This window comes from Rana temporaria, chromosome 6, assembly GCF_905171775.1.
Source record: "Rana temporaria chromosome 6, aRanTem1.1, whole genome shotgun sequence".
NCBI classification, from domain to species: domain Eukaryota; kingdom Metazoa; phylum Chordata; class Amphibia; order Anura; family Ranidae; genus Rana; species Rana temporaria.
In genome coordinates this window covers 54429634-54499583 of record NC_053494.1, presented here as the reverse complement: position 1 = coordinate 54499583, position 69950 = coordinate 54429634, and the positions used below count along the sequence as shown (strand labels likewise).

General features: G+C 44.2%; 1 protein-coding gene and 1 non-coding gene across 2 annotated transcripts; both read right to left on the bottom strand.

The window, feature by feature from the left end:
- Positions 1-13435: 13435 nt before the first annotated feature.
- Positions 13436-34611, bottom strand: MCM5 (minichromosome maintenance complex component 5). The gene is made up of 15 exons (XM_040356817.1): positions 34340-34611; positions 30105-30231; positions 28246-28374; positions 25534-25706; positions 24858-25013; positions 24588-24754; positions 23946-24117; positions 21606-21717; positions 21379-21522; positions 19962-20204; positions 18298-18410; positions 16894-17022; positions 15910-16052; positions 15703-15830; positions 13436-13945 (listed from the first exon to the last, which is right to left on the bottom strand). The coding sequence occupies exons 1-15, from the start codon at positions 34507-34509 to the stop codon at positions 13844-13846; spliced, it is 2208 nt and encodes a 735-aa protein (XP_040212751.1). The 5' UTR covers positions 34510-34611; the 3' UTR covers positions 13436-13843.
- LOC120944571 lies at positions 17751-17879 on the bottom strand. The gene has a single exon (XR_005750433.1). It is a non-coding gene; the product is annotated as a small nucleolar RNA SNORA71 (small nucleolar RNA).
- Positions 34612-69950: the final 35339 nt, after the last annotated feature.

Here is a 69950-nt window from a genome sequence, read left to right as displayed (position 1 = left end):
ACCAACATTTTAGCATTAAATTAGGCATAGTAGCGCGAGCTACAGTATGCCTGTATTTTTTTTTAGCCCCGTACTCACTGTGCAATCGTATAGATAAGATTCTGACTCCCCGCGGGGAATGAGCGTTCCTATCCAGAGGGAGGATGATTGATGGCCGGCTATGGCACGTCACGCTCCCCGAAGATAGCCGAAGTAGGTCTCGGCTCTTCACTGCGCCTGCGCACAGACTATGCGCAGGCGCCATGAAGCACCAAGTCCTATTTCGGCTATTTCCGGAGAAGCATGACGCGCCATAGCCGGCCGTCAATCTTGCTCCCTCTAGATAGGAACGCCCATTCCCCGCGGGGAGTCGGAATCTTATCTATACGATTGCACAGTGAGTACGGGGCTAAAAAAAAATAATACAGGCATACTGTAGCTTGCGCTACTATGCCTAATTTAATGCTAGAAAAAAAATATATTTTATTAGGGTGAACCCCCTCTTTAACGATATGTTGCACAGGTGGTTTGATCAGTTTCACCGCCTTAGTAATTACCACAGCCGTTTCATCTGAGGGAAATCCTGAAAACATGACCTGTTGGGGCGCCTTGAGGACTGGAGTTGAGAAACACTGTTCTAGACCACACTGGAACCCCTGAAAATTGGGATTACAGTTGGCGACCAAATTCTGTAGTCATGAGCTGTGTGCGTCTTCTCCCACATCGCTGACCAATAATTTTGGTATGATGGGGAGCAAGCCAGCGCTGAAAACCACAGGAGCTAGCTGTTTCCAACACAATTAGGCTTCTAGGGTATTGTAGAAAGCAGAAGAGATGTGCAGGAGCTGGAGGTGCCTGCTACTTTACTAAGTTAATGGTGCCCACAAGTTTGCTGTAATATAACCTTTTCTTCCCGATTACCTATTTACGCTAAGGTGCCTGCATGCATTTTTATTTTATTTATTTTATGAGCACTCCAGGACCCATGAAAGAAAGGGTGTTCTGATTTTCTTTTCTAAAAAAAAACCCAATAATAATCTCATTGGTTGGTCCAAAGCTCCAATCAACTGTTGGTGCTTCAAAGCATGGCAAGCTTCTAACAGGGGGGAGGCCAGGCATTGACTTTGCAGAGGAAGTCCAGATTTGCATATCAGTTTTGGGGTTGTGAGAGCTCAAAGATTTTAATAGGCAGGAAGATGCAGGTTCTTTTATCGCATTCAGTCGCAATAGCTAGGCTTTTTTGGCGGGAAAGGGTTTCCATTTAAAGCTTATGTAAATGAGGAAAAAATTGCCCCATAATGTGCTTAATGTAAATTCTTATTCTTGCATGTAATTTATTGTGTGTAGAATTTTTACATCATAGACTGAAGTTCTAAGATTTGTAGATCAAAGTCCACTAGGACAACCCTTTTATTTTGCACTCTGTCCTCCACTGGTTTTTAAAATAAACCAGTTTTAGAGATGATGTGACTGTGTGCTGTTGCTGGAGAGGTAACCCTTTGCACAGTTTCCTTGTTCTCAGGTATAAGCCAAGGTGAAAATTCCTCTCGCTTGGTGATTTTGTTTTAGGATACACAAAGTCTATAGAAGTTTAACTATAGAATTTGTATCCGTAGTTTAAAAAAAAAATGAAGAGTTGCATGGGGTAGGCGACCTTGACCTGCCACCTCTGGTGAAACTACATCTCCTGGGGCTTGCAATGTCTCATGGGACTTGTAGTTTCAAAACAGCTGGCAGGCCGAGGTTGCCTACCCCTGAGTTAAAGGATAAGTTCACCTTTGGGAACATGTTTACAGTGCTGTAGCAGCACAGTGAGAAGTTTCCTGTACTAGCTGATGTAGTTTGAAAACCAGTGGGGCTCCGCCCACACCCCCGTGTGTCAAAATGAACAAGCCCCAATATCCTTAGCGGCAGTCTGCTTGTTCTCAATGAACTACCTCAGCGCTGTGATAGTTCATTGAATGATCCTGTCAGGAAGTATTGGGTAAGCCGATCAGTGTGCAGGAGACCTGTGGCCTTTTCAAAAACTAAAAATAGCCCGATTACTTATTTAAAGCAGACCATAAATATATTTAAAGCGGGAGTTCACCCTAAAAAAAAATGTTTTAACCTTAGATTGAGGCTCATTTTGTCTAGGGGAATCGGTAGTTTTTTTTAAATCGAAGCTGTACTTACCGTTTTAGAGAGCGATCTTCTCCGTTTTAGAGAGCGATCTTCTCCGCCGCTTCTGGGTATGGTCTTCGGGACTGGGCGTTCCTATTTGATTGACAGTCTTCCGACGGTCGCATCCATCGCGTCACGAGTAGCCGAAAGAAGCCGAACGTCGGTGCGGCTTTATACGGCGCCTGCGCACCAATGTTCGGCTACTTTCGGAAAATCGTGACGCGATGGATGCGACCGTCGGAAGCCTGTTGGAAGACTGTCAATCAAATAGGAACGCCCAGTCCCGAAGACCATACCCGGAAGCGGCGGAGAAGATCGCTCTCTAAAACGGAGAAGATCGCTCTCTAAAACGGTAAGTACAGCTTCGATTTTAAAAAAACTAGCCGATTCCCCTAGACAAAATGAGCATCAATCTAAGGTTAAAAATTAACATTTCCGGGTGAACCTCCACTTTAACAGTCAAAAGCGACATATGCACAGGCATTCCACTGCAAAATGAATGACAGCGGCATGATTAGCGACAATCTAATGCCTGTTGCAGTTTGACAGGTGTGAGTGGCTGCTAGGCCTCTTTAATGACCGGCTGCTAGGCCTCTTTAATGACTGTCTGTGACTGTTTGCAACACCACTGATCGTACTTTGTTTCTCTGGTTCCTTCCGCTGACCCCTATACCATTACTGTGTACTGCAGTGACATAGGGGCTGGTGGGGAAACCATGGGGCCGCCAGCAGTGATTAAAGCTGAACATTCTTCAGCAAAGTGTGGATCTCCAAAGAAGCATGACACACAGGTATTCATTGTTTTCTTTTGCAGGGATGAATAGCTAAAGGCAAAACTTTCTCCTATTTTAGACAGCGTAGGGGAACGTTAAAGGAAGGATAAGTTCATCTTTTGTAACATTCATGTTACAAACAGACTGACCCCTGTGCCAACATATATGCCATTTTTTTTTTTTTTTTTTAATATAAATTATAATAATAAAAAAAAAAAAAATATATATATATATATATATATATATATATATATATATATATATATCGACCGATATATCGGTCGGCCGATATTTGGCCGTTTTTAAGAAATCGGCATCGGCCGATTATTGTAAAAAAATCGGCCGATTTTCGGCTGCCGCGCTAAACCCCGCTCCACGAGAAATGAATCCTTCAGCCACGCTGCTGGTAGCCTGCGCGCCGGCCCCTCCCCCCCTACCTCGATGGGCTGTAGCAGAAAGCAAACTTGTCACAAGCCCAAGCAGCTGCAGTAGTTGCTTGTCTGCGCGAAGAGATCACAAAAGCTTCCTACAGCCCGTCGAGGTAGGGGGGGGGGGCGGGGCCGGCGCGCAGGCTACCAGCAGCGTGGCTGAAGGATTCATTTCTCGTGCTGCTGGAGACTGGGGTAATGTACAGTATTCCTATCATCTCTGATAGGTGCCTCGGCTCTCTAGTGATTGTACTCCAACTCACGTGGGAGCTCACAGGTGTCATCCAATGGACAGTGCTGGAGGGAACAGTGTGTACATGTTAGAGCACACACCTCTCCTGTATACACACTCATTTTATATATATCCATCCCCACCCACGGCCAGCTCCATCCATCCATCCCCCTTCACAATACATCCCCCACCCACAGCCAGCTCGCTCCATCCATCCATCCCCCTTCACAATACATCCCCCACCCACGGCCAGCTCCATCCATCCATCCCCCTTCACAATACATCCCCCACCCACAGCCAGCTCGCTCCATCCATCCATCCCCCTTCACAATACATCCCCCACCCACGGCCAGCTCCATCCATCCATCACCCTTCACAATGCATCCCCCACCCACGGCCAGCTCCATCCATCCATCCCCTTTCACAATGCATCCCCCACCCACGGCCAGCTGCATCCATCCATCCCCCTTCACAATACATCCCCCACCCACGGCCAGCTCCATCCATCCATCCCCCTTCACAATACATCCCCCACCCACGGCCAGCTGCATCCATCCATCCCCCTCTACAATGCATCCCCCACCCACGGCCAGCTTCATCCATCCATCCCCCTTCACAATGCATCCCCCACCCACGGCCAGCTCCATCCATCCATCCCCCTTCACAATACATCCCACGGCCAGCTCCATCCATCCATCCCCCTTCACAATGCATCCCCCACCCACGACCAGCTGCATCCATCCATTCCCCTTCACAATGCATCCCCCACCCACGGCCAGCTTCATCCATCCACCCCCCTCTACAATGCATCCCCCACCCACGGCCAGCTCCATCCATCCCCCTTCACAATGCATCCCCCACCCACGGCCAGCTGCATCCATCCATCCCCCTTCACAATGCATCCCCCACCCACGGCCAGCTTCATCCATCCACCCCCCTCTACAATGCATCCCCCACCCACGGCCAGCTCCATCCATCCATCCCCCTTCACAATACATCCCCCACCCACGGCCAGCTCCATCCATCCACCCCCCTCTACAATGCATCCCCCACCCACGGCCAGCTGCATCCATCCACCCCCCTCCCTCCATCCACAGCCAGCACCATCCATCTCTCCCCCTCCACAATGCATCCTCCACCCACGGCCAGCTCCATCCCTCCATCCCCCTCGACAATGCATTCCCCACCCAGGGCCAGCTCCATCCATCCACCCCCTTCCCTCCATCCACAGCCAGCACCATCCATCTCTTCCCCTCCACAACGCATCCCCCCTCCAAGGCCAGCAACATCCAGCCATCCCCCTCCACAATGCATCCCCCAGGCACAGCCAGCACCATCTTTCCCCCTCCACAACGCATCTCCCACCCACGCCCAGCACCATCCATCCTCCTCCACAATGCATCCCAATCCAAAAATCGGCCCAAAATATCGGCCGCAAAAATCGGCCTCATATATCGGCCATCGGCTGCCCCGATTTCTAAATATCGGCATCGGCATCGGCCAGAGAAAAACCCATATCGGTCGACCTCTATATATATATATATGCATATATATATATGCAGCGGGGCTTCACTCAGTCTTTTGTGAATTGAAAACTAGTAGTTCCAACAATCCTTTGCCGCCATCTGCTTGTAGTTTTCATTGCAGTACCACAGATCTGTGGTAGTCGAGTCTTCCTGTCAGAGTGGATCTGCTTGCCTGTATGGACAGTCACACAGGTTTGCAGGAGACCTGCATGGCACCAGCAGCTCCAGAAACAAAACACTGTACATATTGTAACCTGCAAAAAAAAAAAAAAAAGTAAATGTATCCTTTAAAATTGTCAATTTTTTTTTTTTTCATGCCAGCTGTGTCTTAAGATTTCCCATCACTTTCTGTCAACTCAACAGGAAGTGAAAGGATAGCTTTTCAGTGTTGGGCTTGGTTCATACCTATGCAGTGTGTGTTTTTTTTTTTTTTTTGCACACGTTTTTATGTTCACATAGGAAGAGGCATTTTTATTTGATTAAATATTTCAGTAATCAGAGGATGTGCCTTTTATTCTATCTGGGGGGAGAGGTAGCTTTAAATAGCCAAAGTGCCTGACTTGCCACCCTCAGCTCTGTACAGCGAAAGCATTTTTAATTTTGGAGAGAATTGAAGATGTCACCCAAGGCACGCGCACCCTGTATGATGGAAAACCATGACCTCTGCAGCTTCCCAATGATGGGTGAAATTTTCCGATCTCGTGAACACTCTGGAGGTTATCTAGTCAATTCTGCAATATATGATTACCCAGTAGCGCACTGTTTGAATGTGGTTATTTAAAATGAAACTGGGAAAGTTTACATTTAATAAATTGTACTTTCTAAACAAATGAGCAGTTTTTGAATATTTTTGCGAGATGCTTGACATGCAGTATCAGTAATAGCCGACATTGTAGGCTGCATGCTTAGAACCGTGCGGGGCAAAGGATATGCTTTTGGAACTACAGCAACACATTGGGTTATTTATTCTACCCCCACTATGGCATTTGATAACATTTCCCACATTGAATCTTGGTGACTGGATTACGTTAAGAACCAGGTGTTCAAACTTTCACACCTCTGATCATGTTTTTGTGCAATGACACCATGGCGTTAGGAATGTGGATGTAAATACTGGGTCATGTGCCCAGTACTAACTTGAATGAATAGTGAAAGGTCTTCAATTTAAACAAAACATTTATATTTAAAGGGGTGGTTCCCCCTAAAAAAAAATTCTAACAATACATTCGGGAAGACTGCTTACACTGCGGGTAGGCTGGCTTTTTTTTTTTTTTCCGTACATACCTCGATATCGCCGTTTCATCCCTCGGCTTCCGGGTATGAGTTGTGCTGGACCTAGTTGATTGACGTTCCTCCGACCGGCGCATACTGCGCGTCACGACTTTCCGACAGAAGCCGAACGTCATTGCGCAGGCGCCGTATAGAGTCGGCTCTATACGGCGCCTGCGCAGCGATGTTTGGCTTCTTTCGGAAAGTCGTGACGTCAAGTATGCGTCGGTCGGAGGAACGTCAATCAACTAGGAACGCCAAGCCCCACAAGACTCATACCCGGAAGCCGAGGGATGAAACGGCGATATCGAGGTATGTACGACGAAGAAGAAGAACAAAAGAAAAAAGCCAGCCTACCTGCAGTGTAAGCAGTCTTCCGAATGTATTGTTAGACATTTTTTTTAGGGGGAACCACCCCTTTAATGTATCAGGGTCTAGATAACCACCATAATTTACCCAACTGTCTTCCAGGATACAGTACTTCTGCAGCCTTTGTTGTATTTTCTGTGCAGGAGATGCATCCAACCCCCCATCCCACACCGCTTGCTGTCAGGAAGAGGTCTGTGGAAGGCCATTGCTAGGGCATGACATGGTAGACTGTTTGCAAACCCATTTAAAAAGGGGTTGTAAAGGTACATTCCCCCCCCCCCCCCTACATAGCTTCCTTTACTTTAGTGCAGTCCTCCTTCACTTACCTCATCCTTCCATTTTGCTTTTAAATGTCCTTATTTCTTCTGAGAAATCCTCACTTCCTGTTCTTCTGTCTAACTACACACAGTAATGCAAGGCTTTCTGCCTGGTGTGAAGAAAACCTCTTGAGGGGGCAAGCAGGAGTGTCAGGACGCCCACTAACACACAGCTCTTTTCTCTCTACTTTGCAGATAGAGAAAGAAGCTGTGTGTTAGTGGGCGTCCTGACACTCCTGCTCGCCCCCTCAAGGTTTTCTCCACACCAGGGAGAAAGCCTTGCATTACGGTGTGTTGTTAGACAGAAGAACAGGAAGTGAGGATTTCTCAGAAGAAATAAGGACATTTAAAAGCAAAATGGAAGGATGAGGTAAGTGAAGGAGGACTGCACTAAGGTAAAAAAAGCTATTTAGGGGGGGGGGGGGGGAATGTTTACCTTCACAACCCCTTTAAAGTAGTTCACTGGGGGACTCCATAGGCCTACTACAGGCTGGGTACAGAAAACTGGGAGTGACAGATACAAGACCTGTCACTGCCCAAGGAGAGTACAGAAGAACCTTCAGAGGGTAAAAACCTGTACAATGTTTTGTATACAGTAACACTGAAAAAAGTACCAGTTGGACTGCATTCACACAGGGGCAACACAACTTCTAGCGCGACTTTGGGAGGCAACTTGGGCACTACTTGAGTATGAATCACAGCGCGACAGGGGGCAACTTACTAAGCAACTTCAAGTTGCCTCCAGGACAGGAGGCTTTCCAGTGGCCAAAAAAGAATTGGCTCTGTGGAAAAAGGGGGGGGGGGGGTTGCCTGAGAAATGCATGTTCTCTTCCTGTATTGTTGCTTCTGTTAAGACAGTGATCCGACTTCTGAGGCAACTTCCATTGAAATCAATGGGTACAAGTTGCCTAGAAGTCGGATTGAAGTAGTACGGGAACCTTTTCTGAAGTCAGAGCGACTGCAGTAGTGTACATTAACATGGCTCCATTCACTTTAATTGCTTTTCTCAACAGCGCGACTTCAAGTCGGATCCCAAGTCGCCCCTGTGTGAATGGGCTTCTACACTTAGTGGTAACTAGCCTTCTAGGAAATCTTCCAGAACAGCACACCTGAAAGTAGGCCTGCCATCCTAGAAGATGACTAGAGAAAAAGTACCAGTTACTAGCTTTCTAGGAAATCTTCCAGGGAGTCAGGCCTACTTTCAGGTGTGCCGTCCTAGAAGACTAGAGAAGTTTATATTTAATGGATCGAGGCTTAAACAGGGGATAACTTCACCATAATTTACCCAACTGTCTTCCAGGATACAGTACTTCTGAAGCCTTCGTTGTATTTTCTGTGCAGGCGATGCATCTAACCACCCCATCCCTCTTGCTGTCAGGAAGAGGTCAGGGGGAAGGCCATTGCAAGGGCATGACATGGTAGACTGGATTGGCACGGGCTCCACTCCTGTGTTAGTGAGCTGGCCTTTGGAGCATTTTATTTATCCTTTTGGGACTGCTCTGGTTTCTGGCCAGAGTGGAAATCCTTCTTTAGAAACGCTATGCTGCGTCAGCACAAAATATATTGGGGTAAGGTCCTGATGCATATGAGCCCACTTGTAAATGGGAAAAAATATAAAATCTGTTCAAATTTTAAAAGATCGCCCCCACCCCCAAGAAGCACACCTTTATGTAAGAGCCGATTGTGTGTAGGTATCGCTGCGAACAGTTCTGGGGCCATAATTTACTGCAAATATACAAAAACAAGTCTCCTGCGCTCTGATATTTTTAGGAAGTATTATGAAGTGGTGCAGTTCAATTAAAAGTTATCATCTAGAGTCTTGCAGCCCTCCTCAGAATCGTGGGAATTCATGAAACTATAAAAGAGAAGAAAAAGAGCGGAGGGCGCACCGACCTCGTGTGATACTGATAAAATATATTTATTCAAATATTAAAATCAATGGTTATACTCACAAAATTGGAGTTAAATTCAGGCTTTAAAAATGAGTACAGCAGATATCCAGCATCGTCAGTGGAACACGAATATTCGTTTGAACCAATCAGTCGATGTAATAGCTGGCGCGTTTCGGGGGCGTACCCCTTTCCTCAGAGCTAACGTGGTCTGCAGTGCTCCCTCGCCGTGGTGATTGTGGGAATATATATACACACATGCACATACACACACGCCCACACATGTGGACCAACAAACCTGTGCTGATAGGTCAGTGTCAAGGTGTACACCTCCCGGATAAGGAGGGGGGTTTCCCCAGGGGCCCCTCCTCCAAACCCTCAAAGCACCTATCCCTTTCATGAGGGTGGTCTCATACCAGCAATACAGCCTAAATTATTTGCTTCTTAGGCTGGCATTCCATATAGACTTTGTCTCCTATCAATGGCTTACAGTGTACGATGCTGGACATCTGCTGTACTCATTTTTAAAGCCTGAATTTAACTCCAATTTTGTGAGTATAACCATTGATTTTAACCACTTGCTTACTGGGCACATATACCCCCCTCCTGCCCAGGTGAAATTTCAGCTTTCGGCACTGCATCGCTATAACTAACAATTGCGCGGTCGTGCGACGTGGCTCCCAAACAAAATTGACGTCCTTTTTTCCCCACAAGTAGAGCTTTCTTTTGGTGGTATTTGATCGCCTGTGCGGTTTTTATTTTTTGCGCTATAAACAAAAAAGTGAGACAATTTTGAAAAAAATACAATATTTTTTACTTCTTGCTATAATAAATATCCCAATTTAAAAAAAAAACACATTTTTTTTTCTCAGTTTAGGCCGATACGTATTCTTCTACATATTTTTGGTAAAAAAAAAAAAAAAAAAATCGCAATAAGCGACTGGTTTACGCAAAAGTTATAGCGCTTACAAAATAGGGGACAGAATTATTTTTTTTTAATAGAAATGGCGGCGATCTGCGATTTGTAATGGGACTGCGACGTTATGGCGGACACATCGGACACATTTTTGGCGCCATTCACATTTATACTGCGATCAGTGCTATAAATATGCACTAATTACAGTATAAATGTGACTGGCATTGAAGGGGTTAACACTAGGGGGTGAGGAAGGGGTTAAATGTATCCCTGCTTAGTGTTCTAACTGTGGGGGAGGGGGGGTGACCGATCTGTGTCTCTATGTACAAGAGACACAGATCCGTCTCCTCTCCAGAGACAGCACCGCTGTCTCTGTGTAAAACGGCAATGAGAGATGATCTCATATGTTTACATATGAGATCCTCTCTCATTGGCCGCACAGATCGCCTCGCGAACGGCCACTCTGATTGGCCGTTCGCCGCGATCTGTAATTGGCTGTGTCCGAGGGACACGGCCAACACAGATTTTCCCCGCAGCGCAGCCCTAAGGGGCGGCCGTCAATTGACGGCAGTTTGGAAATTGGGATCCGCACTGTAGCCGTCAATTGACGGCAGGCGGATCCCAAGTGGTTAATATTTGAATAAATATATTTTATCAGTATCACACGAGGTCGGTGCGCCCTCCGCTCTTTTTCTTCTCTGCCATAATTTACTGGCCATCTACAGGAATGCCAATTTGATTCACTGGTTCAACTGGTAATTCTAGAATCTTGCATGGTTATTCACATGGCCCTCGCTTTTAAAATTGGCATATTCCACTTGGGTCTGCTCCGTTCTTAGAATAAAAAGAAAAAGCTAAAGCTACCCCATAGCAGATTTTTATTGCAAACTATACTGGCAAAATGAACCCCGTAAAAGACTAATGGGCGAATTCCACAAGTAATGTGCAATTTTAGCAAGAGGATATAGAGCCAAGAAATAGAATTCCTGCGAGCCTCAATCAACCCAAAGCCCAATAGATACAGTGGGGATCGAAAGTTTGGGCACCCCAGGTAAAAATTTTTATTAATGTGCATAACGAAGCCAAGGAAAGATGGAAAAATCTCCAAAAGGCATCAAATTACAGATTAGACAGTCTTATGTCAAAAAAGTTCGATTTTATTTCCATCATTTACACTTTCAAAGTTACAGAAAACAAAAAAATGGTCTGCAAAAGTTTGGGCACCCTGCAGAGTTAATATCTTGTACTGCCCCCTTTGGCAAGTATCAAAGCTTGTAAACGCTTTTTGTAGCCAGCCAAGAGTCTTTTAATTCTTGTTTGAGGTAGCTTTGCCCATTCTTCCTTACAAAAGTCTTCCAGTTCTTTGGGACTTCTGGGCTGTCTGTCACGCACTGCTCTTTTAAGGTCTATCCATAGATTTTCAATTATGTTGAGGTCAGGAGATTGTGAAGGCCAAGGCAAAACCTTCAGTTTACGCCTCTTGATGTAATCCCCTGTGGATTTTGAGGTGCATTTAGGATCATTATCTATTTGTAGAAGCCATCCTCTCTTTAACTTCAGCTTTTTCACAGATGGCATCAAGTTACCATGCAAAATTTGCTGAAATTTTATCGAATCCATTTTTCCTTCTACTCGTGAAATGTTCCCTGTGCCACTGGCTGCAATACAACCCCAAAGCATGATTAATACAACCCCAAAGCATGATTGATCCACCCCCATGCTTAACAGTTGGACAGAGGTTCTTTTCATTAAATTCTGTGCCCTTTCTTCTCCAAACGTACCTTTGCTCATTCCGGCCAAAAAGTTCTATTTTAACCTCATCGGTCCACAGAACTTGTTTCCAAAATGCATCAGGCTTGTCTATATGTTCATTTGCAAAGTTCAAACGCTTATTTTTCTGGTGAGAACGTAGAAGAGGTTTTCTTCTGATGACTTCCATGAAGACCATATTTGTACAAGTATCTCTTTATAGTGGAATAGTGTACCACAACTCCAGTGTCTGCCAGATCTTTCTGGAGGGATCGTGCAGTCAAACGTGGGTTTTGAATTGCTTTTCTCACAATCCTGCAAGCTGTTCTGTCTGATATTTTTCTTGGTCTTCCAGATCTTGCTTTAACTTCCACTGTTCCTGATGACCGCCATTTCTTAATTACATTCCAAACAGAGGATATTGACATCTGAAAACGCTTTGCTATCTTCTTAAAGCCTTCTCCAGCTTTGTGAGCGTCAACCATTTTCAGTTTTCTAGACAACTGCTTAGAAGAACCCATGGTGCCGATTGTTGGGGCAAGGTCAGATGAGTCTGGGCATTTAAAACCTTTGAGATTGACATCACCTGGTCTTCCCAGACGATGATCGAGAACAATCCATGACACTGGCAGGTCTCAGCTTTGCCAAGGGGGCAGTGCATGCTATAAATTCTGCAGGGTGCCCAAACTTTGCAGACGCCATTTTGTTTTCTGTAATTTTGAAAGTGTAAATGATGGAAACAACATCTAACTTTTGACATATAAGAATGTCCAATCTGTAATTTGATGCCTTTGAGGAAACCAGGAAGTGAAGCGCTCCGGCTTCACTGCCCGGTTCCCTACTGCGCATGCATGAGTCACGCTGCGCCTGCCGATTGGCTCCCGCTGTGTACTGGGTGCCGAGTGTTCCCAGCACACAACAGGAGACTGGACGGGAGGTGACGTAATGCCTGCAGTCTGCCCGAGACTGTTGTGGCCGGAAGTGGGTGCAAATACCTGTCTTTAGACAGGTATCTGCACCCCCCTCCCCCTGAAAGGTGTCAAATGTGACACCGGGGGGGGGGTTCTGATCAGCTTTAGATTAAGATTAAAACAAACACATGTAGTGTTAATGTGACAGAAGTGATAAGAGTATGACCAAAATAATTATGTAAATGAAATCAATCAAGTGCATCCAAGGGCTTTGTAACACAGAAATTAATGTCCGGTGGTATATAGGGAACACTAGTCCCACTTTAAGTAGCAAAAATGCTACTGTGCAAAAACAAGACATTTTATAAGACAATGCTGTGACAGTACTGTTGGATAAAGTGCATATTCGTGGTATCCAGTAATAGCACTGCTGACATGCTTATAAATCCATGTGTGTGAAAATGATTGACAGGTGTTGCAGATCATGCATTGGTGCTCTCATTCCAGTGACCCCCCCCCCCCCCCCAGGTATTAAATGCAAGGTGAGCATTCAATACATAGGAGGATATAGAGCTAGATTCCCTACTGCTGCACGCTTGTCCTCGAAATTCAGTACTTTATTCACTTTAACCATGTAGATGACCTTCATCCTTACATTCCACATTGGCATACTTGCTTTGATCAGCGAGTCAAAGTATTGACCTCAGAAGGCTTAGCTTTACAGCCAGGCCTAGTATTTTCAGACCATGGCAAGCAATTACAGTGCCCACATTTGGGAGCAAGTTACGTCAAAAATCACATGACTTTCAGGTCGCACAAGTGTGAAAGGAGCCCAACGTGTACCCCATTATGTGCAAAAAGGCCTTCATTACTTTTAAACCACATCCCCAACAAGCCACAGACTACCCATGAAGAAACACAGAACGTAGCTTTTTATTCTCTGCACATTTATTAAAGAACATATTAATAACATTTATAGGAACTATTTTTAAGTAAAAATAAGGGAGCTTGATATATATTTTGCATGGAGACTGAACCAGAATAAAAAACATTCCAGGACATAAGCAAAGATTGTGAAGCGTCTCAGAGTCTGAACACAAGTTTAACCTTTAGGTCTGCATTTCCACTAATGGCAATTAAATGTATTTTGTCAGTAAACTGCACAGCTACTGTTCACATAAGCAAACGCTTGACTTATTAACTCTCCACCTCCCGGGGTTTCATTATGTACATCACTTCCTTGTGTACTCTAGGCTTAGGCAACCAAAAAGTCTTTTGAAAATCCAGTCCTTGTCTGTACACAATAGCAGGCAACAATTTGTCTATTTGATCCGGAAAAGCACTTTACGCTGGAGACGATGCTGAATTTCTCCTCTTCGCATCATCAGATGCAAAACTTTGTGAATTGCATGGTCTGGGTATTTCTGTAAATAGAAAATTAAGACATTTGACAAACGAGACACGAGATTTTATATATATATATATATATATATATATATATATATATATATATATATATATATATATATATAAAAATTATATTAATTAACAAGAAGGCATATAGTAGAGTATAGTCCAGCCTATTCAGTGCCAGTTTATAACCTTGTACATCCACATTGGTGTTTGCACAGGGACACGCCTGTAGTCACAGAACAGATCCACTCCAACTCCAAAATTGCAGCCAAAATGCAAAAGTGTGGGAACTGCCTAAAGTAAGCTAAAGCATGAAAATAAGGGTAGCCTTTGTGATCTCATATAGCAGAGTATGGTATCAATATGTTAATTTTGGGATCTTGTTTAGAACCGCATATAAACAATATAGATGACAAACACTTATGGAAGGGCAAATTTATGTTCATCCGTTTTAATGGTACCGGAAGCATCACAGGGCAGCAATATCCAATACATTTCATATAAAAAAAAAAAAAAAGTGAAATATGGATTCTTTTGGATCTCTATGGGCAAAACTGCTTTCCTTTGCTACATTGTTATGAAGCAGTTACAAATTACATTTTCAGTGTACAAAAAGTTGGCTAGTTAAAGCAGAACTTTAAATGCAAGAAGTATGCTTTTGTTGCAGAAGAGCAACATGTGTAAAGGTGCAGAAAAGGGCTTGTAAAGTGAGAAGTTTATCTTAATGCATGAAGATAAAAATGCCTGCTGTATGCATCAGGGTGTACATGAGGGTCTCAGCCGTCCAGGACGCTCCCTCCTAATTGGCCGAGACAGCAGCAGCACGATTGGCCAATTGACTGACAGCAGCAGGAGCCAATCAGGAGAGGAGGCGGGGCTGAATCACAGCTCCATGTCTGACACAGGGAACTACAGCTTGGCTGCCCCCATAGAAAAGCAGCTTGCTGTGGGGGCACTGAAAAAGGAGGGGCCATGAGCACAGAAGAGGGACCTAAGGAGGATCCAGGCTGCCCTGTGCAAATACACTGCACAAAACAGGCAAGTATATTAACACTACCTAAATGAGATTTTTAGAATTTTCTTCACAAAGCGACCTTTCGTTTGTTGGCATTTAAGCACTGCTAGGTTTTTTTTTTACAAAAAAAATAAAGTTTAAGTTTGTCACTAAATTTTGTAAACAAGTAATTTTTCTCCGGCACTGCTGGCACTATATTGTAATCAGGGCACTGATCAGTGCCCCGATTACAGGTTTGGTTGTTCCCTGCGAGGTGTGTTGATTACCGGTGTCTGTGTTTACACCATCTGCGATTGGACATAGCCAATCACATGGTTAAATAGCTGCGGCTCTTTAGGGGTCACACAGTGTCCTAGCAACATGGCACGAGATCGGCTGTTCTGAGACGCTGTCCCAGAACGAGAGCCGCACCTTCCCGCCGTCATTTGACAGTGGGCAAGCAGCAAGTAGTTGGGTCACCCCAGGTCAGCCTATCAAAATTGCCAAAACCACTGAACCCAGGCAAGTGCTAAGTGAAAAGGTCAGCTGTGGAAAGTTAGCCGCTTTACTGGAGCTGTGGGAAAGTACTGCAGAATTTAGTCCTACTTTAAAAAGACAAGGTCAGTTTCCAACTTTTTTTTTTTTAATAGCAAATGCATTTCTACCTCAATTTGTCAAAATCTTTACAGTTGCCGTTTAAAAATAACACAAAAGACACCAAAATATCCAAAGATAAGCTCAACTAATGTCCATCATCATGGATGCAATCCTTACCTGTTTCAGAAAATCTTGGATGATACTGTGCTCGGACACCTGGGATCCAATGGCAAATCTTCTCTTCATTTGCTTCTCTATGCGTGAAAGCATTTCTTGGTCCTCCTGAGTTGTGAATCCCTCCACACCTTCAAGAGAAACATATGTTATAACACTAACACATGGCAAGCAACAAGTTGACTAGCATATATTTTCTTTTGTTCTTACCCGACAGGCTTCCGGACATGGCAGCATCCAGCGTGGACACCTGGAACAATCGCAGTGCCTCTTCTATATCAGTTTCTGCAGAGAAGGGCTGTAGTTTCATCTTACTGAGCGATTCTGCAATCCGGACAATGGCTTCCAATTGTCTGAAAAGTGTTATATTTACAAATATAGTTATAAAAGCATAAACAAACTTGGAACACACATCTAAACTATTCACATACTAAAAACTACAATGAGATGCCTAAAGACACTATGTAAAATGGTGTTGCGTCATTCCCTGGAATGATCAAAAATGTGCAACTCGTAAAAAAAATCCCATCTAACTTAACTGGAAAGATCAAAAATTGTCTAAAAAGCTGATCATTGGGTATGCTGGCAGATTGAAAAGCCACTAAAAACACATTAGTTAAGGTCTGTCCCGATGCACACTAATTTCACGGTCCTGCAGCAACACCCAAAGTCAACTGGCAGGTGGTGAGTTTAAAGGCAGATCTTTGCCCCAAAAAAGCCAGAACCTGTGGGATATAAGGAGAACTTCCATGTAATTCTACCTATATGCATTATGGTATTCACATTTTCCTGTAAATATGCTTGTACCAGCTGACTGTTGTGCAAAAAATGTGAGAATGTACAGCCACATCTAGCAAGGGGGGGGTATAAAAAAAAAAAAAAAAAAAAAAAAAAAAAGGGGGGCTATGAAGACTACAGATTCAGAATAAAGTGAAACCCCTAGGGGTAATATTCTAACTTATTGCACTTATTCATGCAAGCCAAGTACACACACACTCTCAGGACAGTTACGAAGGAAAGATTTTTGCCAGCCCAGTTGATGTACTCTCGGGTAGGAAACTAGTTGCAAGAGTCTCACATGTCCTTGCCAAAAACACAAGACTAATGCTAGTGCTTTGTGTGTACAGCTTTGGTACTCTGCAATAACTGAATGCCCAGGACATCTGAAGCCTAAAATATTTGCTATGGCTTTACCTGACAGTAATAGGGATGCTGGATCGCTTCTCACTCTCCCTTTCATGTTCACGAGCACCACTGCGCATCAGTACATATCGATTCTTTAACTTCTCAGCGGCTTCAACTGACAGTCGTGGTCCACATTTACTGAAGAGAGATACAAGCCATATATTGTCATTTATTGTTTTCAAATGTTTGCAATTATAACCTGCCAGCTATTTTTAAACACTTCCAGACCGCGCACATATACTGCAGCAGCGCGGCTCAGCTGTGTGAATCGACATACCTGTGCGTTGGTCTATGAATAATATAGTGTGGGCGCGTGCGTGCCTGCGGGTACGGCAGATGCAATGTCCAGCAGCCACATGCAATTGCGGTAAAGAGGCAGAACAGCGATCTGCCTATGTAAACAAGGCAGATCCCCATTCTGACAGGGGACAGCACTGAGATCTGCTGTTCCTAGTGATCAGGAACAGCGATCTGTTGTCCCAGCAAGCCCATCTCCCACATAGTTAGAACACACCCAGGGAACACAGTTAACCTCCGATTGTCCTCTAGTTAACCCTGCCAGTGTCATTTATACATTGATCAGTGCATTTTTTTTAGCACTGTTAACCAATGTCACTAGTCCACAAAAAGTGGCAGATTTGTTTGACGCAAGGTCATCCCCGAAAAAAAAAAAAAAAAAAAAAAAAAAAAAAAAAAACCATAAGTCTCAGCTGTAGACGCTATAACTTTTGTGCAAATCAATATACATTTAACCAAAAATATGAATACAAACTGAAAACGTGATAAAAAAGACCAATTTTATGACCTTTACTGTCGATAATTAAACAAAGGGCGCAGTTTTACTGAACCGATACATACTTGCTCAGTGTGTGAAAGCCTCAGGGTTCGAAAGCTACAAATAAACCCCAAACACGGGAAATGCCTTCACATGCTACTATTCCTGCAGTATCAATGACTGGGACACAAACAGTACCACAATCACTTTCGATGCAGGTTTGATGAATTTACATTTTTCTAGATATGCATTATACCAGAATTTTTTTTCTTCAAAATTCTGTTTTGTTTATAGCGCAAAAAATAACCAAAAAGGTGATCAAATACCCTCAAAAGAAAGCTCTATTCGTGAGGAAATTTTATTTATTTTGTTTGGGTACAATGTCGCCGGACCGCACAATTGTCAGTTAAAGTGACAATGCGGTAGCGCAAAAATGGTCTGTCATCAAGGGGGTAAATCCTTCCGTGGCTCAAGTGGTTAAAGACTTTAAACAGCAACAGAACATCACACACAAATAAACTGTTCATTAACCAGCATACATAGACAGACATGAACATTCATATGCAGCGACTACATTAGCCAGCCCCCCCATTTTTTCTACAATGAAGAGTCAGGCATTTAGCAAGAGTGGTACTCACGTTCTGCAATAAGCTATGTATTTCTTCAGTGTATTCAAATCCACCTCTCCTTCCACAGCCTGGGTCTGTGTTCGTGCACTGAGATGGACATTCATCACGTGCTTGGCCAAAATCTGTAGGAGAAGATAAAGCCAGATTAAACAAGCGGAAAATACTACCAATACTTTATTAATATATTCCATTAAATTAGAGCTTCCCCTTATAATGGATACTGTACATTTTTTGCATTTGTAAATATTTCTTTAAAAGCGGAGTTCCACTCAAAAATGGAACTTCCGCTTTAAGTGAAGGTGACCCCCCCCCCCCCGACATGCCACATTTGGCATGTCATTTGGGGGGGGCGCAGATACCCTCTTTAGGGCAATCCAGCTCCCACTTCCTCCAGGAGGTTCACCTCTCCCCCTCCCTCCAATCTTCTGGGACACACAGGTCCCAGAAGATATCGCAGCGCGTGCCCAGCTGTGAAGCCAGTCGGGCGCCCGATCACGGTGCCAAGGAGGAGCGGGGCTTCGTTCGCATCGCTGGACCATGGGACAGGCAAGTGTCAGGTTATTAAAACTAAGCAGCTACACTTTTTGTAGCCGTTTTTTTTTTTATATGGGTGGAACTCCACTTTAAATACAGATTGAAGCACTTCCTCACCTGGCTGCTGCCAGCATTTCATCAGGGACAAGAAAACTGGATAATTGGCAAGCACTTTATGTAAAATTATGACAATAGCCAAATTAAAGCCGTTATGCTTGGACAAAGTCCCAAGGCTTCCCAGTAGTGACAAAGCGAGGCCATTTCCCTCCTGCCACATTTCTAGAGGTCCATCTAGGTGCTTCAGGAAAAACACAAGTTGATAAGTATGAAGCGACATTCCGTGCTTACTTGGCGGATGCCTCTTAAAATAGTGTGCTAGTTTGAGGTTTTAGTCAATGTCACAACCTATAAATTTGAACATTAAAAAAAGGTTAGCTCACCTTCACACTTTTTTGCTGCCATCAATCAAACCCTGTAAAAGGGACCAGGGGGTAGGGCCGAGCCACACTATGCATCTATGGGAACACAGCCTGGCATGGAAGTGAGCCTTTATGTCTGCCCCCATAGCAGGCACTTGCTATAGAGACTGACAAGAGGAGGGGTGGATATAGCACAGGCGGGAGACCCTAGAGGAGGAGTGGACAACACAAACTGTGAACCCTAGAAGAGGTTCAGAGCCGCTCTGTACAAACACTAGTAGAGAAAATATTTGATAGCCTGCAGATTTTGTCCACTGACAAAGAAATCTGTTTAATTTTAATGGTAGGTTTTAACAGAGAGAACAAAAATATCCAGAAAAACACATTTAAAAAATTTTTCACTCATTAAAATGCAAATCAATTTATAAGTATTTGATCCCCTATCAGCAAGATTTCTGGCTCCCATACAGGTAAAGAGCTTATATTAGGAGGTGCCAGCACCAAGATGTTAGAAGAGATACTCCATCTACCCCCCATCTCCCAACATAATTAGCGTTTATCGGGAGCCTATACCTTTTTGACAGGTACCCATCTGTTCCTTCTGCAATTCTCAGCTAGGCGAACACATTTATTTTTTTTGTACAAATGCTGAAACATGCAAACTTTAAATATATACCACAGGAAAAAAAAAAAAAAAATGTACTGGCAACTTGTCTTTACCATATCCCTCTGTTCATTGTGTTCATCCTTCACAATGAAGATCATATCGAACCTCGAGAGAATGGTGGGCATAAAGTCGATGTTATCTTCACCCTTTGTATCATCCCACCGGCCATACACAGAGTTAGCAGCAGCAAGTACTGAACAGCGAGAGTTCAGAGTAGTGGTGATGCCAGCTTTTGCTATGGAAATCGTTTGCTGCTCCATGGCTTCATGGATGGCAACCCTATCATCCTCCCGCATCTGAAACAAATCAGACATTTTATAACATTAAGGATTACAAGCTGTGAATATTGCTCATAATTACTTATATTGTAAACTGAAAACCACGGTTAAAAAACAATCATAAATTTGTTATTTTGTTGCCTTAAAGCGGAGTTCCAACCACAATTATCATTTTTTAAATGTATGTCCTTTCATCCTGCATTTTTATAATATAAATCCGGTCACTTACTATTTTACGATCCGCATAGATATTCAAAAAATATAGTTTATAGAACTATGTCTACACCGTTGTCATTTTGCTTGTGGGCAATGTCAAGCCTACAGGCACTTACTTCCTGGAAGTCTTGGATGGGAAGTGATAATTGGACAGCGCACTGCATCCTGGGAAATGTTGACACACATTTCCCAGGAGCATTAGAGGGAGAGGTCAGAATCCTAGGTGGATTCAAAGGCAGATTGTGGGACCGCATAGCAACAGGCATTTCCAGATAAGTTAAGTTAAAAAATAAATAAAATAAAAAAAATTCTCTTTAGTTGTAAGCTACAGTTTAAAGCAAAATTGTTTTTTGATGGAACCTCCACTTTAAGTCAGCTAGTATTTAGAATTTGACAGGTTAAACAGTATTGCTAAAGTGAACATGAATGCCTCCAAAGTGTGACTACAATTTATTAAAAGTATACGGCATCTTGTAGACAATGGAACTGCCGCCTACTATGTTGGAAGACTTGTTGACTTTTCTGCTCACAGTACCCTTTGCTAGAGGCCGACATGAGCAAACAAAACCCTGCATGTACCATGATGGATTCCTCCACAAAGGAACAGTACAGGTAAAGAAACAGGGCATTGTAAATACAGCTAGTTCATTGCCTGCAGCATCTAGAGTGCCAAACTGTGCTTTGCCTATACAGGTCAAAGCAAAATGTCCACTTTGATATCTCCCCTGGCTGCATAGGAAAACCATGGTCACCAGGCACCTTTAGCAATCTAACTGCCTGCAATAATCTTTATGGCAATCACTGGTTAAGAGGTCCAGTTGGCATAATGGGCCTCTACTTCTGTAATAAATCAGCAGCAAGACCTCATCCCCAGTACAGTCAAACTGCCACTGCCTGCACTAAGAAAAACCCAACTTTATTTCAGCCATATAGCAACTTATGAAGTGGTCACTGGGTAAATGCTGTTGATTCTTACCTTATCAAATTCATCAATGCACACCACCCCTCCATCAGCTAGCACCATGGCCCCACCCTCCATAATGAAGTTACGAGTCACTGGATCCCGCATCACAGAAGCAGTCAAGCCAGCAGCACTGCTACCTTTCCCAGAGGTGTAAACCTAATAAAATGACAGAAATTAGCGTGTACAACATGTTTTAATACACCGTTTACTGTACAACATGGTTAAGATGTTACACTTACCCCTATAGGAGAGCATCTTTCTACAAATTTCAAAAGCTGAGACTTGGCAGTTCCAGGGTCTCCCAGCATTAGCAAGTTAATATCGCCTCTACGAGTTAGTCCGTCAGGAAGCCTGAAAAGATTCAAAATACCAATATTCAAGAACATGCCTGGTAATAGCAAAGCCGATCTGCAAGGGGCTTTTTAACCACTTCCCGACGGCCGTACGACTATTGACGGCCGCGGGGTGGTTCTAAATCTCTGAGCCGCCGTCAATTGACGGCAGCCCCTTTGCTCGTTTCCCGAGCGCGCAGCGGGGAACTGCTGTGCTGGCCGTGTCCCTTGGACACAGCCAATCACAGATCGCCGTGAACGACCAATCGGAGCGGCCGTTTCCTAGGCGATCTGTGCGGCCAATGAGAGATGATCTCATATGTTTACATATGAGATCATCTCTCATTCGCGGCTCTCGCAGACAGTGGTGCTGTCAGGGGAGAGAGGAGACGGATCTGTGTCTCTTGTACATAGAGACACAGATCGGTCACCCCCCCCAGTCACCCCCCTTCCCCCACAGTTAGAACACTAATTAGGGTACACATTTAACCCCTTCCTCACCCCCTAGTGTTAACCCCTTCCCTGCCAGTCACATTTATACAGTAATTAGTGCATATTTATAGCACTGATTGCAGTATAAATATGAATGGCGCCAAAAATGTGTCAAAAAAGTGTCCGATGTGTCCGCCATAACGTCGCAGTCGCAATAAAAATCGCAGATCGCCGCCATTACTAGTAAAAAAAATAAAAAAATAATAATTCTGTCCCTTATTTTGTAGGCGCTATAACTTTTGCGCAAACAAGCCGCTTATTGCGATTATTTTTTTTTTTTTTTACTAAAAATATGTAGAATACGTATCGGCCTAGACTGAGGATAAAAAATGTTTTTTTTTTAAAAAATTGAGCCATTTATTACAGCAACAAGTAAAACATTTTTATTTTTTTTTCAAAATTGTCGCTCTATTTTTGTTTATAGCGCAAAAAATAAAAACCGCAAAGGTGATCAAATACCACCAAAAGAAAGCTCTATTTGTGGGAAAAAAAGGACGTCAATTTTGTTTGGGAGCCACGTCGCACGACCGCGCAATTGTCGGTTAAAGCGACGCAGTGCCGTTTCGCAAAAAGTCCTCTGGGCAGGAAGGGGGTTTAAGTGCCCAGTAAGGAAGTGGTTAATAAAGGTAATCGTTGGTTCCGTTTTAGAATATGCACTGAGTTCACACTTCCCATGCAGAGTATAGAAAAACAAAGGGGAGAAGCTTTCGTATGGTGTTCATCCTCCTAGGGGATGAATTTACACCCAAAAAACTGCCACGTGTCCCAGATTGATTGATGAATGCTAAATTTACAGCAAGTGCATTTAGGTCAATAGTCTTTAAACCAGGGTTTGACAAATTTGCTTGGAATCTAGGAGCCAGCTAAAAAAGTTAGGAGCCCAAAAAAAAAAAAAAAAAAAAAAAAAAAAAAACGCACCCCGTCCCGCGAATGCATACACGAGTAGCGACCCGCATATGTAAACAGTATTCAAACTACACATGTGAGGCATCGCCGCGATTAGTAGAGCGAGAGCAATAATTCTAGCCCTAGACCTCCTCCAACTCAAAATATGCAACCTGTAGAATTTTTTAAACGTCGCCTGTGGAGATTTTAAAGAGTAAAAGTGTGTCGCTATTCCACAAGCGGATGCAATTTTAAGCGCGACATGTTGGCCATCAATTTACTCTGAGTAACATTATCTTTCACAATATATATTAAAAAAAAAAAAATCAGGCCAACTTTACTGTCGTCTTATTTTTTAAATTAAAAAAAGTGCATTTCTTCCCTAAAAAAGTGCGCGTGTAAGACCGCTGCGCAAATACGGTGTGACAGATAGCATTGCAACGACCGCCATTTTATTCTCTAGGGTGTTGGAAAATATATATATATATATATATATATATATATATATATATATATAATGTTTGGGGGTTCCAACAGTAATGCCAACAGTCACCAAAAGATAGCAGGCCTAAGCTTCCTTCTGTTAAGGCCGCAAAGCTGCGGCCTCAATTACCGGCGGGCGCCGTGATCGCGGCCCACGTCGGCCGGTAATTGGGGCCGCAAGCTTTGCGGCCTTCTGCAGGCCTAAGCTTCCCTGGGCGCTAGGTCACAATTGCGACCTGGCGCCTAGATTTTGTCGAGCCCAGCTTTAAACCATCCATGCCATGGATGCAATACCAATTGTTTGCCCGTCATCTGACGGGCCAACATAACCAGATCGCCACCTATAATAGGTTATATTTAGTAAAAGTATGCATTCCAGTTGCCCACCTTTTGCGGGAGCCACCGAAGAGTAGACACGCAATGGCCTTCTTAATGTCACTGCTGCCATAAATAGAAGGAGCAATGCTTTTAGAGATTTTCTCATAGATATCAGGCCTAGAGGCAAGTCTCCTGAATTCTTCCTCTTCCTGAGGTGTTATAGCTCCTACAGCACTTCGACCTGTCATGTAAAAACAAAGCAACATTTTTACACTGCAACATTATGCCATTACATCCGACAACATTCCTCCCCGAAAACTCTAGTAACCTAGCAATCCTTAGTTCCCAGACTTATAAAAGTGAATGCTACACAGTGTAAACACGGCCCTGCTTTAACTTTGAGAAGTATTTTAAAGTGACCTTTTTTCATAAAATGGCACATTTACTCAGTTTAGGCATTTGATACATTTTCTATAGCGAAAAAAAATATGGGTTTATGAGATGTGCAAATTATTGCATTTTTTTTATGTAGATTACAGGGTCCCAACTTTTTGGGAATCAGGATTGTAGTAGAAGTTAAATCTAATATTAAACACCAAACTCTTGTATCGCCAAACTCTGCTGGAAGCAATGCAAAGCATATCCCGCCATCCTAAGCCCACAGTAAACATGCCAGACTGCATTCATATGTGGCAGTAAAAGGAATTTCACCTGCGCCTTCTGTATCCACTTGAATGCCAACCACACGTATATATGAACTTCGAATACCAACTCCCACTCTATCCCGGCCTTTGGCTGAGGTTTTGCCACTTTTACGAATTGAGTAAATGCCCATAATGGTCACTCTGTTGCCAGGGACAACCTTGTCACACAGGTACCTAAAAAAATAAAGATTGTACACATCAGAATTTTAGAAATCAAGGCACAGTACACAAAGACCAAAACCTTAGACTGCACAGTGACTTGCAAGTAGGGGGTTACCTGTCGCAATACAACTGCATATGACGTGGCATTTCTCCATGAGGTACGGCATCTGGAGACTCTTGAAGTTTCAGCGTCTGGAAATCCACACATTTGCATTTATCTGGTATGATGAAATAAGGATCAAGGGGACACTTGGGGCGACCAGCTTGTTCCCTATACAAAAAAATTGCAGACACAAGAAATTCAATAAAACAGTGTCACAAGGCTCCTTTGACATTTCTAATCTCCATCATATGGATCCATGAATTTAGCAAATCACTGACAGCAAAAGGCTTTATTAAATGTCCTTTAGTGAACTATAAGTTTTCTTCATTAAAAAAAAAAAAATTATATATATATATATATATATATAAAAAAAACACACGGGACACATTTATCCTCCATTGTGCAACTGAGATGGTCTAGACCTGTAGGACTGTGAAGGGGCCATGTGCTCCTGCACGTCATACCCATCAACAGCTTTCAGCATTTTTTTTTTTATTTATTTTTTTTTAACAAGAAAAGCTTTCAGCATTTTTACATTGACAATCTTTAAATAAAATAGCAACAATCTAATAGACTGCTACATTCCACAAGGGAGAATACCTTTTTCAAAGCATAAATCCCTACAGGAAGATCCTATACTTCAGAGGCCAATGCATGATCAACAAGTTTAGCAGGCTTATGAACTTACGTGTTGCACTTGCGAGGCATGGCGTATCCCTCCAAGCCAGGTCTCACAACTATATTACCAATTGTATTTCGGCAACTCCGGCACTGGATAGAAATTTTGGTGGCCTTTGCTCTAACTGCTGTTGCAGCAATTATGATGCCAGGGATCTTCACAAGATGAGACATCTGCTCCGACTACAAAACATGGGGAATAAAAAAAAAAAATAAAGATGGTACACATACAGTACTAAAGTCTAATCAATATTCATTCTCTTGATACTTTGGGCACACAAATGCTGGAACTAAATGCAATCTATGAACAAGCATTAAGTAAAGCATTGATCATGTAGAAAATGCAGTAATCCAACTATATTTTCACCTTACTGTAATCAGGTCCCTCAACCACTTAATCCCCTTAAAGACCAGAAGAGTGTCACTCCTCAAATTTCTTCAGTTAAGGCCAATATGTAGTCAAATTTTTTTCCTTCAAAAAGGATAATGGCAATAAGCGTATATTGATTGGTTTGCGCAAAAAAAAAAAAAAAAAGTTATAGGGAAGAGATTACATTTTTACTAGTAATGACAGCAAATTGCAATTTTTAGCGGGACTGCAATGTTGAGGACCATTGACATTTATACAGTAATCAGTGCTATAAAAATGCACCAATTACTGTGTAAATGTCACCGGCAGGGAAGGGGTTAAATGTTTTCCCTAGGTGTGTTTATAGTGATGGGGATGTGACTGACAGGAACAGACTACCCGTTTCTCCTCCTGTCAGAACAGGTATCCCTGTGCTGGCTCTCGTGCCCATGATCGCGGATGGCCAGCGATTTTGTACAGGTGAAATGGTCACCAATGCAAAAAAAAAAAAAGCAGAAAACTGCCTGTAATCTGCCTAAAAAGAAGACAGAACTCAGATGTGAACAGGGGCCATTTAAATGAATGTGATTTTGCTTGTTGGGAGTTTTGGAACTTGAGATGAGCGTTTACAGCTCGTAAAACGCTCAGGTGTGAATGGGCTTTAAAGTGGTTGTACACCCTGCACATTACCTACAGGTAAGCCTAGATTAAGGCTTACCTGTAGGTGCTGGAAATCTCCCGAACCTCCACGGTTAGAGATATACAATACAATAGAGACAATTTCTTCATCAATTTAGGTAAATATGTATTCTGCTATATATTCTTGGTTAAAAAAAAAAAAAAAAAAAAAAAAAAAAAAACAATAAGAGTACATTGATTGGTTTAAGCAAAAGGTATAGTGCTTATACGCTATGGGATAGATTTATGGACTTATTGTTTTCACTAGTAATGGCGGCAATAAGGGATTCTTAGCGGGACCGACATTGCGGTGGACAAATCTGACACCAAGTGACACTGAGGACCAGTGATACCAATGCAGCGATCAGTGCTAAATAAAAAAAAAAAACTGTCACTGTACTGACGGGAAGGGGTTATATGGGGCGATCAAAGGTTAAGTGTGCTCCTAGTGAGTGCCAACTGGGGGTGTTCTGTGACTGGAGGAAACAGATTTGCGTTTGATTAGCAGAAACAAGATCTACATTTTCCTCCCCCAGAACGGCGTCCTGTCTCTCCAGAAAATGATCGCAGGTGGTCAGCAGCCATCCTGGCCTCCGGAACTGGTGATTGGCTACGGCTGTGTCCAATTACAGCAGGAGCAGGTCACCAGTGGCGCAGGCACGTGCCCCAGACCTCATGCACAAAATCAAGTATAGGCGGTCCAGAAGAGATTAAAGAAACTTATGGGTGAAATAGTTTGCTAATATTTCTTTATAAAATTTAGTCCAAAATGTATACTGCTACATTAAATATAATCCAAATCGGTGTATAATATTTAGTTGAGTCCCCAAACTATGAGAGAATATATATTGTAAGCTCCAACGAGCAGGGCCCTCTGATCCCTCCTGTATTGATTTGTATTGTGACTGTACTGTCTTCCCTGATGTAAAGCGCTGCGCAAACTGTTGGCGCTATATAAAAATGTGTGTATATATATATATATATATATATATATATATATATATATATATATATATATATATATATATATATATATATATATATATATATATATATATCCAATTCCTTGAGGCCATAAATCACCCATTTTTGGAAAATTTTGTAGGCATGGGGAATTTATTGAAGTTATTTTCGGTCACAATTTTTTGGAATAAAACATTTTCGCTTAGAGCGCTACCTGGCATGTTGAGTCTTGTTTCTATACTTTAAATTTATGGTATAGTAACTTAAACATTTTTTGTATCATCAGTAATAGCCATTACCACTTTTTTTCAGAAGGCTGCTAGTAATGGCAGCCCTGTTTTATAAAACGAAAACTCAATTCAATTAGCAAAAAATAAAAACCCAGTAGTGATTAGATACCACCAAAAGAAAGGGTCTTTTTGCATGAAAAAAAATTAAATTGAACCTTGGCTTCTGTCTGGGGAGATGAAGGAAAAAGTTATGTGAATCCCATCATCTACCATTAAAATCCTTTGGGAGAGAAAATACAATTTCTACAAGCTCAGCACCATCTAGTGGTTGAATACATGATCCACAGCTCTACAGGGAGAGAAAAAAAACAAAAACACCCCACACAAGTGGAAAGTACCTTTCATTTCACTACGATGTGGATCTACCAAGAGATAGACATATTTGGTTTTGCATCTACAGTTGAACCACAGATCTCAAAAACGTTTGAAAACTGGCAATTACCTTTAGACTTCGAATATTGGCAGGATTAGCATCAGACCGCAGCATGACCTGAATATCTTGTACAGTTTCTTCACCGGCAGGCCGAGGACGGGTGACTTCATCCGCTACCTCCTGTGCAGCTTCTTCCAACTAGAATTAAACAAAAGTCTTGCACTCAGAATAGTAATCTAAAATCGCCACATTGCAATCTGCTAGTCCTACTACTCCCTTAAAGAACAGAGATAAAGAGCAAAGAAAAACCATTACAATGGACCAATTATGGCATTTATGTGTGCCGTTATTGTCTGAAGTCATCTGATTAATTGCAACCACTGACACCGAGCACCTGTAAGCCATGCTATCCAATACTACATATAATAGCACAGTTGAAACACTGAGTAGCAAAGCTCAGGTGATTTATTACAGCGACTCATCAGTTTTTCATGTGAAATGTAGCTGTGACTTAGTGGTTGTAAACCCTTTTCTATAGGTCAGCCTGTAATAGGGTTTACCTGTAGCTACCCCGGATAGCTCCTAAACCTACACAGTTTAGGAGCTATCCCCTGTATCTGCCAACGTCATTGGCACATTTGTGCCGCTGCTTCAGTGAGTGTGCCGTTACCGGCGGCTCCCACGTGCATGTGGCTCTAGCCAATCACAGCGCCAGAGCCCACAAGTAACCCAGGAAGCATTGTCACTGGCCGAAGCTGTGTACGAGTAGGGATGGGCTCAGGCGTGTTCGGAACCCGCATGTGCAAAGTTTGCCAGAAGTCAGCACTGCGCCGATCACAAGCAGTGCGACATTTCCTGATCTCTGCAGCCACAGATCGGGAAACTGTCTGCGATTAGCACAGCGCCGACTTCCTGGTGGGCTCTGCACGTGCGGGTTTCAAACATGCCTTATGTACGAGGACAGCTGTGGGGGCTTTGATCCAAGTAATTCATTTTATGGATTGTGTGTTTTCAACCACTTTAATGCAGAGTTCCACCCATATAAAAAAAAAAAAAAAAGTGTAGCTACTGACTTTGAATAACCTGTCCCACGGTCCAGCGAAGCGGGCTCACAAAGCCCTGCTCCTCTGTGGCGCCGGCATTCTGACTACGGGCGAGCCGGGATTGGCCAACCTTCTGGGACCCGATGTGTCCCAGATTGCAGGGAGGGGTGAACTTCCTTCCGGTGCCACAGAACCCTGGAAGGAAGTGGGAGCTGGATATCAAAAGAAAAAAAGGGTACCCCCCCCCCCCCCCAAAAAAAGTGACATGCCAAACGTCAGGGGGTCACTTTCACCTAAAGCGGAGATTCCCAAAAATCTGGACCAAATCAGAATATAAAAAATATGTACGGAGAAAAAAAAAAAAAAGACCTGCCGAAAGTAAATGCCCTTACTATGCTTAGTCAAATGTTAAAATTTTTTAGGGTGAACCTCCACTTTAACTTGTAATACCAACGACCACCACCAGATGGCGCCAGCTCACACAAGGAAGAGCTGGGGACTTCACAAGGCCGCGGCCTCAATTACCGGACATCACGGGCCCCCCGCGATCGAGCGGCGGGGGCCTAGTCCGCAGCGATCCAGGGGAAAAGGCGCTCCGCGGACTAGGCCGCGGCCTCACCTAAAACATCCTGCCCTGCCCGCAGTGATCCTGCTCTCGGCCTTTTCCCAGGATCGCGCGGGCAGGATGTTTTAGGCGAGGCCGCGGCTACGGCCTAGTCCACGAAGTGCCGGTCCTATGGAACAAAATGTTTTTGTTTGTTTTTTGCCCACCTTCCAAGCCAAGTCGCCAGGACGCTATTTCTAGTCGCCATGGCGACCTGGATTTGTCGAGCCCTGGTGCAACAGTCATCTTCCCAGAAATGTATTGTTAAAGACATAACTTACCAGATGAAGATGATCTGTGGGCTGCTTGTAAAGGTAATCAGCAAGGTCCTCATCAAAACTGGCCAAATCTTCCATTTCCACCTCGATCCAGAACTCCCCCAAGTTATAGTGACGTTTGAGCTCATCTCTAAAAACAGAGCCACCATTAGTAAGACAATCTTGGACTAATATACAATGCCCAAAAGGACAGCAGACATTTACAGGGAAAACAGATCCCAAGATTCTAGAGGTATAAATCACATGATCCCCCATACCTAGAAGTATTCAGCATTTCTGGTCACTGCCAAAGTGAAAGGAACATAAGGCCAGTTGCACATTGAAATATATCAATTTTTATTCACAGGATCTTGACAATGATGGTGTAAAATGTTACGAAAAGACTTTGGAAACGCACGTTTTTTTACCCATCTGTAAAATTTCTCATTGCCGGTGTTGAAATATACACGTGCACATATACCTCACTGCACTCAAAACAGAACGTTTTCTATTTTTGTTTTATTTCTCTGTACTGATCGTTACACTGCTGTGCATGTTCTATAGACAATGCATTTATATTCATAGCAGTAAAAATAGCTTTTCTGTGTGAAAGAGGCCTAAAAGGGTGCAGACCAGATACAGAATAGAGAACAAGAAAGTCACAATTATAGCGGACTTTTGCCCTCATTCCCCACATTGCTTAATCCCACCATTAACCCCTCCATCCAAATTGGAAATTACATTTCATTCAGATATTTTCCTTGGTTTCCCCGTGCTTTTCACATACAAGAATGTCATTGGCTGGTACAAATCCTGTACAAGACCACCAAGCACAAAATGTGCAGAACTTACCATATATACTTGAATATAAGCAGAGGCACCCAATTTTACCACAACAAAAAAAAAAAAGGGAAAACTTGACTCAAGTATAAGCCTAGGGTGTCCATCTGCATGCTTCACTGTGCCCATGCCTAGACTGACGTTTAACATGGGAGTCTATGGAAGGGGTGCCCGGCTTTGAAAAATCAGTACTTCCTGGCCATAGGTCCCCCTGACAAACTTTGCACACTTAGAGGAAGAGTGTGGCTACATGTGTGTCAAGTTTGGGGTCCACGGAACCTACGGCCAGCACCGGGTCCCCAAAATGTGGGCGATCAGGTGCAAAAAGTTGACTTGAGTATAAGCCAAGTGGGGCATTTTCCGCGCAAAAGAAAAGTGTTGAAAAACTCACTTATACTCGAGTATATATGGTAAATGAGAATATGGCGATGTATAAATATAATGGTGTGAGGATTGAGTGGCGGTGCAGGTGGCACTGTAGCGGGCATTTTCTAAAACACGTTGGCAAGGCAAGTGCCACCAATAACACACACGCACCTGGGGTAGCAGCAGATATTTTGATTACACATTACCACAGTAATGACAAAGGAAATAAAGAGATTCACCACTACAGCACCAAGTGCAGACTGGCACAACCATCAGGATCAGTCCCTACCCAAGATGGCAGCACAGACATGAGCTCAAACATATATCACTGGAATGCAAGCTAAAAGCATTCATCTTACAATTCCCATTTAATAGACTGCGTTTTTTTCTTAAATGTTTCAGATTTTGGGGGAAAGGGATGAAAGAGCATGTTTACTTAGAACAACCATACTACCTAAAATGAAATCAAAGCATGGCTAAAGATGGCAGTAGACGATCAAAAATCAGATGGTTCAGCAGGCACCAGCCAAATTTTGATCCATGTGTGCTCCCACTGTCTTGTTGGAAATTTGTTCTTGACCAGCAGCTGAGCAGTGTACTTTGTTGGTGGAGTCTCCCTGCAGTCAGCATGCAATGTCTCAGTGGGAAGAAGATTTTTCCATCAACCTCACTTGTGTGGATGGAGGAACATGTTCATATTTTTCACTTGGCCCACTGGCATCCTGTGACAGCTTGGGCAGTGACAGGTACTTACAGATAAGGGGTCTACGAGATCCCTAATCCCTCCTCTGCAAGGCAACAAGAGATTGGTTTAGTCGATACTGGACAGGTAAGCAAAGTTAAAAAATCCTCATTGCTTTTGGCGCTATTCATCACAGTCCACCTATAAGAACAGCTGACCAGATTGCTTGAGACATGGGAGAGACATATAAGCAATTGAGCAGCTGTAGAGCTGCTTGGATCATTTATAAATGAAAAAAGAAAAAAAAATGTATACTGGATCATGATTGCAGCCATGACCCTGGCATAACCGCTTCCACCTGAGGATGAATTTTAAAGGCTGGAAGCCTTTAGGTGATGTGTGCCATCACTTGAATAGGAGAAATTAGATATGAATATGAAACATGAATATGAAACACAAAACAGAAGGCACGTGGAGAAAATCTCAAAGCTGGCCATACACTATACAATCTCCTTCACGTTTTAATCAAACTTAACTTTCAATGTATTCAGATCACATTCAATGGTCCGGACCCCACAGGTGTGATGTCGGAGATCCGATCTGATTCGCACTTCAGTGCAAATCACATGCGATCTCTGCGAGATAGTTTAGCTGAATTTGCATGGCGTTCAGACCAAACTCACACAGGACACTTTTTTGGGGTCCGCAGCAGAATTTACAGTTCGCATTGCGATATACTTGCCGATTTGGGGGTGTCATTAAAGCGGGGGTTCACCCAAGAATCAACTTTGCCATGAGATCCAGCATACTGCTGCCATCTGCAGTTTTTTTTTTTTGTACTTATCGTTTTATCAGCCGTTGTTATCCGGCTCCGAGCGGGGATTCCTTCCGGGTATAGGCGTTCCTAAACCAAGCGGAGTTGATTGACGGGCTGCTAAAGCGCGTCACGCCTTCCGAAAATACCCAAAGTGACACTCGGGTGTTTACGGCGCCTGCGCAGTCAGCTCTACACGGCAGGCGCTGTATAGCGTCATAAACACCCGAGTGTCACTGCGGGTATTTCCTTAAGCGTGACGCGCTTTAGCAGCCCGTCAATCAAATTCGTTTGGCTTAGGAACGCCTATTCCCCGCCGAAATCCACGCTCGGAGCAGGTTAACAACAGCTGATAAAAAAACGATAAGTACAAAAAAAAAAAAGCATACTGCAGATGTCAGCCGTATGCTGGATCTAATGGCAGAAAGTTGATTTTTGGGTGAACCTCCCCGATTTAACTTTCAATTGACACTCAGCAGTTTGCGTAGGGCAGTGTGAACTGCCGCCGGGAGACATGCAACGCAGGAACCCGCAGTGGATTTGCAGTGTTCCCGCATCACTGCAGTGCGAGCCGAGCCCAAGTCAACCAGGCAGGAAAACGATCAGTTTTGCATCAATTGTCAGCATTGAGATACTTTATGAATACCACTGTATTTGTACAAATCAGATTTTACAACTACTATGAAGCCTTGCACACACTGGTCGGAGTGGTTGTACTACTGATCTGATGTTAGTACAGCCGTCTCCCCTGATGTTCTTTTGTACCCTCCCCCAGAAAACTCCCATTGGCTGAGAGTGCTAATCGGCTGCTGGTTTTCCACCATGCTTGCCATTCATCCGATATCTGTCAGACCGGTGTTCTGTCGATATGTGCCCGCGCATGACGGAAACGCGCTGGAGTGACATCCCATAGCGCATATCTTAGGAGCTTTTTTGACAGGAGATTTCTCAGGCACAAGTTAATGCTATGCAAAGAGCAGAGGGACACCATATTTGTCATAGTGCCACGCTGTTGCGCCAGGTTTACGGAGGCACAGTGTGACATCTACGGCGTCCCTCCGCTCTTTGCGTAACTTTCAATTGTGCCAGTGAAATGGTATCGCCTGCCGAAAAAAAGGCTCCTACGATGTGCACATGCGCTATGGGACGTCACACCAGCTGATCGCCAATTCAGCTGGAGCGCCCATCTGTTTTACACATGCACTTTCCAGCAGTGGGCAAAAAAAAAAAAAACACCGCCTGCCATACACAGGCCAGTTTTTCATGGCATTTCCTGATGCACCAGTACCTTCCCTATCCAAATAGGTTAGGTTGTCGGCTATAGATTGTTTTCTTTTCCAAGTGATCTCTATGGATAGAAAATAAAATCTAAATAATGTATGTGCCATCGTCAGATGTATCAGTATGAAGAGAACTCTACACAATCTGTACCCAATCGGGAAGGCCCTCGATGGAAGATCTCCAGCAGATCGTATAGTGTATGATCAGCCGACATATGTGACGTGCAGCGACACAGTCGATCTCCCTTATAGACGGTACAATGTGCTCCACACTGACCTGTATTTATAAGTGAAGCCGGTGCGGTCGGTGCCATAGCGGTACTGCCGGAGGAACTCTTTGAATCTCTTCTTCAGCTGAGACTTTTTGGCCTGGCCATCCTCCCCCATAGCCTGCTCGCCCCCGAAGCTGTCACTGTAGAAGATACCGGCATCATCGAACCCGGACATGGTGCCAACCGAAGACTGCAAGAGACCAACACAACACTACCACCGGAGCACGAGACGAAAGCGCGCCAAACACTACTTTTCGCGCCAAAGCAAAATCGCGCCACGGTGGAAAGACCGCCCACGCAGCTTTCAATTGGTCAAACAGCAACCGCTGGCGTGGCTTGGGTGCGGCTCTTCCTACAGAGGCGGGGCACGTCAGCAGGCACAATGGGGACGTAGAATGCGCTCATGTCTGCCGGCGTGGAGCCATTTTGTAGAAGACTAAATCCCCGAGAAAATGGCGGACAGATCTCTCTTAGGACAATGCGTGTACGGTGTTACTAAAGAAACTCCCAATTGTCCCTTATTTCGAAGGACTGTACCTGATTTGGGGCAATGTCTCTCTGCCCCTCATTCCTCCTAATGTGTTCTTTATTTTGGTCTGATCTATATAGATGTATATACAATGCAATTTTTATCTATCAAAAGGTGTGTTTCAGTGCCAAATCTTTCATACGATTTCTTAATTGCTGCATTTGTAAATTCCAAAAGCCAATATAAAGGAATAGTAGTGGTAAAAAAAACACTTGTGGGTTTAACCAATCTTGTTTTTTTGTACATTTCTCCTTTAAGGGGGCGTGACAAGGGGTGTGTCCTATGCCTGCATACTTTTGCTGATAGGTGTCCCTCATGTGAAAAAATTGGGAGGTATGTTGAAGAGTTCAGATCATCAATCCTTTATTTACAATTTAGGGTCTGTTCACATCTGTGTGTTTTAGTGGTGGTGGGGGCGGGGCTGTGCTCTACCTTAAAGAAGGTGACGCTGACCATGGATGAGTTTTGTTGGCATGTCCGGGTCTGATCAGGAGTGGGTTCACTTTACATGCTGTAACCTTACAGCAGTGAGGTAAGGGGCCACCCATTCACTATCTCACAGTGTGAATATTATCCAGCATTATTCAGATATCACCGCACAAAGTGAAGGACGTCTTATGACGTCCACCGCAGGACGTCATAAGACGTCCTTCACTTTGTGCGGTGATATCTGAATAATGCTTGCAGCTACAGGCATCATTCAGATATCACCGTCTTCAGCCAGGGATTCTGTGCACAATAAGAACGATCAAAGGGGCAGTTCCGCCGCTTGATCGTTCTTATAGGCAGCGGGAGGGGATGTCCCCCCCCCTTCCGCCGCCATCTGGTGCTTCTCCGGGCTCTCCCGTGCCATCGGGGGCCCGGAGAGCGAATCGGCCGGCGCTCGCTGCAGAACCATAGAGATGACTGGTGACCAGATGGTCATCAGTCATCTCTATGACCGTCGGAGGCCCGGGCGCAATGTTAGGACGTCACGCCCGGTACCCGGAAGTAAACAAAGCCGCAATCGCGGCTGTCGGTGTGAGATCGGTGAATGTTTTTTCACCGATTTCATGCTTGTAAGCCTGGAGGAGAGATGTGGGGTCTTATTGACCCCACATCTCTCCGTAAAGAGGACCTGTCACACTGATTCCTATTACAGGGGATGTTTACATTCCTTGTAATAGGAATAAAAGTGATAAAAAAAAATAAAAGTGTAAAAATAAAAAAATGAAGTAAAATAATAATAAAATGAAAACATTTTTTTTTTTTAAAACGCCCCTATCCCCGGTAGCTCGCGCGCAGAAGCGAACGCGCATGCAAGTCCCGCCCACATATGTAAACGCCGTTCAAACCCCACATATGAGGTATCGTCGCGTGCGTTCGAGCGTGTGCAACAATTCTAGTACCAGACCTCCTCTGTAACTCGAAAATAGTAACTTGTAAAAAAATTTAAAGCGTCGCCTATGGAGATTTTGAAGTACCGAAGTTTGGCGCCATTCCATGAGTGTGCGCAATTTTAAAGCATGACATGTTAGGTATCTATTTACTCGGCGTAACATCATCTTTCACATTATACAAAAAAAGTGGGCTAAGTTTACTGTTTTGTTATTTTTTAATTCATGAAACCGTTTTTTTCCCCCAAAAAAGGTGTTTGAAAAATTATTGCGCAAATACCGTGCGAGAAAAAAAGTTGCAATGACTGCCATTTTATTCCCTAGGATGTCTGCTAAAAAAAAATATATAATGTTTGGGGGTTCTGAGTAATTTTCTAGCAAAAAAATTTTGATTTTTACATGAAGGAGAGAAGTGCCAGAATAGGCCCGGTGGGCAAGTGGTTAAAGAAGATACCGTCACCACATTCAGCACATATCCATTGGACTTTCACATTTTTTCATGATTGCTTAATACTATATCATGAAATAAGTTATTTTGTACTGCATCAGTTGGATTGCCACGCATGCTTTGCACAGTTGTTTTTGGCACTTTTATCATATTTAGCATTTGTGTTATTAAGGACTTGTTTGTTCTGAATTTGCACTTTACCATTGCTAAAGTACTTGCTGGCAAGTTAAGTTACTATAATAATAATAAGGTTTGCACATAGCACTTTATTTTGTTCCACATTTTTTTTAGCAATAGCACATACGATTTGGAACTTTTGGCTATTCTCTCCCACCAGGGATTCTTGCACATTGCACTTTTTATTACAACAGCTCAGTAACTCAAGGGTACCTACCTCTGTTGTGAGAAGTCCTCTGCAGCACTTGTACAGGACAGCAAAGGGACCCGGACCGGGCGGGAGGCGATGGAAGTAGCTGCGCTGGGCAGGAGCCTCTGCGATGGATGTGCAGCTATTGGCGGGAAAAGCCGGGCGCCCTCGTATGACATCAGCGGGAGCGTGGGTGTTGGCGTGGTGACAGAAAAGGACGGAAGGAGACAGGACTCAGGTACAGTAGTAATCGCCGGCTTGCAGCGCAAAACATGTCAGTCAGTTGCCAGCCTGTCACAATGCGTCTGCTCGAGTCCTGCAAAGGGAACAGCGTTCCCACTGTGAAACAAGTGCAGGGACATCGTTCCCACGCGTTCCCGCAGGACTCGAGCCCTGCATCACACCCTGCAAGAGCCTCTGGGTCCCACGGGCCATTCCGTTACAATAACTAACATTTTTTTTTTTTTTAGAAAATGAGATTAAAAATGCCATAAATCTATTCCCTATTTTGTAGATGCTATAAGTTTTACGCAAACCAATCAATATACGCTTGTTGCGATTTTTTTTTTTTAACCAAAAATATGTAGCAGAATACATATTGGCCTAAACTGAGGAAGACATTTTTTTGTAGTCAATATCTATAGGAGGGGTGTGACGGTATTAGAATGATATCCCCGTCAAATATTCCCTTCTTCCATAAAGAGCATCACCCAATATTCCACGAGGAGGAACATTCCTGGAATCGCCCCAATAAGCCACACCTGAGTCAGCGCTTACTGCTGGAACAAGACACTTTAATGGCAGCATTCAGCTGGTTATATGCCGGTTACAAGTTGTTACAATGACAATCTCTGCCCCCCCTCACACAGTGGGGGTCTTCAATACAGATCCTTGGAAACAATGATATCTCCTTGAACTAATCAGTCTCTAGACCCTCTGGCACCGAACCTGCCAGACACATTTCTTTAGATAATGACATCAGTGACGTTAATTACTAGTTGTACAGAATACATTATCTAGACAGCTTGGACCCGCATATAGAAGGGATGATTACCACAATGAAGCAATCAGAATAATTAACATGAGCCACTTATCTAATAACAGTAAACAGTAAACACAGGGCTCCTTCACACACACACAATAGACCATTTACCCTTTGAAATAGGGAGCTGGCTGAGGAAGGGTCATTACCATATCAACAACCTGTTAGCCGAAGAGTGAGTCATACCTGAAATCACCTGTTACACACCATATTACTTAGCAGGGAGAATTTACTGAAGCATCCTTCACAAGGGGTTTCTACCATTCCTGCTAAGTTTCATTTTATACAGTATGTCTTATTTTCAGTCTGATGTGTATTATATGTAAAGTTGCGTGACCGGTATTGTCATATTATTTTAGTCTGATGTGTATTATAGGTAAAGTTGCGTGACCAGTATTGTCATAATATTGAACCCTTTTGAGATTTCCATACATTAAAGGATTCCACCATTATTGTTAAGTTATTGATCAATAAGTTAGCGCTGCACTTTTTTTTTCGTGGTGTGGGAACAGCGGCAGGCCTTTTACTGACACTTTTTTTATTTTACCTCCAGTAGTTCATTATTAAAGATCGGCATGTGGAATTAATAAACATAAACAGATTTCAGTTGTGTCCCACCAGGCCGGCCATCCATGGACAGTGTGCCTGGCTGCTGAGTTCATCGCCCTATTCCTGCACTCAGTGCACTGATTGGCACTGATTGGCAGCACTGACAGGCAGCAATGATTGTCACTGAGAGGTGGCACTGATTGACACTAATAGAAAGCACCAATTGGCAGCACTAATGGCACTGATAGGCTGTACTGATTGGCACTAATAGGCAGCACTGACCGGCACTGATAGGCAGCACTGATTGACACTGATAGGCAGCTGGGAGACTGTATTTATTATGAGAGCACACAGAGATTTGAGTCTTGTCCCAGCGTGGAGGAGTCGAGTCTGAGGGGGGCATGCTGCCCTCTCAGGCACAAGCTGCAGACAGGAGGCCCCAGGTGGGTGAGCTGAGGCATAGCTCCCAACGGTCCCTGACTTTGAGGGACTGTCCCTCATTTGGAAGAAAGTCTCTGTCCCTCCTTCCTCCTCACTTGTCCCTCATTTTGGACGGATCTATATAGTTGTATATAAAATGCACTATCTATCAAAAAGTGTTTCCCAGTGCTAAACCTTTCACAGACTTTATTTTTTGTATAATTCTCCTTAAAGGGAGGCGTGGCAAAGGATGTGTGCTATGCCTACATACTTTAGCTAATAGGTGTCCCGCATTGCCATCTCAGAAAGTTGGAAGGTATGCCTGAGGGAAGAATGCTAAGACCCAGGTGCTTGGAAGAAGCAGACTGAGGGGATCTGTCTGGTATAACTGGAGGGCATGGCTTGGAAGGTTGGAAGCAGGCTCCATCTGTCCTTGGGCCAAGTTAGTACAGACATTGCAAGATCTTGGGGACTTTGCACTTTAGCTACCCCTCTGGTGCCTTATTATAGTCAGCTCTGTCCAGACATTTTCCTACTTATGCCCCGTACATACAATCGGACCTTTGTCTGACCAAATTGACATCGGAATTCCGAAGGAATTCCATCGGAGGAAAAGAGATCATGTTCTCTATGTAAACTTTTATGGAATTCATCGGAATTTCCGATGGGGCATACACACGGTCGGAATCTCTGATGGAAAAAGTCAGTGAGGCCCCGTACACACGTCCGAGGAACTCGACGGGCAAAACACATCGTTTTGCTCGTCGAGTTCCTTGTGAAGCCGCCGAGGATCTCGGCGAGCCAAGTTTCCTCATTGACTAGCGAGGAAATAGAGAACATGTTCTCTATTTGGCTCGACGAGATCCTCGTCGGCTTCCTCGGCCAAAAGTGTACACACCACCGGGTTTCTCGGCAGAATACGGCTCCGAACGAGTTTCTGGCTGAATTCGGTCGTGTGTACGGGGCCTCAGATATTTTCCATCGGAAATTCCGATCATGTGTACGGAGCATTCAAGGGATTTTGCTCCTTTGGCTCTACTACTACTTTAGCTACTGTTTGTTACATGCACAGACGTCATCATAGCTTGTCCTGAAAGGAAAATCAAGTCCTCAGTTGTAGTTCTTATCTTTGGCATGTCCCACCACTTTCCTCATTCCTATCCAAGATCTCCAAAATTAAAAACAACAACATCGCCTAGGCCAGTGATGGTGAACCTTGGCACCCCAGATGTTTTGAAACTACATTTCCCATGATTATCAGCTACACTGCAGAGTGCATGAGCATCATGGGAAATGTAGTTCCAAAACATCTGGGGTGCCAAGGTTCACCATCACTGGCCTAGACTGATCCTTGGAGAAAGTTTGAATGAGCCTTTTGTGTGCCTGACTGCGGGGCAGAAGTTGGGAAGACCTGGACAGTAATTCCTGAGGCTCCTACAGTAATAGCGCTACACTTGAATACTAGACGTTAAAGCGGTGGTTCACCCTAAAAAACAAGTTTCTACCATAAAATCCAGCATACTAGCGTGAGCTACAGTATGTTTTTATTTTTTTGCGCCATACTCACAGTTTAATCCCGTAGTTAAGTTTCAGACTCCCACGCAGGGAGTAGGCGTTCCTATGTAGAGGAGAACATGATTGACGGCCGGCTATGGCGCGTCACGCTTCCCGAAAATAGCCGGAGTAGGACTCGGCTCTTCACGGCGCTATATGGCGCCTGCGCACAGACTAGGAGCTGACTGCGCAGGCGCCGTGAAGAGCCAAGTCCTATTTCGGCTATTTTCGGGAAGCGTGAAGCGCCATAGCCGGCCGTCAATCATGTTCCCCTCTGCATGTGAACGCCTACTAACGTCTGAAACTTAACTACGGGATTAAACTGTGAGTACGGCGCAAACAAATAAAATAAAGGCATACTGTAGCTCGCGCTAGTATGCTGGATGGCATAGTAGAATTTTTTTTTTTTTTTTTTTTTAGGGTGAACCCCCGCTTTAATGAAAAAGGGAACTGTAAAGAAAAGGGAATTCTGCTTTGTTCTTCATAGAAATTTTATGTAAACAAACAGCTGTTCAAAAAGGTGTAGAAATTAGGTCTGACACTAGGTAATTTCTATAATTGCACCCTGTGGTACAATAAGCAAATAAATTATGTGGCATGTGTACCACATTGTGGTTGTAGTTGTTAAAATCAGCATTTTTTTTGTTAGAAAATTAATTAGGAGCCCCAAACATTATGGCCCAGATTCACAAAGCACTTTGTGTGCCTGGCGCATGCTACGCTAGATGGGCGTAAGTTGTACGTCTGGCGTAAAGTTATTCCCCATAAAGGAGGTGCAACCCAGCAACAGACATGCTCAGGTCTGCACCAGGGAACACAAGCCGGCGTATTGTGCGTTGGACGTGTGTCTGGCTGGGCGTACGTTATGTTCACAGCGTATGCAGGCGCAGGGGGGTGCGTCCACGTCAGGGCTCAAGTCCTGCGGGAACGCGTGGGAACGGAGTTCCTGCACTTTTTTCACAGCAGGAACTCAGTTCCCTTTGCAGGACTAGAGCAGCCGAGCCGCCCGAGCCAATCCTTCACTAAGCGGCGATGCCCAGCTCGAGTCACTGTCAGGGGCAGGCAAACCGTATCCCGAGTTATCGCGGGATTTAGAAAGAACTTGCTTCTTTCTAAATCCCGCGATAACTCGCGGCAGACCTCCACAATGTCTCCTGGGAACAATGACAAAAGCTCCCAGGAGACATTGCGGCATCGATGAAGTGAGGGAATACCCGCACACTACCCGATGAATCCATATTCAGGAAGCGGCCAGTAACATAAAGGATTACTAAGGTACAGTGGATCGGAAAAAAAACATGCGTATTAGTAATTTTGCATATGAGTTTATAATTTGTTTTTTTTTTGGTGGGAGAGTGGATCTTGGGTGGGAGTTCCCACACTTTTTTCCCCAGGACTTGACCCCTGGTCCACGTCACGGCGCACAGGCCCGGACTGGCCATAGGGCATACCGGGCATATGCCCGGTGGGCCGCGGCGGCCCGCGGGCCGCCAGTGGCCCGTGACGGCCCTCGGGCGGCATGGCATGTCTCCCCCCCAGCAGTGCTGTGTCTTAAAGCCGAACCCCGTGAAAAAAACTTGGGCAGTGATTGTCCAGGCTGGCCGCACTCACTACAATTGCCGGAGGCGGAGCCTAATACTCCGCCCACCTTCCTCCGCACCACCCTTCCTGCCCGGGCTCTGTGGACTGGATGAGAGAGTGAGGGGAACTTACATGCAGACCTGCACGTCCAGCAAGCACTATTGCATCCTCCTCCTAAATGTAAGTGCTAGTTCCACTGCTACTTGCCAAGCCTGTGTGGCACGATGTAGCCAAGGAGGAGTTTGATGTACCCTAGTTGTTGGCTCCTGTCTCTGCCCACCTCCTGTCAGTCAGACCTGTGTAGCTAGCACAGAGCTGAGGAGGATTTTAAGAGCATTTCCTATGGCTCCAATCCATGCTGTATAGGTCTGTCCCCAGCAAACACATGGCTCCAGCAATGTCCCTGTTGGTGCAGACATGGACAAAAGCTGCAATTAAATGCCACATGGGTCAGAGGTGTCCCGTCCATTAAGGGTACATGGGCACTGCCCCCTCTCTACAGCCACCCCCTCTATGTAGAATGGATAGATTCATGCATTGCATGAATCTATCCATGGCTGCCGCTGCCACCCCCTATTCATGCGTCCGGCCTCTTTTCCGATGCCGGGCGTCTGAATTACAGCAGCAGGGGTGTTTTTTTGAAGCACCTGATTAGAGCCGTAGGCTCTAACAGGCTTCAAAAAGGAGGACTGCAAGCACAAAGCATTGTTCTTGCAGTCCACCCAGATGTGTTAGAAAAGCAAATTAATATTTGCTTTTCTAACACTGAACCGCCTCTCCGCCAATCAGGTAGCGTGGGTCTAATACCCGTTACCTGATTGGCTCCTATTGGATGCAATGGAACAACAGAGGAGGGGAAAGAATGGAGGACACAGGAGCTGTCCCACAGCTCGACACCGTCACCCACTGCCTGAGATGGAATAAGTGCCGGGCAGGCAGGGGCCACAGTAGCAGCATTTGATGGGCACAGCTGGCAGCATTTGATGGGCATGAGTGATTTCATTAGACGGGGTACAAGTGGTGGCATTTGATGGGGTAAAAGTGATGGCATTTGATGGGCAGGAGTGGCTGCATTTGATTGGGCACAAATGGCTGTATTAAATGGGGCACAAGTGGCTGTATTAGATGGGGCACAAGTGGCTGTATTAGATGGGGCACAAGTGGCTGTATTTGACGGGCACAATGGCTGCATTTGATGGGCACAGTGGCTGCATTTGATGGGCATAGGGGCTGCATTTGATGGGCACAGGGGCTGCATTTGATGGGCACAGTGGCTGCATTTGACGGGCACAGTGGCTGCATTTGATGGCTACAGTGGCTGCATTTGATGGGTACAGTGGCTGCATTTGATGGGCGCAGTGGCTGCATTTGATGGGCGCAGTGGCTGCATTTGATGGGCGCAGTGGCTGCATTTGATGGGCGCAGTGGCTGCATTTGATGGGCACAGTGGCTGCATTTGATGGGTGCAGTGGCTTCATTTGATGGGTGCAGTGGCTGCATTTGATGGGCACAGTGGCTGCATTTGATGGACACAGTAAGGCTGCATTTGATGGGCACAGTGAGGCTGCAATTGATGATTTTTTTTCAGTATTTTTCAGTTTGTTTGCGCCCCTCCAAAAATTTTGAGCACCAGCTGCTACTGGGTCTGATAGCTTTTGTCCCTGCCTGTCACCTACTGTATCTCTTTGATGATATAAAACAAGTGATGGCCTTTGATGGGCAGGAGTGGCTGCATTTGATGGGCACAGTGGCTGCAATTGATAGGTGCAGTGGCTGCATTTGATTGGTCACAAGTGGCTGTATTAGATGGGGCACAGTGATTGTATTAGATAGGGCACAGTGGCTGCATTTGATGGGCACAGTGGCTGCATTTGATGGGCACAGTGGCTGCAATTGATGGGCACAGCGGCTGCATTTGATGGGCACAGTGACTGCATTTGATGGGCACAGTGGCTGCATTTGATGGGCACAGTGGCTGCATTTGATGGGCACAGTGGCTGCATTTGATGGGCACAGCGGCTTCAATTGATGGGCACAGCGGCTGCATTTGATGGGCACAGCGGCTGCATTTGATGGGCACAGCGGCTGCATTTGATGGGCACAGTGGCTGCATTTGATGGGCACAGTGGCTGCATTTGATGGGCACAGTGGCTTCAATTGATGGGCACAGCGGCTGCAATTGATAGGCGGAGTGGCTGCATTTGATTGGGCACAAGTGGCTGTATTAGATGGGGCACAGTGGCTGCATTTGATGGGCACAGTGGCTGCATTTGATGGGCACAGCGGCTGCATTTGATGTTTTTTTTTTCAGTATTTTTCAGTTTGTTTGCGCCCCTCTAAAAATTTTGAGCACCAGCTGCTACTGGGTCTGATAGCTTCTGTCCCTGCCTGTCACCTATCTCTTTGATGATAAAAACACCATGGCCCAGACTCACGTAGAGCGGCATATATTTGTGCGGGCGTAGCGCATCTCATATGCGCTACACCGATGTAACATTGAGAGGCAAGAACAGTATTCACAAAGCACTTGCTCCCATTACAAGTAGCTGCTACTCACATATAAAACTGCTTGTTCCCAAGCTACAAGCGCTTCCTACTATATGAATTTACACTATGGATACCTGGGCTTTACTCTTTCATGTACATGGTGAGACTGGGCCATTGTGGTGGATAAATCAGACACTGTCACTTTTTTTGGGACCAGTGACAGTAATACAGTGATCAGTGGTAAAAATATGCCCTATCACTGTACTAGTTATTCATTTATTTCATTTTACGTACTTATATTGTGCCATCAAGGTGGATCCTTAAGAGGAAGAGGTGTGATTTACAGGTGATAGGGCAGGTTTTAAACATGAAGGGGCGTGGCATTGACAGAAAGGGGTAGGTCATATTTAAATTAGGGGGTGCACACGTTCATGATTAACCGCCGCAAAGTGCAGCCGCGCCGCCCCCCCCCCCCCACCCGGGCTGCTCAGTCTAAAATGCCCGGGCCTATTTTTTGTCCCAGTCCGGGCCTGACGGCGCATGTGCAGTTCGTGATACATACCTGTCTGGCGCTCGGCCCATCATTTGCATGGGGTCACGCCTCATTTGCATGGGGTCACGCCCACTTCCACCTACGCCGGCATACGCCTTCGAAAACCCACGCCACGCTGGCACAGCGTTGGGAGCACTGGCTTGCTGAATGCAATGCTTGCCTCTCTGTGCTGCGTTGGCGTAGCGTACAGTGTTTGCTCTACAGCGGCGTAATGTACGCCTTGCTTTCTGTGAATCTGGGCCTATATATTTTCTGAAAGAAGAAGTCCTGAAGAATAAAATGGTGGCAGTTGCAATTTTTTAAGTCTTTTAAGTATGATATTTGTACAACTTTTCAGAAACAATACACTTAAATGAACATTATCCAATATTTTTGTAAAATATAAAATATGATGTTGCATCAAGTAAATAGACACCAAACATATCAAGATTAAAAATTTCGCACCCCTGCGAAACTGCAACAAACTATGGTACCTAAAAATGTCCAGAAGTGACAGTTTAAAAGCCTTTACAGCAGGGGTGTCCAACCTGTGACCCACGACAGCTACGAATGTGGTCCAACACAAAATCGCAAAACTTACTTAAAAATTTTGTTTTTCGGGGGATTTTTTGTAAAAAATTATTTTACAATTAGCGAACACATGCAGTTGAAAAAAAATTTGACAGTGTCTCTTTTCTGGACTTTTATAAGTTGTTTCCCCAAAGAAAAATATCCTACTCTTCACAATCATGTCTTATTTGTGTCCAGTGGCGGTGCGTCCATAAAGGGTGCAGGAGCGCTGCCCCCCTCTCTCCTGCACCGCTCTAATCACCATAGATATAGCATGTATCTATCTATGGTCGCTGCTGACACCCCCTATTCAGGTGCCCGGCCCATTTTCGGGCACCGGCCATCTGAATTACACCGGCGGGAGTGTTTTTTGGAAGCACCTGATTAGAGCCATAGGCTCTAATAGGCACCCAAAAATGTGAACAGCGGGCGCCATGCTGGGCGTTCGCTTTTTCAATCAGCTGTGTGTTAGCAAAGCAAAGGAATTTGCTTTGCTAACACTGAATCCTGATTTGCTGAAACATCAGGCGCTGTGATTGGACGCCTGAGAGAGGACGAAAGAAGACATGGAGGACGTGCAGCAGACCGCCACTGCTCCGCTCCAAGACCAGGCAGCATCTGATGGGGCACACTGGCGGCATCTGATGAGGCACACTGGTGGCATCTGATGGGCACAGTAGCGGCAATAGATAGCCACAGTAGCGGCAATAGATGGCCACACTGGCAGCATCTGATGGGGCACAGTGTCAGAAATTGATGGGCACAGTGTCAGAAATTGATGGGCACAGTGTCAGAAATTGATGGGCACAGTGGCTGTGTTTGGCACAGTGGCTGTGTTTGGCACAGTGGCTGCGTTTGATGGGCACAGTGGCTGCGTTTGATGGCACAGTAGCTGCGTTTGATGGCACGTGGCTGCATTTGATGGGCACAGTAGCTGCATTTGATGGCACAGTGGCAGCATTTGATGGGCACAGTGGCTGTGTTTGATGGCACAGTGGCTGTGTTTGATGGCACAGTAGCTGCGTTTGATGGAACAGTGGCTGCGTTTGATGGCACAGTATCTGCAATTCTTTTTTTTTTTTTGCGCCCCCCCCAAAAAATTTTGAGCACCAGCCGCCACTGTTCGTGTCAACAATTTTTCGACAGCACCTATATTTATGAGCAACTATTTTCAAGGATGATGCACGCAAAGAGCAAAATTTAAATAAAAATGTCTGATGAGCACCTTGAGAATTCATTGGTAATTGCTACTACATCCATCGAACCATATATTGATGCTAGTTTATCAAAAACTAGTTTTATGTTGCCGCTTTTACTTTTATATTAAAACAAATCTAAAAAAAATTGAGTTTATTACTCAGAAAGGTTCATTGACTATATCAGTGATCCTTAAAGTGACACTAAAGGTTCAAATAACAAACATGTTACACTTACCTCCACTATGCAGTTCGTTTTGCACAGCGTGGCCCCGATCGTCCTCTTCTGGGGTCCCACAGCGGCTCTTGCGGCTCCTCCCCGCAATAGATAAGCCCCTCTGGGAAGCTCTCTCCCGAGGGGGTTACCTTGCTCCCGTGCCATACACTAGCTGCCCATAGCCGCCGAGTGTATGACTCGGCCCCGCCCCCCAATGGCTACGCTGCTATCAATCTATCCAATGAAGAGCCGAGAAGCAGTGGAGAGAAGGACGTGCGATCACGCCCACTGAAATTCGTGGCACAGGTAAGTAAAATGTGGGGCTGGGGGGGGGGGGGGGACAGTGCAAGGTGTTTTTTCACCTTAATGCATAGGATGCATTAAGGTGAAAAAACACGAAGGTTTACAACCCCTTTAACTTGTGATCTGCCTGACCTTTTCTGCTTATCAGCTATCCTTATTCTTATAGCATTTTACATGTGGCCCAGGAAGGTCAAAAGGTTGGACAACTCTGTTTTACAGGTTTTCAATTTTGAGTTAAACACAAGCTATGGTGGTAGAATTATTGCTCTCACTCCGATGTTAGTGGTGATACCTCACATGTGATGTAATGTCAATGTTTACATATGCATGCCAGACCTACGTGCATGAGAGCATGGAGGGGACAGGGGACTTTTAAATTTGTTTAAAACAGTTTTTTATTTTTTATTTTTTTACACTTAGTAATTTTATTTTCTATTTAACCACTTTAGCCCCGAAAGGATTTACCCCCTTCCTGACCAGAGCATTTTTTGCGATTCTGTAGTGCATCGCTTTAGCTGACAATTGCGCGGTCGTGCGACGTTGTACCCAAACAAAATTCTGTAGGGTTGTATACAGAGGGCTAGATTCAGGTAGGGGGACGTAATTTTGTGTGGGCGTATCGTATCCTATTTACGCTACGCCTCCGCAACTTAGACGGGCAAGTGCAGTATTCTCAAAGCACTTGCTCCGTAAGTTGCTGCGGCGTAGCGTAAATCAGCCGGCGTAAGCGCGCCAAATTCAAATTGAGAAGAGGTGGGCGTGTTTTATGCAAATAAAACATGACCCCACGTAAATGACGTCTTTAACGAACGGCGCATGCGCCGTTCGTGAAAGAATCCCAGTGCGCATGCTCGAAATTCTGCCGCAAATCGTCAATGCTTTTTGACGTGGACGTAATTTACGCAAAGCCCTATTCGCGAACGACTTAGCAAACAAGGTAAAAAATTAAAAATTTGACGCGGGAAAGACGTCCATACTTAACATTGCGTACACCTCATAGAAGCAGGAGTAACGTTAAAGCCTTACGCAAACGACGTAAAAAATTCGACCGGGCACACGTACGTTTCTGAATCGGCGTATCCAGCGCATTTGCATATTCTACGCTGAAAGCGACGGAAGCGCCACCTAGCGGCCAGCGTAAATATGCAACTAAGATACGACGGCGTAAAAGACTTACGCCAGTCGGGTCTTAGGCAAATTTTGGCGTATCTTGCTTTCTGAATACAGAAAGAAGATACGCCGGTGCCGATTTGAATTTACGCGGCGTATCAATAGATACGCCGGCGTAAATTCTGTCTGAATCTAGCCCAGAATTTCTAACATTTGTAAGTCACTATGCATTTACCTGCCTCATCTAGGGTTGCATACCATAAATATAACATAAGAATAAGTAAATCAAACACAACCAAATTAATACATTTTTTAATTATAATTATTAGAGTTTACTGTTTACTACACACTGTTAAAAATCAAATTGACCTCACAGATGTAAAGTGTTGTTTGTTCGCTGTCTGTGCTGTTGGACTTGTAACTATTAACTTTGAGTAAAAATCTATTGAACAAGAGAAAAAAAGATAAGTGGTAACAGAATGTACCTATGGTATATGTTTAAATAGTAGTGAATAGCGGTGCACACTGTATTACAACTGGGACTGTGTTGCTGGGACTGCAGTGATTATCTTGGTCTTAGTCTTAGGCCCCGTACACACGAGAGGATCGATCCGCTGAAATTGATCCGCGGATCGGTTTCAGCGGATAGATCCGCTGGTGTGTACGACCGATTTCCAGCGGATAAAAATTTCTTAACATGCTAAGAAATCTATCCACTGGAATCGGCTCCAGCGGATCGATCCGGTGGTCTGTACAGACTCACCGGATCGATCCGTCCGAACCCATCCCTCGCATGCGTCGTAATGATTCGACGCATGCGTGGAATTCCTTATATGACAGCGTCGCGCACGTCGCCGCGTCATCATCACGGCGACGGCGCGACACGTCATCGCGATGGGAATTCGGCGCGGATTTCGATCCGATGGTGTGTACACTCCATCGGATCAAAATCCTCAGAGGGTTTATCCGCGGATACGGTCCTCCGGACCGTTTCCGCGGATAAATCCTATCGGGTGTACTAGGCATAAGGCTTTATTAGTTTTCTTCTTTTTACGTTTTTAGAATTTATTATTAAAAGTCAGGAATCCCAGCGGGAAAAAAGAGAGCTGGTTCTCTTTTTTTTGGCTGGTGGGTTTGGCAGTTTTCCTGTCGGAAAAACTGCGAGGGAGCATACACACGGCCGGGATTCCCGGCAAAAAGCTCTCTTCGCAGTTTTCCCGTCGGAAAACCTGGTTGTGTGTACGGGGCATAAGTCAGGAAGTATGTTAATAGAGAAGGGATAATAAGAGTCATGCAGTGCATTGTAAGGCCCCATACACACGAGAGGATTTATCCGCGGATACGGTCCAGCGGACCGTATCCGCGGATAAATCCTCTCGAGGATTTGCGCGGATTTTGATGCGATGGAGTGTACTCACCATCGAATCGAAATCCGCGCCAAAATCCTCTGGCGATGACGTGTCGCGCCGTCGCGCCGTCGACGTGCGCGACGCTGTCATATAAGGAATTCCACGCATGCGTCGAATCATTACGACGCATGCGGGGGATCCCTTCGGACGGATGGATCCGGTGAGTCTGTACAGACCAGCGGATCCATCCGTTGGGATGGATTCCAGCGGATAGATTTGATAGCATGTCAACAAATATTTATCCGCTGGAAATCCATCCCAGGGGAGAAATATCCGCGGAAACAGATCCGCTGGAGTGTACACACCATAGGATCTATCCGCTGAAACCCATTCGCTGGGATTTTTGAGCGGATGGATTCTATCGTGTGTATGGGGCCTTATAGTAATGAGGGGGATTTTGGTCCTTATAAAGGAATATAGAGTATTTCTGATTAATATGAGCCTCTAAATAACCCCCTTACACATTGCAATCACATCTGCAGCATATTAAACTGTTATTTCTTACCAGTACATGTCCCACTTAGAAGTATATTTTGATGTAATATAGATACAGTACATCTGTTTGTAATGTTTCCACCTAACATTGCTGGAATAATATCTGAATGACAAATCCCCAAATTGTGATGATTTTGTTTACAAATTATGCAAGGCTATTAACAAAAAGAGGATTAAATGGAACCTGTTATGCACGCCGTTCCCGGATTACTCCAAGTCACTCGTGTCCTACTTTAAATTGCTGTTTATTTTATAACTGTTACAGATTGACAACGAAGTCAAGAGCAGTTCGGTAGAATATATTACGGCTTTGTGATGAGGTGTAAAAGGCTTTATTTATCACATTAAGTTCACACTTGTTTAATCTCTGAAAAGCGATAACCATGGATCGCTTTTCAGTGTGCTGCTAAACAGCCACTGATTTATTTTTTTGCTGAATGCCAACTTTCAATGGTAATAATGTGCCGCAAATGTGAGCCAAGTGTGTGGCTCACGGCTGCGGTGTGGCCCCATTAACTTGAATGGTAGAGTTTGGCAGACATGTTAAATTTGCCAGGATGCAAAATATCACAACCATGGAATATGAATAGATCCATCTCTTGTAGTATTGTAGCTTACCTATTAAGGTAAATCGGCATGTTTGCTAGTGGCAATGTCTCCCCGCCCTCCAGTGCACCTAATCAAGCACAAATCCTGCTTGAATAGCTGCTTACCCAGGTACAGCAGCCAAAGAATGACCATTCCAAACCTGGAACTGGTAAAATGCACTTCAGGGTTCTTTTATTACAGATGAAATAGGGACGCCGTTGCTCCCTGAGGTCCTCCTGTTCAATATGTTAAAGTGGTTTACTATTAGGCCCCATACACACGATAGAATCCATCCGCTGAAAAATCCCAGCGAATGGGTTTCAGCGGATAGATCCTATGGTGTGTACACTCCAGGGATCTTTTTCGGCGGATATTTATCCCCTGGGATGGATTCCAGCGGATAAATATTTGCTGACATGCTAAGCAAATCTATCCGCTGGAATCCATCCCAACGGATGGATCCGCTGGTCTGTATAGACTCACCGGATCCATCCGTCCGAAAGGATCCCCCGCATGCGTCGTAATGATTCGACGCATGCGTGGAATTCCTTATATGACAGCGTCGCGCACGTCGCCGCGTCATAATCGCGGCGACGGCGCGACACGTCATCGCCAGAGGATTTCGGCACGGATTTCAATGCGATGGTGAGTACACTCCATCGCATGGAAATCCGCACAAATCCTCGAGAGGATTTATCCGCGGAAACGGTCCGCTGGACCGTATTCGCGGATAAATCCTCTCGTGTGTATGGGGCCGTAGGCTTTGCTTGTAGCATGGTAAAGGCAGGGCTTTTTTTCTCAAGGAATAGGTGCAGGAACTCTCCCTTTTTTGGAGTTACCCCGTCTTCACCACTACCTACCTCCGATCACCGTTCCTTGGTCCCACCCCCTACCCACCTCCCAGTACTATCCCTTTTAAATTTGTTAATAACAAGAAAAGCAGTAAAATAGATCTCCTGCAGCCAAAAACAATAGACCCCCCAGCAACAATAGTTCCTTGGCAACAATAGACCACCCTCAACAAAATAAACACCCCCTAGCAACAATAAACCCACAAGCAGCAACAAAAGATCTCCCCACAGGCAGTATCGATAGACCATCCAGCAGTCAGCTACAATAGAATTCTCCCTCAACAGTATATCCCTCCAGGCAACAACTGAGGCCTGGTACACACGATAGGACTGATCCGCGGATACGGTCCTCCGGACCGTATCCGCGGATAAATCCTCTGGCGGATTTGGATCCGTTGGCATGTACTCACCATCGGATCCAAATCTGCGCGGAATTCAACCGCGGTGACGTGTCGCGCTGTTGCCGCGATGATGACGCAGCGACGTGCGCAACGCTGTCATATAAGGAAATCCACGCATGCGTCGAATCATTACGACGCATGCGAGGGATGGGTTCGGACGGATCGATCCGGTGAGTCTGTACAGACCACCGGATCGATCCGCTGGAGCCGATTCCAGCGGATAGATTTGTTAGCATCCTAAGGCCTAGTACACACTCGAGGATTTCCGAGGATTTTGATCCGACGGAGTGTACTCACCATCGGATCGAAATCAGCGCCGAAATCCCATCGCGATGACGTGTCGCGCCGTCGCTGCGATGATGACGCGGCGACGTGCGCGACGCTGTCATATAAGGAATTCCACGCATGCGTCGAATCATTACCACGCATGCGGGGGATTCATTCGGACGGATTGATCCGGTGAGTCTGTACAGACCAGCGGATCAATCCGTTGGGATGGATTCAAGCGGATAGATTTTAAAGCATGTCTTAAAAGTTTTATCCGCTGGAAATCCATCCCATCGGATAAAAATCTGCGGAAACAGATCCACTGGATTGTACACACCAGGGGATCTATCCGCTGGAGCCGGTATGCGGATCAATTCCAGCGGATGGATCCTCTCGTGTGTACGGGGCCTAACCAATTTTTATCTGCTGGAAATCGGAAATATCCGCGGATAAATATCCGCTGGAACGTACACACCAGGGGATCTATCCGCTGAAACCGATCCGCTGAGATTTTTCAGCGGATGGATCCTCTCGTGTGTACGGGGCCTGACTCTCCCAGGAACATAAGACCCACCCCGAGATACGACGGAGTATCTCAGATACTCCATCGTATCTCTCAGAGTATCTATGCGACTGATTCATAGAATCAGTTACGCATAGATATCCCTTAGGCCCCATACACACGAGAGGATTTATCCGCAGATACGGTCCAGCGGACCGTTTCCACGGATAAATCCTCTCAAAGATATCCGCTGATTTCGATGGGATGGAGTGTACACACCATCCCATTGAAATCCGCGCGGAAATCCTCTGCCGATGACGTGTCGCGCCGTCGCCGCGATTATGACGCGGCGACGGGCGCGACGCTGTCATATAAGGAATTCCACGCATGCGTCAAATCATTACGACGCGTGCGGGGAATCCCTTTGGACGAATGGATCCGGTAAGTCTGTACAGACGAGCGGATCCATCCGTTGGAATGGATTCCAGCAGATGGATATGTTGTGCAGCACAACAAATATTCGATCTGCTGGAATCCATCCCAGAGGAGATTTCTCCGCGGAAACAGATCCGCTGGCGTGTACACACCATAGGATCTATCCGCAGAAACCCATTTGCTGGGATTTATCTGCGGATAGATTCTATCGTGTGTACGGGGCCTTAGATCCGACAGGTGTAATTGTCTTACACCGTCGGATCTTCGGATGCAATACCCCGCCGCTGGGGGGAGTTTGCGTCGTAAACCAGCGTCGGGTATGCAAATTAATAGTTACGGCGATCCACAACGGATTTTCACGTTCGCTACGTCGCTGCTAGTCTAGTTTCCCGTCGCAAAGTTAGTCGTCGTTTTAGGTGCCCTAACTTTACACAGCTGTATAAAGTATGGCCGTCGTTCCCGCGTCGAAATTTAAAATGTTTTCCTTCTTGCGTAAGACGTCCGGGAATACGGAAGTACGCTACACACGTCGCCGTTCGAAAAAATGACGTCACTTCGTGCAAAGCACGACGGGAAATTCAAAAGGGAGCATGCGCAGTAGGTCCGGCGCAGGAGCGCGCCTAATTTAAATGGCACACGCCCCTTTGAATTACGCGGGCTTACGCCGGAGGCCGCCGGCGTAAGTTTTCACGCAAGTGCTTGGTGAATCAGGCACTTGCGCTGAAAACTTGCGGCGGTGTAACGTATCTACGATACGTTACGCCGCCGCAATTCTACCTGAATCTGGCCCACTGCAAGGTAATTTTCATTATCTGAAACAGTTAATGCTTTTTCTTGCGATTCTGTCATGTTTCCATGAAAAAATAAATTGAATTGAAAGAAATCTGCTTTTTAAAATGTTTGGTGTTTTTTATACAATATACATCTCCAGTCTTTTTGCACAGTTGAGGCAGGGAACATAATGTAACGTCAATGGTCTGAATAAAAAAAGATTAGAAACAAATATACTTATATAAACCAAGGCACGTGGAAAAGACATGTCACTTTATACCCTTGGTGACTCTCCTTCAACACAAGCTGAAAAACAAGTTCCTTTTTCTGAATCATCGCCGTCCTTTGAAGTCTCAAACACATTTATTGAGTTTATTCTAAAGACTACAATGGCCTTTTTGTTGTTAACTAATAAGGAACAGAATTATACGGAGTAGCGTGTGTGGAGTTGGTGTGTTGGTGTGTGGAGGTGCACATGTGATACTAGACCATATTCTCCTTGTCAGGAACACAGAGCCAGATTCAGGTAGATCGGCGTAACTTTGCCCGGGCATAACGTATCCGATTTACGTTATGCCTCCGCAACTTAGACGGGCAAGTGCTGTATTCTCAAAGCACTTGTTCGGTAAGTTGCGGCGGCGTACCGTAAATCGGCCCGGCGTAAGCCGCCTAATTCAAATTTGGATCAGGGGGGCGTGTTTTATGTAAATATACTGTGACCCGACGTCATTGACGTTTTTCCCGAACGGCGCATGCGCCGTCTGTGGAATTCCCTAGTGTGCATTGCTCCAAAGTACGCCGCAAGGACGTCATTGGTTTCGACTTGAACGTAAATGACGTCCAGCTACATTCACGGATGACTTACGCAAACGACGTAACTTTTTAAAATTTCGACGCGGAAACGACGGCCATACTTAACATTGGCACTTACGCCACCATATAGCAGGGGTAACTATACGCTGGGAAAAGCCTAACGTAAACGGCGTAACTTTACTGCGTCGGCCGGGCGTACGTTTGTGAATTCGCGTATTTGGCTAATTTCCATATTTCGACGCGTAAATCAGCGTACACGTCCCTAGCGGCCAGAGTAAAATTGCAGTTACGATCCGACGGCGTAAGAAACTTACGCCTGTCGGATCTAATAGATATCTATGCGTAACTGATTCTAAGAATCAGACGCATAGATACGACTGGCCGGACACAGAGATACGCCGGCGTATCTGGAGATACTCCGTCGTATCTGGAGATACTCCGTCGTATCTGGAGATACTCCGTCGTATCTCCTCTAAGAATCTGGCCCACAGTCTACAATTGTTTATGAAGGGGCTTCAGGGAAAGATACAGTAGGAGCCCACTTTAATTACAAATGACAGAACATCGCATATGGTATTATAAATGTCCAGAATTTGGGGTGTTTGGCAAGAAAATGTTTGGCAAGAAAATGTAAACTATCACTACTAGACTTATTTAAAAGTTGTGCAATAAAAAAAATGACAAAACTAAACATAGTTATGTAGCGCCCTGCTCCTGTTGAACAGGCGCTGCTGTAAATTTAGAGGGGGCCTGAGTCATTATTTGGCTCAGACAAGTGTAATTATGGGCAATTTAGCCTCTGTTCCAGCCATGGCTGTGCTGGGAGTAATCACCATTGTTCGCCTGGGGGTGTTATTACCATTCCAGGCCAAGGGTGGCAGCAGCAAGGTCAAGGCGTTTTGGCTGTCCCCCTTGGCGGCAAATCAAGTGGGAGTGATCGTCCCGCTGTGCTGTGCATGCTGTGGAGGGGTACTTAAGGGACAGACGCCATTGGTGAGGGTCTGTCGTCCCACATGCCTTGTGGCCCGCCTGGCCTGGGGTGCGTGTTCCTGAATCCTGACTCCGGGACCATGTTGGTCCGGGGTTGCGGCTTCGCTTGGTAGGCCCAGTAGTCAGACTGGGTCTGCATTTACAAGGTGATCCTGTGCTGTCTGTTCTGCGGGAGGAAGCCACTTGATGAAGGGAGCCAGGGGAGGACTTATTCTGGAGAGGACCATGCAAGAGGCTGGTATCTTGGGAGAAGGCCTGGAAACTTCATCAGAGGATGCACCATACACTGAGAGGCTCGGCGGTGGTCGCCTGTCAGATCCGAGTTCTACAGAAGTTAATCTGGAGAGATCCGGGTGCTGAATCCTGTGGCAGAGGATTCTGGACTAAAAGTGTCTCCTTATAAAGGAAGGTCTGTGGCAGAGACTGTACTTTATTCCGTGCGCCATCCCGTGGCTGCTAGGCCAGTGAGAGGGACCTATCCGGATGAGCAATACCCACTCTGGCTAGAGTGGCGACAATAATTGTGGTTATACACCTGAGCGTATTTACCTATTTACCCTTCCACCCCTTTACTTCTTTTCTACAAATAAATCCCAGAAAAATAAGTGCTTTGTGTGGACATTGGAATTTTTCGGACTCTTCCTTTACCCTGGACAGCGAGAAGATAGAGGTAATGTGCCACCCAAAATTACTCAGCAGATCCTTCGGGGGTAGTGCTACAGTTAGTTACATATTTAGGTTAAAAAAAGACACAAGTCCATCTTGTTCAACCAATAGAAACAATAAATAAATAGAAAACGTCCAAATACACAATCTGATACCCACAGTTGATCCAGAGGAAGAAAAAAGAACGATAAAGCATGATCCAGTTTGCTCCAACATTGGATTTTTTTTAATTGATCCCCCAGGAGGCAATCAGAGTTTCCCTGGATCAAAAATATACCTATAAATATTATGATCCAGTAATATATTGTGCATTTAGGAATGCACCCATCCATTTTTTTTAAAGTAAAATACTGAGCTGGGCAGAACTAGTTCTTGAGAGCCTATCCCACATTTTCACAGCTCTTAATGTGAAGAAGTCTTTCCGTATGTGGAGATTAAATCATTTTCCCCCCAGAAGTAAAGAGTTGTTCTCTGTAATGACCTGAATTTGATTAACTGTACACCAAGTTCACTGTATAGATCATCTATTTGGAAATAAATGGAAAATGCTGCACTTAGCCACTAGATGGAGCTAAGTATCAATAATTTTGACCATTAAATGGAGCTAAGCGTTATAGAAAATTCCTACTATACTTGGCTCCATCTAGTGGCTGAATGCAGTATTTTCTGTTTAAAATCAATTACAGTACAGTGGAACCTCGGATTGCGAGTAACGCGGTTAAAGCGGTGGTTCACCCATAAAAACGACTTTCCCCTATTACACTGCCCCCCCGCATTACAATACGAATATGCCATTAATTTTTTTTTGGCTGCTGTACATACCTGGGTACAGCTATTCACCCGTGTCCTCCGGGTTGCGAGTCCCGCGGGAGTGGGCGTTCCTACCATGGCGGTGATTGACGTTTTGACTGAAAAACGAGCTCCCCCCGTCGCGTAAGCAGCGTCACGATTGGTGGAAGGAGCCGAACGGCGAGTCGGCGCTATACTGCGCATCGCAGTTCGGCTCCTTTCGCCAGTCGTGACGCGGCTTACGCGACGGGGGGGAGCTCATTTTTTAGTCAAAACGTCAATCACGCCATGGTAGGAACGCCCACTCCCGCGGGACTCGCAACCCGGAGGACACGGGTGAATAGCTGTACCCAGGTATGTACAGCAGCCAAAAAAAAAATTAATGGCATATTCGTATTGTAATGCGGGGGGGCAGTGTAATAGGGGGAAGTCGTTTTTATGGGTGAACCACCGCTTTAACGAGCGTTTCGCAATACAAGCACTGTATTTTAAAATATCCTAACTAAGTTTGCGAGTGTTGTCTCGCAAAATGAGCAGGATTCAGGCCAGAGCGGTGTACAGTACTGCATTTGACTTGAGGTGGGGGTGCCGGAGCCGAACGGCGCAGTTCAGAAATGCACGGGAAGGCCAGAGGACAGCTCGGCTGGCCTCGGCTAACGTCGGAAAGGCTCGCGGAACAGAGTCAGCCGAACTGTCTTCAGGCCTTTCCAGAAGTTTCCGAGGCTCTCTGGCACCCCCCCGCCTCTGGTATTACATGCCATTGAAGTCCATGCGGAATTAATTATTTTCGTTTTCATTGACTTCAATGGGGAAACACTTCTCCTGGAACGGATTATGCTCGTAATCCGAAGTTCCACTGTATTTGCAATCAAAAAGCACAGGATATAGCCTATATACAATTGTTCGTTTTTTGCTCCATTCGCACAAAATAAATGGAGGCTTTTTCCTGTCTCTTATAATAATTATCTCTTCTGTCTCAATTCCCTTTTCTGCTTCTCTTCATTTTGATCTACTTTTCCTTTCTTATCACACTTTCCTTTCCAGTTGTTCTATGACACTTTACTAATAGGCAATCCAAGCCCCCCCCAAAAAAATCTTTGAGTTAGGGCTAGAATTAAAGTGATTGCAAAAATTAAAAAAACAAACATGGTATATTTACCTGCTCTGTGCAATGGTTTTGCACAGAGCAGCCACGATCCTCCTCTTCTCGGTCTTTTTTCTGGCTCCTCCCTCCTGCCATTGTGCCCCCAGCGCAAGCCGCTTTCTCTGTGGGCACTTCTATGTACTCGTTTCCAAGGCTTGCCCTGTGCGTCCATTGACACACAGAACGCTGCTCAGCCCGGCCTCCTCCCCCTTACCCTAGTCCCTCCTCACTGGCTGTAATTGGCAGCAGCAGGGGCCATTGGCTCCAACTGCTGCCACCCTCTAACAGGAAGTCAGATCACATCACCAATAAAAATTTAAAATTAAGATTTGGAGGAGGCTGATAACATTAGAAGGTACTTTTTTTAAACTAAGGATACATACTTGAATTGAATTGTCTTTTTGTCACAATATATTTACCTGCATTTTTAACCACTTGCCGATGGCTGGCCATTATATTACCTCCTCGGCTTTGTGGGGCTACAGGCATCATTCAGATATCTGCTTTTTCACCCGGCGATTCCCCACACCATAAGAATGATCAGCCGCTTGATCGTTCTTACGGGCAGGGGACGTCCCACCCTCCTGCCACCCTCCGGTGCTTCTACGATCTGCCGGCCCCGGATGTTCACCATAGAGATTTCTCTATGATCGTTGGAGGCTGGGCGCAATGTTATGACGTCATGCCTGACCTCTGCATTCAAAAAAACGGTGCCGCCTCGGCTGGGAAGCCATGATCATTTTTTTTTATTATTGTGATTTCAAGTTTTCCAACCTAGAGGTGAGACGTGGGGTCTTATTGATCCCATATCTCACTGTAAAGAGGTCCGATCATGCTATATTCCCATAACAAGGGATGTTTACATTCCTTGTAATAGGAATAAAAGTGATCAATTTTTTCTTTTCTTTTCTTTTTTTTTTAAAGTGTCAAACTAAAAAGTAGAAAGTAGAATTAACAATAATTTTTATTTATTTTTTTAAAGTGCCCCTGTCCCCGTGTGCTCACACGCAGAACCAAATGAGTACGTAAGTCTCACCCCCATATGAAACCAAATGAAACCACACATGTGAGGTGTCGCCGTGAACGTTATAGCGAGCGCAATAATTTTAGCCTTAGAACTCCTCTGTAACTCAAAACATGTAGCCAGTAAACAAAAGCACCCGTCAACTGTGGGGATTTTTAATTACCGAATTTTGGCACCATTCCACGAGCGTGCGCAATTTTGAAGCGTGAAATGTTAGGTATCTATTTACTTTGCGGAACATCATCTTTCACATTATGCAAAAAAATTGGGCTAACTTTACTGTTTTTTTTAAGAATGAAATATTTTTTTTTCCCAAAAAAACAAGTTTGAAAAATTGCTGCGCAAATACCGTGCAATGACCGCCATTGTATTCTCTAGGGTCTCTGCTAAAAAAATATATAATGTTTGGGGGTTCTATGTAATTTTCTAGCAAAAAAATTTGGATTTTTACACATAGGAGAGAAATGTCAGAATTGGCAAATGGTAAGCACTATCTAAAAATTTCTGAACAGGTGCCATCCGTGGGATAAAATTATAGACAATTGGTGGTCAATGTCAGAACTAAAATCTGAAAAGGCATATAAAAAGCCTAATTCATCTTACCGCTACCCACACAAGTGCTGATATTTTGTAAAAGTTCTCTGTTCCTTTTTAATTTCATTCAGGAGTAACAAAGCCTACTTTACATTGACGCTAGAAGGAGACACCATCTTATCAGGAATGTATATAATATATTACCACAAAATAGCTACTATTTACATTTTTGTGGTATTTTTTAATGCTGCGCCTCTAGATCTCAAACTTTTGCATAGAAACATAACAAAATGTTTTGTTTCTGTTTTAAAAATCACCAAGTAAACTCAGATTTTTTAAAGATTACTCATACGCCTGAACACAGCTATATTGTTAGTAAAGTTGAAGGATATTCTATCAAGTTCTTGTAAGTTTATATAGTAGTGTAACATAAAGTATGTTTATACCAATTCACTTATGTTATTCGTTATCATTTTAAATGGGCTCAAATGGTGCTGCCTCACACCAAAAGCAAGCACTACTTCTGGACAGTGGCGGCTGGTGCTCAAAATTTTTGGGGGGCGCCATCGGGGAAAAAAAAATAAAAACTGCAGCCTCACTGTGCCCATCAAATGCAGCCACTGTGCCATCAATTGTCACCACTGTGCCATGCCATCAAATGCAGTCACTATGCCATCAATTCGCACCACTGTGCCATGCCATCAAATGCAGTCACTGTGCCATGCCATCAAACGCAGCCACTGTGCCATCAATTGTCACCACTGTGCCATGCCATCAAACGCAGCCACTGTGCCCCTCAATTGTCGCCACTGTGCCAATTGTCACCACTGTGCCCTTTAATTGTTGCCACTGTGCCCTTTGTCGCCACTGTGCCCTTTGTCGCCACTGTGCCCATTGATGCTACTGTGCCCTTTGTCGCCTCTGTGCCCATTGTCGCCGCTGTGCCCTGTAAAATGCACTTACCTTTCTCTTTCCACGTCCCTCAATGTCTTATGCCGCCTTGGTGACGCTTCAGCCAATCAGGTTACCGATAACCAGAATCGGTAAATCGGCTGAGACGGCCGTCAGTCTTATCCAAGGAACGCAACCCCCGTACGTTCCGAGGATAAGTATCCGGGAGACGAGGGCTGTACTCGGAAAGCCTATCAGAGCCGCTGGCTCTGATAGGCACTTCCGCACAGCCAACCAGCTGCCGTTATTCAGGTAGTCGGCGCTCAAGATCCGGCCACCTGAATAGACCAGCGGCAGCTGGCAACAATAACATACATTCTTGCAATGCATGAATGTATGTTATTTCAGTGGCGGTGCGTGCGGAGCCAGAGGGGGGCGGCACTCCAGAGCCCTCTATAGACGGACCGCCACTGCTTCTGGAAATGCACTGCAACCGGATCGCATGGTACTTTTGTACATTGCGATCCGCTGCAGGCAAACACACTAAGGCCCAGATTCTCAAAGGGCTTACGACGGCACAACGCAATGTACGCCGTCGTAAGTCGTGGGCCGTCGTATCTATGCGACTGATTCTTAGAATCAGTTACGCATAGATAACCATTAGATCCGACAGGCGTAAGGCTCTTACGCTTTCGGATCTTGAATGCAATTTTTTTTTTCACCGCTAGGTGTCGCCTCCACCGTTTTCCCCGTCGAGTATGCAAATTAGCAAAATACGCGAATTCCCGAATGTACGCACGGTCGACGCAGTGAAGTTACGACGTTTACATTAGATTTGCGACGCGTAAAGTTGCCCCTGCTATATGAGGGGCAACTAATGTTAAGTATGGCTGTCGTTCCCGCGTCGAAATTTAAAAATTTACGTTGTTTGTGTAAGTCGTCCGTGAATGGAGCTGGACGCCATTTACGTTCACGTCGAAACCAATGACGTCCTTGCGACGTCATTTAGCGCAATGCACGTTGGGAAATTTTAGGGAGGACGCATGCGCAGTACGTTCGGCGCGGGAACGCGCCTAATTTAAATGCTCCACGCCCCCTACCCGGCTCATTTAAATTAGGCGGGCTTGCGCCGGGGGATTTACGCTACGCCGCCGCAACTTTACAGGCAAGTTCTTTGTGAATAAAGCACTTGCCTGTAAAACTTGCGGCGGCGTAACGTAAATGACATACGTTACGCTGCCGCAGTTTTACACCCATCTACAAGAATCTGGGCCTAAGTTTTCAACCTGCATTTGGGGTGTTGTTAACTTAACATTGACACCCGCTGCAGATCGCAACTGCAGTGCATTTTGAATGCAGTGTAGGAAACGCGCATGGAACTTAGGTTTCCTGCACCGCATTATAGTGTGAACATAGTCAAAGTCCTTAAATGTACCCTTTCATCAGTTTGTATCATTTATTCAGAATTTTTTTTGTAACATCAAGAATAATAGATACACATTTACTATTTTTTTTATTATAATTATTATTATTTACAAGCCCTGCAAATAAATCGTAATCTGACATTATCAAAAGTGTTGGATCTTGCTATCTGCCAGTTTCCCCACAGCTATGTCACCTTTGTTTTTTAATTTAGATAAATATCTGCATGAATGTACATTTTTTTCCTTACAGTTTAGCTTTCACAAGAATGCCCACCGCAAAAAGGTGTTTTATGCCACGTACACACGATCGGACATTCCGACAACAAAACCGTGGATTTTTTTCCGACGGATGTTGGCTCAAACTTGTCTGGCATACACACGGTCACACAAATGTTGTCAGAAATTCTGACCGTCAAGAACATGGTGACGTACAACACTACGACGAGCCAAGAAAAATTAGGTTCAATGTTTCCGAGAATGCGTCAAGTTGATTCCGAGCATGCGTAGAACGTTTGTTGTCGGAAAAATTGAGAACCAGCTCTCAAACATTTGTTGGTGGAAATTCCTACAGCAAATATTCGATGGAGCCAACACACAGTCGGAATATCTGACCAAAAGCTCACATCGAACATTTGTTGTCGGAAATTCCGACCGTGTGTACGGGGCATTAGTTTTGGATGGACACCAGCCCAGCTGGTTCCACCATCTGCTGTTATAATTCCATTGGAAAAGCTTGGCTACATACGAAATCGTGTGGAGTCAAAGTTCTCAAAATAGGCAATGATTACAAAATTCTGCATAGGTAGTGTAACACTAGCATGTTGTAAATATTTGTTGTGAATATTTTGTTAAAAGGCATTTTTAGACAAGTTCACATCAACTTCGATATGGTCACTCAAATATCCATCAAAATTGTCAAGATATAACCATCATTATTGAATGTACCAGTGTTTAGCCAACACAGAAAAAGGACATCCATTATTTGATAGACATGTGCTCACTGAAATATTTTGTTTCGTAATTTCGTTTTCGTCCGAAAAATAAATTTATTTATTTAGTTTTTCGTAAAAAAAAACGCATTCGTCCGAAAATCCAAATTAAGGTTGAATCTGCCATTGAAGGCTTATGGTGGCTGTCGAATGTTCTAAGGAAAAAAAAAAAGATTCAACAGAATCTTTAAAAAAAAAAAAATTTTTGACTCTTCATGTCTCTCTATGTCGAATCTTCATGTCTCTCTATGTCGAATCTTCATGTCTCTCTATGTCGAATCTTCATGTCTCTCTATGTCGAATCTTCATGTCTCTCTATGTCGAATCTTCATGTCTCTCTATGTCGAATCTTCATGTCTCTCTATGTCGAATCTTCATGTCTCTTTATGTCGAATCTTCATGTCTCTCTATGTCGAATATTTTCTCTCTATGTCGAATATTTTCTCTCTATGTCGAATATTTTCTCTCTATGTCGAATATTTTCTCTCTATGTCGACTCTTCTTCATGTCTCTATAATGTCTAATCTTTTCTCTCTATGTTGAATCTTTTCTCTTTATGTAGAATAATATTGAAGCAAAGAAAAAACAAATGCAGCGCCTTCTAAGCGTAGCAAGCTCATTTATTAGTGGTAATATATGTAAAAAGCTGTAAAAAGCCTACTCACAGACATGAATGAATATGGGCAAGGTAGTTGTAAACAATCATCCGCATGGTGTAGCCGGTGTGCGTACGTTGTCCTAATGCAGGCAGCGTGGCGATGTTGTTCTCTGAAAGGCAGCAGCTACAGGGGCCAAGACGCTCTTTTTTTTTTTTTATATTATATTTATTTTTATCTTTATTTTTATTTTTATATTTATTTTTATTTTTCAGCTTAAATTTAGTTTATTTTACATTTTGGCCCTTATTTCCATTTCAACTAATACTAGCCTTTTGTGAACCTTAGACATCTACAGGGAGTGCGCTTGAATATCATGTTTTGTTTTATGTAGAATAATATTGGACTATAAGAGTTAAGGTTAGGCATATTCGACCGCAACGAAAACGAAAATAAAGCATTTGTTTATGTCGGATCTTTCGGTTTTAGTTTTCTGTGCTTTCATTATCATTTGTTAAAATGATAACGAAAATACCTGAAATTCAGACAAAAATGTGTTCGGACAAAAACTAATGCACGTGTCTATTATTTGATTTAATTTTTCTGAAATTTGGTAAGGTCCTTACTATTTATAGCCATGTCTGCACATTTAGACTCTTACTTTTTTATTATTATTATACTTATTAATAATAATAAAAATAAGAATAATAATGTATTTATTACATGTATTTATATAACACCAACACTTTACATATTGTACATTCACGTCAGTGTCTTCAAGTAGCTTTCAATCTAACATCCCTGTTTCACATGCATAAATGCACATACTAGGGCAAATTTAGACAGGAACCAATCAGAATATTGCAGTACCCACACAGGCACAGGGAGAACATGCAGACTCCATGCAGATAGTGCATGGAAAAAGGTAAGACCGATTACTTTCTTGTGATGGTTTAACGATCAACTCTTTTTAAAATGTTAGCATAGTTTGGAGAAGTGTAAAAATAGACCCTTTTTTTTGCCCCATGTGGGAATTATTCTGTTTTTTCACTGTGAGTTTTAAGAAGGAACTAGTGTCTGGTTTTACATAGGTCTTTTCTAAAGTAGCCACAATGGACAGGAAGAACCAACCATCGGCCTATTCATCATACACTGACTCATATATTTCCATATACTGCAACAGTTTCAAATGTGTGCGGCTGTTCCTCTGTGCTCATGTGGGAAAATTTATCTAATGGGAGTGCTTTCATAATTATCAATCAGCTGCATCGTGGATCGCCGTATCTAGCTCATTTGCATACTTGACGCGGAAATTGACAGAAGCGCCATCTAGCGGCCAGCGTAATTATATGCACCTTAGATCCGACGGCGTACTAAGACGTACGCCAGTCGGATCTAGCCCAGCTTCAGGCGTATCTTGTTTTGTGGATACAAAACAAAGATACGCCGGAGCAAACTAGAAGTTTCGCGGCGTATCAATAGATACGCCAGCGTAAATGCTTCGTCGATCTGGCCCATTGTTTGTACAGAACTTCCCCAGGTAACCGTATTGCATTTTCAGAAAATTACAGCGGCTGCAGATTGAAAAGGAAAGGAAATATTTTATAATACAATATTCAATTACAATATGACTTGAGTTGCAATTGTACACGCTATATTTTTTCTTTGTTTGCATTTTTTTCCCACAAAAGTGGAGTACCCTTTTAAGTATAGGTCAAGACAAAACTATTTTTCTCCATTTTGGATAGAGTAAAGAATGGTTAAAACCCCTGTTATTTATTTTATTTGTTTTGCCTTCTGTGTCCTGTTCAAGAGATTTCCCTGGTGAAAGACATAATGCCAGGAATGGAAGGCGACATTCAAAGGCCGATACAATAAATTCTATAGTATTTGGGCCATATGCATTCACTATACTGGCAAGACCTCGCCGGACCCACAACCGGTGGGTATTTGAACTTGAAGAGCTTTCTACTGTTATACCCTGTACACACGATCACTTTTTGTGATGAAATAAAATTATATTTTTAAAAATGTCATTTAAAATGATCATGTGTGGGCTAAACATCATTTTTTGTCTTCTGAATTTTTTTTCGAACATGCTTGAATTTTTTATGTCATTTTTTAAAATGTAATTTTTTGTGTCATAAAAAATGATCGTGTGTGGGCAAAAATGAAGTTTTAAACCCGCACATGCCCAGAAGCAAGTTTTGAGACAGAAGGTAAAACTACCATTAATAATGGAGTAAGCACATTCATCACGCTGTAACAGACAAAAAAGCACGAATCGTCTTTTACTAACAAGTAACCAGATAAAAGCAGCCTCAAGGCGAATAGAACTTACCCTTTAGAGTGCCGTCACTTTGTTCATCATTTTTCAAAAATGATGAAGTTGGAAAAATGTCATTTTTTTTCATGTATCTCCTATACGCACGCCGTCGTAACTTTGAGAGGCGAGTATGGTATTCAGAAAGATTTTAGAAGTTACGGCGGCATAGCGTATTAGGGCCGGCGTAAGCCCACCTAATTCAAATGTTGAAGCTGTGGGCGTGTTTTATGTAAATTAAGTGTGACCCCACGTAAATGATGTTTCTAACGAACGGCGCATGCGCCGTCCGTGAACGTATCCCAGTGCGCATGCTCCAAATCACGTTGCAAATAGTCAATGCTTTTCGACGTGAACGTAACCTACGCCCAGCCCCATTCACGGACGACTTACGCAAACGACGTAAAACGTGAAAAATTTGACGCGGTTCCGACGTCCATACTTAACATTGGCTGCGCCATGGTTTTGGTGGTTTATCTTTACGCCTGAAAACGCCTTACTTAAACGGCGTATCTTTACTGCGACGGGCAAGCGTACGTTTGTGAATAGACGTATCTTGCTGATTTACATATTCTAGGCGTAAATCAGCGTACACGCCCCTAGCGCCCAGCGTAAATAGGCAGTTAAGATACAACGGCGTAGGAGACATACGCCGGCCGTATCTTAGCAACATTTAAGCGTATCTCAGTTTGAGCATACGCTTAAAGTTGCGACGGCGCGGATTCAGACTTACGACGGCGTATCTACTGATACGCCCGCCGTAAGTCTATATGAATCTGGCCCATAGTGTTTAGGCTGCCTTACCATTCATAAAAGCCTTTGAATTTTCTGAAAAGTTTTTATTTTTTTCTCTCGGTAAATGAGAATGTAATTAACAATAAAAATGGCCACAACATTTGGCCAGGGAGCTGGTACTGTTCAATAGTCCGGGAGATGTGTTTTTTAAAGCACCAATTATAGGTCCATTAGTTTAATTTGCATAGGGATGTCTCGGCCTTGCGCCCATCAATGCATGATGTGAATTCCTTCTTCATTTGTACATCTGTGAACACTAGTCTATTGGGTTAAAGTAATATTTAAATTTTCTCTGCTCCTCCTCCTGCTTTCAATTGGGCATCGCTGGTTGTCAGTGGCCACACAGTAAACATCCTTCTTCGTCTTCCTAGGGCTGTAGTGTGGTGGTAGGGAAGGCAACAACCTTGGTGGCACATTCTTGCCCTTTTCATTTCACATCAATCATCCTATGGAAATCTGGAACTTAGTATACTAATGAAATGGTGTTATGTTATTTACTTTCAATAGTTTTTTTGGAGATTTCCAAGGTTTTACAAGGAGCAATGCCAAGATAGACATTAAGGGGCAGATTCACGTAGATGGGCGTAAATTTGGGCGGGCGTAACGTATCTAATTTACGTTACGCCGCCGCAAGTTTTTCAGGCAAGTGGTTTATTCACAAAGCACTTGCGTGTAAAGTTGTAACGTAAATCACCCGGCGGAATTCAAATTCAGCGGGTAGGGAGCGTGTATCATTTAAATGAAGCGCGTCCCCGCGCCGAACGAACTGCGCATGCACCGTTCGTAAAATATCCCAGTGTGCATTGCTCCAAATGACGTCGCAAGGACGTCATTGGTTTCGTCAGGAACGTAAATGGCGTCCAGCCCCATTCACGGACAACTTACGCAAATGACGTAACTTTTCAAAATTCGACGCGGGAACGACGACCATACTTAACATTGGCTGCGCCTCATAGACCCAGGGGCAACTTTACGCCAGGAAAAGCCTAACGTAAACGTCGTAACTTTACTGCGTACATTCGGGAATTCGCGTATCTAGCTAATTTACATACATAACGGGGAAATCGACGGAAGCGCCACCTAGCGATTAAAAAAAATAATTGCAGTTAAGTTCCGACGGCGTAAGAGACTTACGCCTGTCGGATCTAATGGATATCTATGCGTAACTGATTCTAAGAATCAGTCGCATAGATACGACCGCACAACGCTGAGATACGACGGCGTATCTGGAGATACGCTGTTGTATCTCCGTTGTGAATCTGGGCCTAAGTTCACAATCAAAGCATACAGAACGGTTTCAAAGCAGCAAAATGTAGTCCTAAACTGGGCAATAGAACCATATGCTTAAAGGGACATTGCGGAAGTCCAACTATCATACGACAGTCTCAGTCTAATAAGCACAAAGTGATTTACATATCGGGGAAAGGGTTAGGGATAGGGAAAACAAGAGGAAGGGAAAAGAGGCACAGGAAATGGGTCAGGAGACACAAAGATATCATTTCCAAAAAAAGGGTCAAACATGTATAACAATCACTAATGCCATGTACACACGATCATTTTTCATGTCGAGAAAAATGCCATTTTTTTAAATTGGTCGTTAAAAACGGTTGTGTGTAGGCTCCAGAGCATCTTTCTTGACGACAAAAATGGGCATTAAAAATATTTTTTCTCGTCGTTTTTCACGTCGTCATTTTTCTCGTCGTGAAAAACGGTCGTGTGTACGCTTTAACGACGGGGAAAAAACGTGCATGCTCAGAAGCAAGTTATAAGACAGGAAATTAGCATAATCAACCCAAAGGGTGTCGACATTCGAATGGAACTTCCCCTTTATAGTGCTGTCGTACGTGTTGTATGTCACCGCGCTTTGCTCAAGCATTTTTTATCACGATCGTGTGTATGCAAGGCAGGCTTGAGAGGAATCACGTCGAGAAAAACGTTGTTTTTTTTCATGACATGAAAAACGGTCGTGTGTACGCGGCATAAGAGGCAGCATACACTAGTGTTGTTATGTTATAATCTACTATAGGGGAGCTTCAGTTAAAATGTCTTTGTTCTTCTGTGTGAACCTGGACATGGGTGCTTTTCCCATTAGCAGTTTGACAGTGTGAACAATTTCTTGTATACCGTATGATAGTGGTTAATGCTGCCAACTGAGAACAGTACTGTCAATTTTATAACTTCCTCTTTATGTGGATTATTAGTGTTAATTACTTCCTGTCAGCAATATTACTAAGAATCAGAATTTATCTATTTAATATAGTTACCACACTTTGTGATTGTAGGTCAACTGAGTCTTTTAGTTGCCATTAATTTGATTGCCGTAATAGTAAAGCAGGAAAGGAAACCCTACAGGCAAGTACCCACTGCTTGTTTCAAATGTTACTTTGAAGACATATTTAATAATAAGAATAAAATACAATATTGTGTAAAGTCTAAAAATGTCAAATAATATATATCATAGGTGTTTTTAGTATCATTGTAATTGTGTTTATTGTACTGTTTTATAGTTGTGGTAAAAAAAGACACATCTCAATCACAGAGTGCATTTATTGGATGAATGAATGAATGAAGGGAAATGTATTAAAGAGTACGTAAACCCAACATTTCATATTTATGATACAGTGGGGATCGAAAGTTT

What these genes read in the sequence shown, in the direction of transcription:
- MCM5 (XM_040356817.1), bottom strand. Translation starts at nt 34,509, where the DNA reads ATGTCCGGGTTCGATGATGCCGGTATCTTCTACAGTGACAGCTTCGGG. An exon ending in TACATAGCTTATTGCAGAAC is followed by an intron (nt 17,023 to 18,297) that starts GTGAGTACCACT and finishes ATCTCTCTTCAG; the next exon opens with TAAATGTGGACCACGACTGT. An exon ending in AGCATCCCTATTACTGTCAG is followed by an intron (nt 16,053 to 16,893) that starts GTAAAGCCATAG and finishes AACACTTTTCAG; the next exon opens with ACAATTGGAAGCCATTGTCC.